Below are 60,089 nucleotides of genomic sequence, written 5' to 3'. Positions count from 1 at the left end.
GAGATATACATTTAACAATATTTTTAAAAATCTTAAAAGTTCATTACGTTTTAAGAAGCCTTTAAGTTTTTAAGTTTCATATATCGTTATATGTTATTTTATTTTATATTATTTAATTTTTTTTATTTTGAATTATATTGTTTGAGCACGCAAGCCATGTCAATATTTATTGTAAAAGTATTATATTAGAGGTTGTTTATCCATACTGTGTACGTATAAATAGATACATATGCGTGTGTGTGTTTATATATATGTATGTACATATATATACAAACGTGTGTATGTGTCAGAAACAGCGTTTTAAAAGGCTTATCAAACTTGTTCATAAATTTAATTTTAGGAAGTAAACTTAATTCATAATTTTTATATAATTAATTGTAAAATATCATTATTTTTTCATTTCCTTTATTAACATAAGGCATATATGGATGTGTGTATGCATGCTCTGTGTATAGATATGTATGTGCGTATGTATATTTGCGCTCGTGTTTATATGTATATATGTATGTGCATCCGTTTAAACAATGGCTCTAGGTAAATTATTACTTTTCTATGTTAGCGAGAATGTGAAGGAAAAGATAAATGAGTTAAATGTAAAGGGAATAAAAAATATTGCTTTTAATGAAGAAGTTGTAATTATTTCTTATGATTATAGTGTTATCGGTTCATCTGACATAATAAAAGCTATAGACAATTTTGATATTAATGGTTATTTTCAGGAAGATAAAAAAAATGTAGATCCTGAAACGTATAGACGATTCCTTAGTAGAAATGACGATCATGTAACTATGTATATTTTTCATTTAAATAATAAGAAAGGAAAGAAGAAAATGTTTAATAAGACAAGTAGCCAAGAACTATTGAGTACAAACATGTATGAAGAGGGTAATTATGGTAGCTTAGAAAATCTTAAGAATACTGATGCGAATAGTGGAAAACATTACAGTAACGTAAGACATGCAAATGGTATCTTCAGAGAAGACAATGATGATAATGGTTATACGAATAATTACACCGAAGAAGATGAAGAAGGTGAAGAGTATGACGAATTTTACAGAAAAAGAGTAAATGAAAATTGTCGTTCAGGATGCCATACCAAAGGGAATGAGATAAATGGACACTTAAACGGGGAAACAAATAGATTTAGAGACTACTCCCTTGGTCAGAATTATACAAGAAATTACTACAATAGTGAACAAAGTAGAGGTGACTCCAATTATGCACAAGGATCTGAGAATGGAAGCGAAAGTTTAGAGGTAGTTGGCTCCGTAACGTACTCCACGGAACGGAGCATTAAATTTGGGACTGATGAAGAGAACACAAAAAATAGAAGATTTAGTGTTTTAGATTTATTTAATGACATAACAAGAAAAAAGAAGAAATGTAAAAAGAATTATATGTATGCAAATTACGATGATTCCAATATAGATAAAAGTAGTTTATTAAGTGATGATAAAGTTTTAGAAAATGGTAAGAAGCAACCTTCTCATATAAGAAATGGTAATATTTTCCAGGCGTATGAAAATTATAGGAGTAGGAACAAAGAAAAAATATATATATGTGAACTGAGAATATATAACATGACATGTGATAGTTGTGGAAATAAAATTATAAGTTTTTTAAAGGGTAAAAATTTAATTATAGATGGTAATAGCTTTGCTACTGAAAGCAAAATTAAGTTAAAAATAAATACATCAGAAAATAATTTAATCAGTGTCAATATAAAAAGTTTTGTAAATAATATTATGACGGAAGTAAAAAATTGTGGTTTTAACAACGATTTAATTGATCTATATAAAGATGATGATAGTGATAACAAGTGTAATCTATTTGATATAACATTATATGTTTTTAGAGAAGATGTAATTAAATCTTATGAATTATTAAAAAATGTAAAAGGAATTAAAAATGTTGAATATGATATTAAGAAAGAGTATATTTATATTTTATATGACCCTGAAATAATCGGAATAAGGTTTATATTAGAATTTTTAAAAAAGAAAAAAAATATTGATGCATATTATGATGAAGACAAAGAAAAATATTTCAGAAGTACAAAATATAATGAAACGAGTAATTCATATAAGTTAATAGAATTATTTTGTTGTTTTTTTTTCTGTATACTTATAATTATACTCAATAACTGTCAGATGAATATGGGATATATGAACGGCTTTTACTCTTATGGAAATTACAAGAATTATTTGATGACATATAAATTAGTAAATGCAAAAAGAGAAAAAAATGATTTATTTTATCATAACAAAGTTAGAAAGGATAGTAGCTCTATGCAACCGAATGTAAGAAGCGCTTATTTAGATGAAGAAAGTCTTATTGCTCATTACGTTGTAAATTCAGATAATGAAAAGAGGGAAGGTATGATAAATGATGTTTATCAAGAGAAGTTACCTAGGCACGATGCTGAGAAAGGGGGAATTGCTACTTCAAATGGCTATCACAGTAATACAGAGGGAAAAATGCACATAAATGAGAAAAAAAGCCCATGCAAGCATACTACTAAAAATAAATGGATATCTGCTGATCAAAATAATTGCAATATATCTGACAAGTTTAGTATTTGTAATAGTTATGATGAGTATGAATCACAATTTAAGAAAGACAAAGGAAGCGACCATTCTGCAAGTAGTTCCTCAGATACTACAGAGGTGAAGCAATTCCCAAAAAAAAATGTGAAGGAAAAATGTATGACGGGAGAAGAAGTAAAGGGTAGATACGTAAAGGCAAAAAATGAGGAAGTTGATCATTTTAAGGAAAAAAAAAGAAAGGAAAAAATACCGGAAGAGAAGGATATTAAAGCAGGAAATGTTATGGGTAAAAGTACGAAAAATGACGATGCAATATCAAAAAATGAGGAAGTTCAGCATTTTAAGGAATTCAAAAAGGGTGAAAAACATACGAAGAATAATAGCGAAATGGTGGAGCATGAGGAGATAGAAAATTTTAAGAACAAAATGGAGGAAAAACCTACAAAAGGGAAGGATACAAAAGAGGGGGATAAAAAAGCGGAAAATGAGAACATATACAATTTTAAGAATAACAATGAGGAAAAAAAAATTACCAAAGGCAAGGATACAAAGGAGGGAGATAAAAACGAGGAAAATATAGAAAATGTGGAAAATATTAAGAGTAACAAAGTGGAGAAAAAAATTACCAAAGGAAAGGATGCAAAAAAGGAAGGTGTCAAAACGGAAGATGAAAGTGTAAAAAATTTTAAGGAGAAAAAAGTGAAGGGAAAACTTACCAAAGGCCATGGTGAAAAAGAGGAGGATGTGGAGATAAAAAATTTTAAGAATAACAAAGAGGAGAAAAAAAACACAAAAGGAAAGGATATAAAAGAGGAAGGTATCATAGTAGAGGATGTGAACATAGAAAAGGTAAAGGCTGAAAAAACTTACGGTTCTATGAAAGCTATACTGAATTCAAATTATTTTTATAAGGTTTCTGCAAACTTTAAAGACACAGAGAAAAAAAAAAAACCCGAAGTGGAGGAAGTAGATTTTTTGTACGATTTCAGAAGGGATGATAATTATTTGGATATTTCGAATATATTATACCACTTGAACAATTCAGAGAAATTAAAACTCAGATGTACTAATATGAAGAAATGTGTACCCTCGAAAAAGGACACTAATAATTACAAAAAGGAAAAAAGGGAAGAAAATATAGATAAAAAGGAAAGAAGTGAAAATAAATTTAAGGAAGGAAAATATAAACTGATGAGTTATACGAATTTGAAATATGACTCAGAGGAGAAAATAAGAAAAACTTTATTTTGTAAAATTGTAAAATTGTTTGTTAATAATCCCGTATATAGGTTAATTGTATCTTCTTACAAATCTTCATTAGATTCGAAAATATTAGGGACATTACCGTTAAGATTATTTTTAATATTTCTTTTAAGTTCCATTGTTTATATATATTTTGGTTTTAGTTTTATTTTGAATGGTTACAGAAGTTTAAAGAATAACATTATTAATATGAATGTATTAATATCTATTAGTTCATCTTTTTCTTATTTTTACTCTTTGTTTCTTTTATTATTCTGCTTACTATTTTCCATAGACCTAGATGGAATACCATTATATTTTGATTCTTCCGCTTTACTAATATGCATTATGAAATTTGGTTTTGAAATTGAGAATTTTTTAGTAAGTTTTACAAAAAAGAAGATTGAGGATTTGTATGAAAGAACAACAAAACATGTTTATATTTTAGAAAAGAAAACTGAGAAGACACAAGATAATAAAAATATGAAGGAACAAGCAAGTAACTTTATTAACTCGAACGTGGGAAATGGAGAGACTAAGGAGGAGGAGGTCCATAAAAACCATAATATTGACAATATCCATGAAGATAGGTGTAATGAAGTCCGTAATGAAATAGGTAATGAAATTCGAAGTAACATTCATAATGACAACAATTCTCGAAGTGAAAGTAATACATTGATCAAATGCGGTGAAAACAAAAGCAATTTTTCCAGTTACGAAATTGGGGACGATGATCAAAAGGGATTCCTCCTGAACAGCTTTTCACATAGTGGCAAAGAGATTGATATAAATAAAATATTTGTAGAAGATAAAAAAATTAATTTAAACGATTTTAGAATACTTAGTTATCCTGTGCAATTTGTGCAGAAGCATGATATTTTAATATTTTATGAAGGAGCAACATTATTAATTGACGGTATTAAAGTGAATGATGAAGTTTCTTATTTGGACGAAAGTATGATAAGTGGTGAAAAGAAAGCTATTAAAAAATATAAGGGTGATAAAATATATGCTGGATCTAAATGTGTTGGAGGAATAATTATGTTATATATTAAGGATATATCAAAAGGAAATTATATTGAGTATATTAAGAAAACTTTAGATGAAGTAAATTGCAAGAAAACTAATCTGCAGTTATATGCAGATAAGATTGCGAGCATATTTATACCATCTATAATTATATTGTGTATTATAGTATTTTTAATATGGTTCTATTTAACATATTTTGACTATGTTAATATAAAAAGAAATGCCTATTTTAAATTAAACAAATTTTTATCATGTATATTTTTTTCAATTCATTTTTCTTTGTCTATTTTGTGTGTTGCTTGTCCATGTGCAGTAGGATTAGCTAGCCCCTTGTCCATAGCAATCAGTTCTTACATATGTAGTAACATTGGTATTATTATAAAAAATATAAATATTTTCGAAATTTTTTTGGAATGTAATCATTTTATTTTTGATAAAACGGGCACATTAACAGTTGGAAAACCGGTGGTAAATAAAATATATATTTCTAACAATTTGGATCTTTTTATCGATCAGTTGTTAAAGAATAATTCTGTTAATAATTTATCAATTAATTTCGATAATTATAATACGGTCAGCGATTTGGAAAGTGGTTTGGATTCCAGGAATAATTTTAAGATTTTTAATCTTCAGCACAAGGGAAGGTCAAACACTTTGGGTAGTAACAGCGGTTTCTTAGACGGATTAAGCGATCGGAGTTCTTACAATGGAATGTATGAACACATGGGTGGTGAACATATTGGAAACATATATGAAGAGAAAAACAAAGGCGACTTTTCCAGTGAGCGAAACTTCAAAGAAGGTACTGTAGACGAAGCAGGAAAAAGAAGAAAAAGAATAAAAAAACAAAATAAAAGTAATGTAACATTGAATTTTGTAGAAAGTCTGCACTGTTCAGGTAAAAATGTTACTTTTTATTCTTTTACAACTCAAAAGGATTATTACAAAATCGAAATAAGAAATTCAGTAATGAAAAAAGAAGAAAAAGATAATCGAAGAAATTTGAAAGAGGGAAAAAATATTATAAATGATAGGAATAAATCCGTTTTTAATCGTATCGTTTCATTTATTAATAATAAAAGGAAAAAAAATAAATATGACAAAATATCAGATAGCTCACTGAAGGAATATTTCATAAATAATGCGGATGTGAACTTATCCTTAATCGATGATTCATATACTAGTGAAACTAGTAGTGAAATCAGTAGTGAAAATGATTGCTCAAATGTTTATGGAAATAATTATTTTAATAGGGAAGATCTAACAAGTATGTATGATAAATATGGTGCTCTGAAAAAGGTACAAAATAATTTAAATAATGGAAAACCACATGAAAATGCGCATTTTACAAATAATGCTCCTTTTGATGATAAAGATGGTGATATTAAGGAAAAACTAAGTAATATGCTATACTTATTTTTAAGCTTAAGTTTAAATATAGAAAAATATAGTAATCATTTATATGCTCAGTCTATAAATACTTATATAAATAATAATTTTTGCATAAATGAAACATTTGAAGTTCATAATTTAAAAAATGAAAAAAACCAAGGAATTATTGGTATAATAAATGATTTATCAGTAACCATTGGTACGTTATTTTTTTGTTACACAAAATATAAAAATGCTTATTGTAGTAAGAGAGAAGTAATTGAAGAAAAATTAAACATAAATAATCTGGAGGCACATATATATTCTTGTGATTGTAATGTTCATAAAACATATCAATTTTTATATAACTATTCAAATAGTAAAAAGAATGAAAGCAATAATATTATTTTTATGTCCATAGAGGGAATAATAGTTGGTTTTTTTACTCTAGTGGATGACATAAAGCCCGAAGTGTTTGGTTTAATTCAATACTTAAAAAAAGAAAGCAAAAAGGTTTATGTATGTACAGGGGATAATTACATGAATGCTATTTATATCTCCAAAATTTTGGGAATACCCAAGAAAAACGTCTCTTCAAATACCCTTCCCATGGAGAAGGTTCATTTTGTGAAGAAAATACAGTCCCTGAATGATGGTAAATGGAGATACGTATTATTTTAAAAATGTTTATTTCTTTTCTTGATATTAATTTATGCCATCATCATTTCGTTTTGTTCGCTATATTTGTCTATTCTTACTTGCGGCATTTATATGTTCAGTTGGAAATGACGTTATATTATATATATAAATATATGCATCCATGCAAACATAACAACATTTGACGTGTTTTATATCACCCCCTTTTTTCCAACAGGAAAAGTGTGCATGATTGGAGACGGTATAAATGATTGCTTTGCTTTGAAGAATGCGGACCTGGGGTTGTCATTAAGTACAAGATCAAACGTTGTGATGGACAACGCTGATGCTTGTATTGTAGATAATAATATAAGTGTTATAATGAAATTATTTGAAATTAGTAGAAAAACCTTGCTAGTAATAAAATTTAATTTTTTATTTTCCTTCTTTATCAACATCTTTTTCATTTTATTGGCAAGTGGTGCTTTTTATGCACTAAATTACGTGTTGTCACCTTTTCTTTTTACATTCCTAATGTTCTGTAGTTCAATTATTGTCATTTTGTCTTCCTTGTCTTTGAAATTGTAAGGGGAAAAAATTGCGAACTTATGTACTAGGGCGCATTAATATATATATGCATGCACACATTTGATCGTTGAACAAATATTAGCTCATTTTTTGACCTTTTTTTATTTTTTCATCTCAGGCTTCTACGGGATATATGATTTGGAGAAACAAAAAGATTTAGTCAAAAATAGGTTCGCGTAATAAGAGAAAAAAAAAAAAGAAATAAAAAAAAAAAAAAAAAGAATGAATAATAATAATAATAATTGTAATAATAACAGTAACAATAACAACAATAAAAACAATAATAATAACAATAAAATGTTTTGTTTTGACGTGATATCACCACGTTTTATTGTATGTGGTAGTTTTGAGTTATGCTGTGCCAAGATGATTTGCGCATGTATCCCTACGCATGTATATCCACTTTTATATTCTTTTTTTTGAAATAAAGAACTTTTCATAGAATTTATTGTCACTGTTTATTTAATGTACATAATTAAATTAATAATATACGTTTTTGCAACCTTTAATTAACATATATATAATAAATTTCTTTTTTTTTCATTGAAAAATTGTAATATTTCAAAAAAAAAAAAAAAAAAAACCTAAAAATATATACACGAAATTTTTGATAAAGTAAAAAATGAATAAAAAGGTATAAATCATTTTTTTATGTCTATTATGCAAAATTATTTTTTAAAAGATTCAAACTGTGCAATGATATGTACTATATGATAATTTTTTTATTAAATGGGGTTACATAATGGCAAACTTTAGATATAACGGTGCAAATAATTGACAATTTTATTGCATTATGGTGGTTGGTTCTATGTTATGTTGGTTACATGAAAAACCTTGACATATAATGTGTACAATGTTTGAAGTGTTGTGTCCATCGTTTCGTATTTTATATCTGATACATCGTGCTCCTCACTTCAACTTATCAGCTATACCTTCTGCTTTTTGGCTTCATGCTGGTCGTCATTCAGGGATCTCTTATTTTTATTTGATGTACTATTATTTGTAATGAGCGACTGAATTTCATTGAGCAAGTAAGAAATATCTGAATGTTTTTGTGGGAAAATTCTCATAGCAGTAAAATTAACTCTTTCAATTCCATTGTAAACCTTTTGGTTAACCCGAACCACAACTTTGTATTCTTTATACAAGAAGTCGTAATTAAATAAATAATCTAGGCTATCTTCATCTAAGCTTTTTAAGTCTTCTGCTTTTTTCCCCAATAAATTGTAGCCTTCATCAGAAAAGGCTCTTAAAGTAATTGATCCAGAAAAATCCATAAATAGAAAATTAAATGTATAATTATAAAAAGGTTTTACATTATTTTCATCGCAGTTCATACAAGAATATACAACATTTTCTTCATCATGATTAGCTTCTACATTGTTATCATAATCATTATCTAAAGAACTTTCTTGTCCACTAGATAATAATTTCTTTTTACATTTGGTACAAGCAGGGTAATAAAACCTATGTTCATTTTCTTTACTTTTCCAATAAATTCTTTTAATTCTTCCCACTAAGGTATATGTCCCAGATACTTTTGTCAATACGTCATTAACATCACTTAAAGCATAATGTTTATCAGGTATTTGTGTAACATCATTTGACAAAATATTTCTCATATTTGTAAATTGTTCATACTTTCCATTTGTATTATACCACTGAGATATTACGGCACACTTATTTTTTAATTCATCATTTAAATTCTCCATTTTTTCAATTGAACTCGTAACTCCAAAAGTTCCATTTTTCATATCATTCCAATTTCTTATACTGATATTTGTAAATATATAAATCTCATTTTCTTTTATTTCATTTTCTATTAAATTAACATTATTATCCCAAAAGGAAATTTCAAAAGAATGTTTTGTGTCATCAACAATAATTATGTTTTGTTTTATTATATCATTCCCCTGTTTAGTTTTCAAGTTACTTACAGCACCGATATGTTTCACTATACCTATTAAATCTGCAGTAAATGGAGTTTCTTTTGTTGCTATTTTTATATCCCTTAAATTAACTAGCGATATTTTTTTTTGGATTTTTATTTCTCCATCATCTTTTACTTCGTGAATTTCACTATCCTCATTAAATGTTAATTCGTACTTATGTTTTACTGTGTTATATTTAGGATTTGCTATGGAAACTCTTCCTTTCGAAAAGATGTACACTTTTTTTAACTCGATATTATTAAACCACTTGTCCGCTGCACTTCCCCAAAATTTACAAGAAATAGAATCCCCATGCACGTCTGTTACATCTATGCTAAAAAAGCTGTTGTTGTTTTTGAATGTTGACAGCTTCGACTTATTTACGACTTTTGCCTTTATAATCCATTTGCTCACATAGGTTGTTATTTGGCTAATTCGAAAAAGCAGACTGTATGAAAAAAGTACAGATATGGGAAAATGAAAAATACAGCAATAAAAAAAAAAAAAATGGATTAAAATTGAGGGCGATTAGTACAAATGAATTAAACATCAATCAAACAGTCAATCAATCACTCAATAGAGAAGCTTCTAAATATGATCATACTAAAAAGTATCATGTCCAATATGCATAGAAGTACAGCTTCTACAATTTTTTCAACAAACACAAAGCTGCATTTTCTTTATACAAAAATGCATACACATGTGTACACATATATGCATATGTAAGAAAGAGGTAGCAAGGAGTATATTTTCAAAGTCAAATGCATATATGCACATATATATTATGTATATATACACAAACACATGTGTATAATCATTTGGGAATATTTTTATTAACGACACGCAGAAAAGAAGCAGTTTGAAACATTTAATAGTTTTACTTATTATAAGAGCTTACTCGTTTTCACTCATTTTGAACTTTACATCAAATAAATCAGTGCGTCCTCTGATTATTGTGCTAGTAATTTAAAAAAAAAAAAAAAAGAAAAAGTAGGATGATATTACGCATTCGTTAATTACGTCGTAGCTAAACTTCATATAAGAGCATATAAATATATGTGCTGTATTTTATGTTGTTATACTATTATGCGTTTAATTATATATGCTTGGGGAAGAAAAAAAAAAGGAAGCATAATATAATGAATAAAAAAGGGTAAAAATGAATACTTAAAAAAAAAAAAAAAATAAATTGACAAAATATTTGCGCAGAAAAGGAATGTAAAAAAAAAAAAAAAAATAAAGCATTAAGAATTTGTTAAAGAGATGTAAGTTAAAGTTCATTTAACATTAATTATTGTTTATGTGAATAAATATCAAAAAAAAAAAAAAAAAAAAAAAAAAAGCCAATAGCAAAATTTTTGTTTCGTTAAAGCTTATTTATTTTGCTATAGTATTTTTCCTTACATATTATTACCAAAACAGAGTGATTATTGCTGACTTTTTTTTTTTTTTTTTTAATATATATTTTATAAGCATACGAGTATACCCTATTTTATTAATAGAACTTCTAGATTTTTAACTGTAATTATTACATGTATGAATTCGTTATTTACTTTTTTTTTTTTTCTTTTTAATTATTTTTTAAAAAACCAAAAAAATATAGACAAAATTTTTTACTTAATAATAATATGCTCGAATTGTCAATTGGTCTACTTAACGAATTATACGATGTTTATTTGTAAAAAGAGAAAAAAAAAAGTAGGATCAAATTATTGATTAATAGATAATAGTTATAACATTCCATAAAATAACTAAATAGTAATATAAGTATAAAATAGAGCGAACATAGGAAAATTAGAATATAAAAGAATGAACTAAAAAGTAAATAAACTTTTAGTATATGTGTGCATACTTATATATATAAGTAGACATACATATATACATATATAAACTTCGTTCTGTAGGAAAATTAAAGGGTTACTCCTTATAATTTTATGTATATAAAATGAAAATTTATCGCAAGTAATATGGCCAAGGCTTCTTCATATTTCCTACCATTGCTGAGTGATCTCCTATTCCATAAAATGGAGAGTTAAAAAAGAATAAAATAAATTTAAAATAACATGCAAATAATATGTAAATAACGTGAAAATTAATACTAAAATGAAAAAGACAGGGTAAGTGGGGGTCTAAAATGTTTTTTACAAAAAAAAAGACAACAATAAAAAAAAAAAAAAAAGTATAATACGAAGTTTGTTACCTTAAGTTATTATTATCAATATGTGTACACAAATACACATTTTATTTTTATATCAAAATATTTAGTAAAATGGGAAAGACCAAAAAAAATAAAATAAACATATTATGTATATATATTTCTAGTTGTATATATATGGCAGAAATATATATTAATTTACGAATCACTAAATGAGCCTTACATTATTTTTGTGTTATTGCATATAAGTAAGAAAAAGCTACGTCCTTTTGAAAAAAACAAATTTTATACATTATAAAATATGTTTTATAAAAAATGAATTTTTTTTATTTTCATTATTGATATGGGGAATTATTTAGTACAAAATGGGAATAGGATTATGTCATTGTAATAACGTTAACACCTTTTGATTTAACTACCTCTTGAATAGTAGTACATTATTCCCGTACTTTCCTTTTTTATTTTTTTTAATATGCACATTAATATTTCTTGATAAGTTTTTAAAAATATTTCAAATAATGCGTAATTCATTAGTTTGAAAATAAAACTTTTTAAGGTAAAACGAAAAAGTAAGAACATCTAGAATGTTATATAATAGGAGAGAATAAACATACTATTCCATTTATTAACATATAGCAAACATATATGTATGCAACATGGGTCTTTCACATTTTAATAAATATTTTAAAATAATTTACTATTGAAAGTATTAATAAAAGGGATTAAATATAAATTTTATTTCTTGAAAAAAGGTGTATTCGAAAAATATTATTGCAAAAGCAATAATATTTTTGTTTTCTAAATAAAAAGGAACAGTAAAACGAATTAAGATAAACCTTTACAAAAGGTGTAATAATTCTCATTTAAACACATGAATATAAAGTTATTTTTTTCATAATTAAAAATGGAAAACATGAATGTAAGCGTATTATTACTGTATATTTTCCTTAGTTTTTATTTTGATACCATGGTCAAATATAAGCAGAAAAAAAAAGAGTAAACTTCTACACAAATGCATTTTAATCTTTTTTTGTACATGAATAAAATAAAGTATCTTTTCGCTCACTTTGTGTAATAAAATAAGAAAATACAAAAATAAATAAAAATATTAAAAGCGAATAAAAGTGTGTAAAAACTCTTAAAAAGTGTAAAAAAATATGAAAACACATAAGAAAGGAAAAATACTATTTCCTGTGTTTTACCATTTTGTTGTTTAAAATTTAGCACATTAAGTGCGACACAATAAAATAAAATAATTAGTTTTTTAATATTAGAAAAAAAAAAAATAAAAAAAGCCGAAACAACCGCGGAAAAGAATATTTTTCCATCATTTTTTTTTAAATGCTTTAAAATATATTAATATTTATTTAAAAAAAAAAAACTATAATTAATTTTATACTGTTTATCCTTTTATCCTTAAATACCTTCGATACGGCATTAAAAAGGTCCACTTATTTACTATTTTTTTTTTTTTTTTCTTTTTTAATGTACCTTTTTAAATAATATAAAATAAATTTTTTATGTTAAATTTTTTACATTTTTAATTTAAAACAAACACATTTACTTACTATTCAGTAATTTTGAAAAGTAAAATAATGTATGCACATAACATGTCAAGGTTAAATGTAAATACATTTACCACAGTAATGGAATTTGTTACTAAAATGAACTAGTAAAAAAAGTATATATAAATATATATAGTTGCATAACCCATATGTGTATGTATATTTGAATTTTTTTTTTTTTTTTTTTCTTAACTTAGTAAAGTACTCTTTCTCAAAATATATGCTCAATAAAATGTACATATTATTGTATCTTTTCTTTTTCACACTTGAATTTGCTTATTCACGTAGAGCTTTTATTAATGTTCATAAAAATAACATAATAAACAACAAAATTGGGGTTAACAACTCTTACAATAAAAATGCTTTATATCAGAGTTCTTCGAAAGTACCTGTTTCACAGGTTAAAACATATAGAAAAAGCAGTCGAAATAGTTGAACTTATATCAAATTATGCTTTGTACTATTTTACTTTTTCTTCTATTATTTAATTTTTTCTTACCTCCTTTTATTTTATAATTTTTTTTCCTGATTGTTCAGGCAATTACAAAGAAGCAAATAATAGAAGAAGTTTCAATGGAAACAAAAGAAAGCAAAAAGACCGTTGAGAAAATTATGAATGGAATATTTGATAATATATATAAACATTTAGAAAATAATGAAAAGATCTACATTCATAAATTTGGTATGTATTATAATATTTTCAGAAAGAAAAGATGTATTAAAAATTTGAGAACAAAAGAAGATATTCACTTAGAAAGTAGTCACATGCCACATTTTAAATTCTCGAAAATATTTAAAGACTTGATAAAAGTAAATGTAAAAGCTAAAAAAAGAGAAACTGATCAAGATGAAAATGAACTAGAAGAAGATGATTTACATATGGGAAACATTAATGAAAGTTTCAAAGAAAATGTAAATGAAAAGTTAATTTATTGATGGAAAAAATTGATAGTAAAAGAAAAAAAAAAAAAAAAAAAACGATTAAACAAACAAATGAAAAAGAAGTAACCTAAAAAAGGTAATTGCCATTTTGTTTAAAACAATTTATCATTTTTATTTAGCCTTCTCATGAAAATACAACATCTATGTTTTTAGCATTTTTTTTATTTTCTCCCTCTCTGATTCACTTGAATTTATTTTTTAGAAGTTATTCTATGCAGAAAAAAGTATTCTTATGTATATTTTTCATAATATGTGAAATTTTTCAGTATGAATATACATAAATGTTAAAATTTTTTACAACAAATTGTTGCATTTTACCCTTTCTTTTTTCAAGTTAATGTTATATTTTTTTAACCTATTATGTTTTTTTACCCAAATGCGCAAGTGCATTTTCTTCTTTTTTAAAGTGAACATCTATTATTTTTATAAAATTATACAACTGAAAAAATATACTTTATAAATATTATCCTTATAGATTTCTATATTATTACTGTATTTTTTTTTTTTAATGATATAAAAAAAAATAAGATCCTTTGCAAACATGTACATCTTAAGACAACAGAAAAAATATTTTTGGAGGCAAGTATTCAAATAATTTGATAAGAAAAAAAAATTATAAAAAAATTTAGTAAGAATTCGCAAAAAATTCATTTCATATATGGTTTTAAAATAATGAATGAAAATGAAGGTTAAAAAAAACAAAGAAAAAAATAGAGAGGCAAAAAATAGTGAAGCAAATATATAAAATATGGAAAAAAAGTATAATATCTATATCGTCAGACAAACTGAAGAAAAAAAAAAGTTAAATAAAACGAAGTGCATATTAAATATGTAGAATGGTGATAAAATTATATATCAAAAAAAAAAAAAAAAAAAAAAAAAACTACTACAAGGAGGGATAAATATTAAACATGGAAAAGTATATTCAAATTATATAACTATAAAAATAAAAAAAAATAGTAAACTAGGTATATAATTTATTGACTTTCATAAAAGAGGCAATAAGCTTTGACCGATTCCACTTCTGCAATATCTACAGCTGTTACTGTACTATCATCAAATTTGTACCACTGAAAAAAAAATATGAAAAATTACGAACATATGAGAAATCGTTGTACGTATTCTGTTCATTATATTTTCCGTACGAATACAGCACAGTAAATGCTAAAATACAACGTAGCACAAATGAATAAGTAAATCCAAGTGACACACATGAGCACGTACATGTGTTTATATATATATATATATATATATATATAATAAATTGCACAAAAACGAACTAATCCAAATGCGTGCAAAATCACATTTGAACATTTTTCTTTTTATTAAGTTAACTATACCACGGTAGCTCCATTGGAGTGCCTTCTCTTGGTATAGCAAATGTAATGACCACAATTGGAATTTAATCCTCTATGAACTACAACGCCACTCAAGTTATATTTCTTTGGAGTTTCTATATATTGTCCATTAGTTTTTTTTAATACATTTTGAACAGTAAAATCGTTCAGATCAAACTTGATAGGTTTATCTATTTTTGAGCCGTCTTCTAATAACCGAATCATATGTATAATTAAAATATTTGGTTGTTTATAAACGCAAGATTGTTTGTACATTTTCTTGCATTTGCATTTTTCACATGTCGAATTAACTTCTTCTTTTTTGAAATATTCTATCAAATTATCATTTAAATTATTTTCTGGATTTTTTTTAAAAACGTTTACACTTAAGTTATAAACTGGCTGGTATATATAATTAACATATTCACATTGGGAGCAAGTAATTTTTTCTTCTATTAAACCTAAAAATAGATCTGATATAATGGATTGCTCTTTTTTCAAATAGTAATCAATCTGATTACTCTTGTCTACATTTTCATCAACTACTTTCATCATATTATGAATAAAGTCAAACATTAAGAGAAGAAACTCATGACAATCTTGTTGTTCATTATATTCAAATAAATAGGAATATTTGTCATTTAACAAATTTAATAATTTATTAACACATAATACTTTTCCTTTATTGTGCATTTTACTTAACTGGAATAACTTATATGAAAAGGTTAAGAGCAAACATTCATCCTTTTTTTTATTATTATTATTTCCAAATAAATTAAAAGGTATACTATTTGTAAAAAAATTTTTATTGATAAAGGAAGAATTCATATTATCTGTATCATCACTTGAAAAGTTCACATTTTTATATTTCACTGTTACATAATTATGTAATGTATATATTAATTTAAAGAAAACTGATAAACATTGCATAACTACATTAATATAACATGTGGTAGAATAATTTATAATACCAGCTGGTTGTTCTTTTGACATAATTGCGCTAAGATTATTATTATATAATTCCGCTTCTTTTTTGGAGTTATTTGGTGACATCATATTTTTCAAATGTGCTTTATCATTAAATTTATGAAGATTAGAAATTGTTTGATTACGTATACTAAAATTGCTGCTATTATTGCTACTACTTTGACAGCTACTACTATTACTACTATAATTAGCGTCACTGCTATTACTGGAATTATTACTTTTCTTTTTTAACGTTACATTATTCGTACTCATTCTGTTACTACTAATTTGTGACTTATCTTTCTTACTACTCACATCATCTGACTTTTTCTTTACAATGAGATCTTTCTTTTTCTCCTCTTTACTTATAGTACTAATACTCAAAGAATTCTTCTTTTTTTTTTTTTTTTTTCCTTCTTCATTATTTTCATGAGTCCCTTTTTTTTTTGAAGCATTGGAACGGTCACTGCTGTTACTACCTGTACTTTTATTGCTAATACTGCTGCTGCTACTACAACTGCTACTACAACTGCTCCTACTACTATTGCTATTTTCCTTCTTACCAGAATTCTTTTTTTTACTATTTTTCTCCTTTCCTGCGTCAGTATTATCTTGTATATCATAATACTTCTTTTTTTTTTCCCCTTCGTCAAAAGAGCTTTTAGTAGTATTTTCTGTGGTTCCTTTAGATTCCGTTTCTGTTGTAGTTAAGTAACCATTGCTAGAAGTGCACGCATTATCATTGTTGTACTCTTCGCAAGATTTATAAACTTCATTTCCATTAGATGAATGACAACCTACAGAATTTTTTTTGGGAGGTGGGATCAAATAAGTTTTACTTGTATCATTTTTTTCAATATTTTTTTTTTTGACACTATACTTACTAAGTATCATTTGGGGGGCACTAATTTGCGCCTTTGGACCGAAATAAGAAACATTGGTATTAACAGAGCACTCTCTTTTTATGTTGTTATTTTCATTTTCTTTCTCATTATTACTTTTCTTGTTAATGCTTTCATCACCACCTGATTTTTTTTTTTCCTTATTTTCTTTTGTTTCGTGTTCATTTTGTTCTTTTTCTGTGTCCTTATTTTGACCATCATCGCTTTCATTATTCCTTTTATTTCCATCCTCTTTTTTGTTGTTATTGTTATTGCTATTGTTATTATTATTGTTCTTGTTATTATTATTATTATTATTATTATTATTATTATTATTATTATTATTATTATTATTATTATTATTATTATTATTATTATTATTATTATTATTATTATTATTATTATTATTATTATTATTATTATTGTTACTGTTGTTATTATGGTTATGTCTGTTATTACTATTACTACCTTTCCTTTTGTCATTTTTGTTGTTGCTATTACTTCCATCTTTTTTGTTATCATTGCTTTTCTTACCAATCTTGCTACTACTTCCGTTTTGATATTCCTTTTTATTGCCCACATTCATACTCGTTCCATTTGTTATATTATTGTTCAAGGAGCTACAAAGGTCATCAGCCAAGTTGTTATCCCCAGAATTATTCTTGTCAGTAGTCATAAAAGTATTTTCAAAATTACTATTCCGTTCTGTTGATTCTTCCTTTTCCTCTTCCTCTTCATCTTCCTTTTTTAAAGGAATGTTTTCCATGCTCCTTTCATTTTTTTCATTAGTTTTACTCGAGGTATTCATATTATGCATAATGCATCTTTCATTTGATACATCATCATCATCGTCTGAATGAAAGGAATAGGTGCAATCATCATGATTTTTATTTTTTATTTCGTTCAACCTTTTCATAACTTTTGATATTGATTGATCATACTCGACAAAATAAGGATGGCCACTTTCTTTTTCTTTTATGTTATAAAATTGTAAAAAATCATAATAGCTGTGTGCACATTGTTCTTTATTTATGTTACACATATTTGTAGTTAAGTGTGTATTACAACTACTGTTGGATGAATATTTGGACGATTTTGGATATTCGGACTGTTCGGATAATTCCGAAGATTGCTGAGCATTTTTTTTTGAATTATTACTACTAAGGATAATCGATTCGTTTGAGTAATTAAAATGTGAAAATAAATTTTCTACATACTTAGATTCCATTAAATAAATAATATTTTTATGCATTACGTCCTTATTCGAAATAGGTACAAATTGATCATAGATATTGTTACTATTTCTTTTAATACATGGTCCTCCTCTATATAAGAAGTGTAAAAATCTCCACATGTATTTATTTGTACATATATAATCTTTCCCTTCTTTTAAATTTCTTTTTAAATTTTCTTTATTTACCATATAGACATCATTAAGTATTTCTGATTTATTAGTGTTATACAATTTATAATTTGTAATTGGACCTGGGTAGGTACCAGAATTTTTGAACAGAAAATCTTTTAAATTGTTAAACCAATCTAAATCTAACAAGTAATAATAGTCATTTGAATCATTTGGAAATTTAATATTAATATACTTTCGATAAAAATATTGTTGCATTCTTTTCAGAAATAATAAATTTTTATTCATATTGTTTAACTTGTTTTTTCCTAAATTGTCCTGAAGTAACTGTAGAATTTTCTCCTTGTCTTTATTCTCTACAATTAACTGTTTGGATGCTTCTACACCTGCACCGTGATCATTAGTACATGTGTATTCGATGAGTTTGCTCGGTTCGTTCCTTTCTTTATTTAGGTCCACTTCATGCCCTTTGACTAATTTTTCCAATTTGTTAACTTTCTTTACTTTGTCTACCTTCTCCTCAACAACTTGTTCCCTTTTTGTCACCTCACTGTTTGTGAGAAAAAACTCTGAACAATTTTCACTATTCAAGTTACTACTCAAGGCATTGATTATTGCATAATTTGTATAATTTTTAAAGATTTCTGACAAGCTAGTTTTTTCAAGTAAATTTGGATTATGTTTTTCCACATCTTCCTTAATATCATCAGGTGTGTGTTTATTATTTGTATCAGAACAATCCACAGTGAAATCCTTGTTCTTATTAAAATTATCCTCACCCTTTAGAGAACGATTTTGCCTGTTATTACTAGTATCAAAAAATTTGTCTTTTTCAGTAATTACCATATCAATTTCCACGGACTGGTGATCCTTTTCCATTTGGTTGTTTCTCTCACTCCTGCGATGACTGTTGTCTTCGATACTGAAACTACTTAATATGTTGATATTATTAGCGCTTTGATTATTACTAACATTGACATCTGTATGATTATTTTGATCATTATTATCCTTCCCGATGTTCTGATTAATTTCCTTCATATGACCCTCCTTAAGTATTCTACGCGTAATACCAGTACCTGCAGAAGCAGTTGAAACGTCTGAGTTATTTTTATACGAAGCACCATTTAAATAATCTTCCCCTTCGTTTTCCTGTACCTGTTCAACCCTTTCAGTACTACTGTCTTTACATATGGAATTCATATATTTTATTATATCTTTATTGATATCTATGTTGAAACTTGCACTACTCCTTGACTCCGGTTGGTTCACTTCATTATATGTAACACCAAATCCTTCTGCATAATTAATAGATTCTTTACTTACAGTATCATTATATTTTGGTATATCTTTATTTTCCAAATCTTCGTTTATCTTTTCATTATTTAAAAAATCATTTATCCCATAAGATGACTTTTCTGATAATGTATCACTCTTCAAAATTTTGGTTGTTCTATTTGCGTAATCCTTTAATTCACATATTTCATTATGTTTATTATCAACATTTACTTTTTTTATAACTTCGTAATTAATATTATCAATGGGTAGTTTGTTGTCTTTAATCATTATAAAAAATAAACAAATACATCAAGCTTAACTTTAGAAAATTATTTACGGCAATTGTAAATGTACTATCAAAATGGGTAAAAGATGGAATGGTGAAAAGGAAAAAAAAGTACAAATGAATTTAACATGTATCTCTTTATATACTCCACAATGGTACGGTAAAAAAAAAAAAGAAAAAAAAAGTGTGATCTAAAATGGGTTCATATTTCAACAAACATGGAAAAAGGTAATATACATTACAACGGGAGTAACAATTGTATAAGAGTAGCATAAAACTTTTGGTAAAGGAACAACCATTTATGTACGCAAAAACACAAATACATATATATATGTACATATGCACATACATGTATACAAAGAGTTGCTCCTTTTCTACGTTTTGTTCACTTAATGCTAAAACATGGGTAGATATATATATAGATGGGTATGGATGAGCATAGATTTGTGCTTCGGTTATACATTCAGTATGATTTAATATTTATGACATACCACTGATATTCTTCTATTTATTCAAAGGATAAAAATCCTATTAATTATATTTTACTTTAAAAAAAAAAAAAAAAAAAAAAAAAACTCATATTAATTAAAAATTCGAATAATGATTAAGTCAAATTTTTAAAAAGAGTACCTTTAAAAATATTCGCAAAATAATGTATAAACAAAATTTGGGTTAAATATCATTATATCATAAAAATTAAAAGTTATATATAAATGAATTTAAATTTTTTATTTTAATCTTTTGTTCTCACATCTTATGTATACATACAATTGTACGAAATTGTGCAATATATACTCGGAGCTAACTGTATGGAATATGTACATTATATATGATAAATACATGTGTTATATATATATATATTATATACGTTTCATTATATTATTATACATACATGACAATATAAAACATGTAACAGTGCCATGAATAAATTCCAGTGCAATGTACAATCAATGTAAAACATATATTTAAATGTATGTTAAATATGTAAATGTATATACGTATATAGTATAAATGTAAATATATATATATATATATATATATATATATATATATATACAATAGATTAACAATATAATATATGAAGATATAAATGTGCTCACTGCTCAATATATATTATATTATTTCATCTTAATGGAAATTGTTATAAAAAAGAAGAATTTCACTTAATTCTTTTTTCAAAAAAAAGAAAAAATAAATTAGGCAATTTAATTTTTTTTCTTTTTTTTTATGCATACCATAATTACAAATGGTAAAACTTTTTTTTTTTTTTTAAATCTTTCATTAATTCGTTATATAACGAATGCCACGTTTGTGTAATTTTAATATATAATATATAATAGGAAAATTTTCTTCTAAATTAATAATAGCATATGTTCATAAAAAAAAAATTTTTTTTTTATAAAATAGGAAATTCCCATTATTTTTCATTATATTTTAATATATAACATTTTTTATTGATAATATTATATATATTCTTAGTTTTTTCAATTTTAGTTCATTTTTCTAATACATATGAGTGTAATTGTATAATAATAGATTATACTTCAAATTTTTTCTTCACCGAATTAAAATTTTTTTTTTCAATTCCATATATAACCATTTTACGAATATAAACGTTCGCGTGTACGAAATATATTTATATATATATATACATACTAATATAAATTTACTAATACTAATTTAATTAAAACTAGATGAAACAAATTCCATTTATTATTTTTTTATGTATATTTCTTAACAAATCTTAGAGGAAATCCTTTTAAAAATGGAAGTTATTTTTTAGTATAAAAAAAAATTCGAAAAAGGAATTTGTTTTTGAAAATGAATAGACATATTTTGAGTGATTCTATACACATCTCGTTACCAAGAAAAGGGGTAAAAAAAAAAAGAAAAGTGGTTTGTATAAGAAGCATGTTCTTCATGTATATAATATTTATGTATATATAAATGTGTTAACACTTGCGTGTTAATTTTGCCTTTTTCAAGTTTTGCCCAGCTTTACGTTACCTTGGGCATATAAAAATATAATTCTGTAAAAAAAGTGTGGAAATTAGTATATTGACCTATTTTTGAGATGATATATATAATAGAATCAGAAACCATTGTACATACGCTTATAACATATTTGTTTGTACATGTACATGAACTTTACATACAGGTGTGAATATGTACTGCTTAATTTTTATTTTAACTTACTAGTAAATGTGATATTTATTCTAGTATGTTCTTTTTGGTATTTTTTTTTTTTTTTTTTTTTGTTGTTTTTTGTTAGAAACATGTTTATTTGTGAAATAACAAAAAATAAAGTCAAATAAAAAAAAAATTTAAAAAACAGTATATTGTAGAGAAAAACAAAAAAAGTCATGTATCATAAAATAAAATAGAAGATGAATAAAGAATGAAAAATGTTCGTAGCGACCGATCCTTATATGTATTTGTATGTAGAAAAACAACGCACTTTTAAAATATGAAGAATCAAATTTTCATAATACTTGAACCCACATTGTATTTATATAAATATGCACATGTGTAAGCGTGGGGCTATATACGTTTGTATGTATGTGTGGATGTGTAATTGTACATACGTATGTTCCCATGCTGATAGACGTAATTGCAAAGGGGAAAATTTTCCCTCTGTATGTTTTTCACAAGAAAAATAAAGGAAACTAAGTTAACCTTGGCAAATTTTAAGGAAATGCCTACATTTTATAATAAATTTTTTCATTTAAACTGTGCTGTCCTTCTTACACAAAAAAAGAATAAAAAAAGCTATATCATTTGAAGAGCGGGGGTCTAGTTACATTATACATGTATGTACATAATATATATGTAATAATGCATTCAGTTGAGATCGATTCTATTTCCAAATTTTGCATATAATTCAGTTTTTAATTTTTCTTTTTCCTTTATGATATTCTTATATTCTTGTTCTAATTTATTTAAGATTTTTCTTCCTTCGCTGTTGATCTGTTCCAAGCTTTCTTCCACGTAATCTGTGTCAAAGCTAAAAAAGCAGTCGCCTTGAAAAAATTAAAAAAAAATTAAGCATATAATTTGTTGGAATTCAAAAAAGGAAAAATGTTATTGTAGTAAGAATGTAAATACACCACTGTATGCATACACACAGGGATGGCATGAGAAAAAGACAGAGAAGGGAAAGAGAAGGATAAATGGGCGTATACCTATATTTAGCATAACATCTTGGGGGTCGAAAACAAGTGAGACTTCATCAATTGAGGAATCAATGTTTGATATATTTTCTTTCATTAATTTCATCTTTTGTTCGTAAACAGACTGTTTATAATGTAAATTTGTGAATTTCCCAATTTTTTTTTGGTCTTCTACTGTCATATCTAAGCCTAGGTCATATTTTACATCTTTAATATTCGTCATTGCTCAATCAAAATATTAATAAAAAATAAAAAAAATAAAACTAGAGAGGGCATTTATATCCACGTTTTTAATTCTTCAGATTAATTTAAAGAAGGGTGGTTATTATTCCTGTTTATTTAAACTTATATATATAAATATATTTTTATGTATTTTTTTGTTATAAAATTTTATATATTTATTCTATAAAAAAAAGATGTTGCGCTTAAAGTTTTTTCCCTTAAAACGCATGATAAAATAAATATGAAAAAAATAAAAAAATAGTTTAAAAATCTCACTCCAAAAATACAGAATGTAAATTTTATATAACAGTTAAATATATAATAACTTTAAAAAGAAATAAAACTTCTAACAAGCACAATATTGTTCTCGCCTTTTCTGTTTGTTTTGTTAAATTATAATTTGAAATATATTAATTGGGGCCTTCATACATTAACAGTATATTTTAAGTGTGCAATTGGAATGTTATGTTGACGTATATATTTATATATATATATATATACATATGTATATATATATGTATAATGTTATGGCATAATTTTTGAAGATGCTTAATATATACAAATAAAATAGCTATATAGAAAATATATATATAAAAATAATAAAAAGAACAACCACTAAATATTAAAGATTAAAGGAGAATCTTTTATATCATTGTTGATAATAATTATTAGATTGCTTAAAGGATATAAAAAAAAATTGAATAAAATGTCAAAATAATATAAAAGTGAGGGTGGATATCAAGAATGTGCCCAGAAATGATGTTAAAATGAATGTATATGTAAACCCAAAACATCGTACATAAATATGTACATAAAACTTATATAGCTTTTCCCATTTACGTATATACATATGTATATATGTACAAGTTTGTTACAAATTGATGCGTAAATCTGAGGTAAAATTTAAAAATTTGTACATATAACGGATATATTTGAAGCAAAATATGTACTTTTACATTGTCGCGCTTTTCCCATTTTTAGTAAAATTAAGTTCCATGAATATAATCATATACTTACATACATACATACATACATACGAACATTCATACGTGCCTATATACTTATAATACACTTAATAAAAATAACTTACATTTTTTCACACGCGAGGAGGCGAGAATTTTTGTGAAGCATATTAACATGAAACTCTTTTTTGTATTTAATATTATGAAAAAAACTATGTAATAGTGTTTTTAATACTTTAAATTTGTGGCTAATTTTTTTTTTTTTTTTATATATATATATATTATGTAGCCCTTTCAGTTATTTTGCTTTTGTAGTAAGGGTTTTTTATGCAATATATGAATACATACATACACCCATACAAGCGCATGTGGTGTGTTATATATTAAATACGATGAATCATTTTTTCGTAACAACTTATTTATAGAGGTTTTCCTATATATAAACGCATATACGTACAAACACACGCATACATATACGAACAAATACAATTGCATATATATGTATAAACATAGTTGTCGATACGTACAAAAACTTAATTACACATAAGCATACATATATATAACCCCCTTCCCCATGCATATGTATGCACGCCGATTGAAAATCTTTAAGAAAACAAGTTTTCATATATAATTATAAATATACCCATTTGTCAAAAAATATGGACAACTTTTTGAATAGGCTGAATGTAATTTTTTATTCTATGGCTTTATGCTTTCTTGTCCTGTGTGTTTTTAATTATGGAACATCATTTTATTTGTTTGATGAAAAGGAAATGGTAACAAATATACAAGTAAAAAGTGTAAAAAGAATTGTTTACAATAGATATATAAAAGGAGATGAAGTAGTGTTATCTCTAGATTTATCATATGATATGAGAAAAGCGTTTAACTGGAATTTGAAACAGTTATTTCTTTATGTTTTAGTAACATATCAAACACCCGAAAAAGTAAAAAACGAAGTAATTATTCAAGATTATATTATAAAAAATAAAAAGACTGCTAAAAAGAATTTTAAGAATTTTATTACCAAATATTCTCTTAAAGATTATTATAATGGGTTAAGAAATAATTTAATCATTTTACAAGTTTGCTATAAATATATGCCTATAGTTGGTTTTGCAAGGTCGTACGAAGGAGCAAAAATTTCTTATAGATTACCCGCAGAATATTTTGACAGCTTACCCTCTAATTATCCGTTATACTATCCTGACAAATAGGCACCTGTTATTACTTGCTGTTATATGGTACTTTCTATTATATAGTACTTTCTATTATATAGTACTTTCTATTATATAGTACTCTCTATTATATAGTACTTTCTATTATATATTACTCTCTATTATATAGTACTTTCTATTATATAGTGGTTAATTTTATATATTACTCACAATTATATATTACTCACAATTATATATTGCTCACAATTATATATTACTCACGGTCATATATTACTTTTATATATTAACTACTATTTTATATTACTTGCTATTATGTAATTATTTCTAAGAAGGTTTAATAAGAAGGGAGGCAATAATAGTAACATTGCACTTTTTTTCTTACTATATATAAGTAAATATATATGGAGAGAACTGGAAAACTTATAAGGGTAGGTATAATATATGGTGTGAACAATGACCAAGAGAAGACAGCTCCATTTTTGGAAAGTTTGAAAAAATGTAAACGAAAATAAAATAAAACAAAGTGGTTTTATAGTTAATAGAAAAATATGTAATAGTTAAAAATGAAATAGTTGTGCCAACTTTTACAGCCGCTTGCTTTGATATATGTTAGGGTTTACAGACAAATTTTACTCCTAAATAAAATTATGATTGCTTTAGTTGAATTTAGGTATCACGTAAAAACGCGTAAATAAATAAATAAATAAATATATATATATATATATATATATATATATGTATGTATGTATGTATAAATTTATGCATTTTTCTGCGTTACGTTTTTATGCATGCCTTCCTTATTTTTCCCATCACACATTTCTTTTTCTTTTTTTTTGGTTAAATTAATTTTTCGACAGATTTTATGAAATATATGCACGTTCATGTGAAAAAAACGAAATTTAACTCTATATATGATTATGTGTATTAACATGTATTTATGGTTATAGGAATTATGTTTTAAAAAACAAAAGCACTCATGTTTAATTAAAAAAGAATATGTACCATTATTTTTGTTTTATATGTATTTTTATATATACATTTATACTCCGTAATTACCTTTATTAAAATGGATTGCATAATACATAAATTACTCTACTATTTATATGTATGAGATTTTTTTTTTATTATTATCATAAAATTGTTGCATATAAAATGGAACAAATTTTTTGTTTTCATTTGTTAAATGTTTCATAACCTTAAGTTTATAATAATAAAACAAAATAAAATAAATTAAAGTATAAGACTGCACCTACTGTTTGCTTTCTCTTATTTTTTTTTTAAGAGACAAGAGGTTAAGTACCTATAAGACTTAATTAAAAGGGGGAAAAAAGAAATATTCTTAAAAGTAACTATTTATGTTATTAAACTTGTTAACTTCCTGTTTTTCCTTCTTTTTTTGTTAATAAAAAAATTGTTTTAAAAAAAAATGAATAATTTTTCTATAAATAGAACAAATTTTTTTATATTAATAATCCTTTTGCTTATAAGAAAAAATAAAAATCTGGATGGCTCTTTCAGCGGGCTAAATGTGAAAAGAAAAATTAGGTTTTTGAATGTTATGGTATCGCATAAACATAAATACAAACATGAAAATCTTTTATGAAACAAAAAAAAAAAAAAAAAAGAAAACTAAAAACACTTTTAAAATGATTATCTTATACTAACAATGTCCTTATGGTATTCTATTTTCTTTTCTTTTTTTCTTGAAGTGCAGAGCTGGAGAGATGCTTACCTACGTATAATAGAAAAGGACAAAAAATAAACACATATCTATATATCTATACATATAGCTATATATATATGTGTGGGGAGGGGTTTATATACCCAAATGGTATGCCTGTGTGTGTACCCATTTCTAAATTCATTTGTTTACATGTTCACTTGTATGTGCATGCGCTTATATATATTCACATATTTTCAATTTTAAATTGAAGGACTTTAAATGTGAACAGTGTAAAAAAGGGTTTTATAATTTTTCGAGAGTGAACAATGTATGTTTGCCTTGTCCTCTAGGCACATTTAGCGACAAACTGGGGTCTGTGGTTTGTCGAAACTGTCCCAACGGATCTAGTAAAAAAAGATTAAAATATTTTGAAGAATAGATAATAATAGAATATATATTAACACAAAATTAGTCCACATATACACTCTTAAGCATGTATATGTAAATACGTATCTACATATATATTTGTTCACTTAGCTACAAATGCTGTGGGGTCACAATCCGAATTAGAATGCATATGTAATAAAGGTTAAAGAGGGAAAAAATAAATTACGGAGTTGTTAAAAAAATTAATTCTTGATAGTGAAATTAGGACAGTGAAGAATGTATAATAATTTTAATAAATTTTTTTCTTTTTCTTTTTCTTTTTTTCTTTTTTCTTTTTACTTTTTACTTTTATTTTATTTTATTTTTTTTTTTTTAAGGTTACAAATTAAACACTCTCTCAAGGAAATGCATAAAATGCAATGTCCTAGAATTCTGTGATGATAATGAAAATATTTGGTCGTTTAAAAACATGTGCATGAAAGAAAAAAATGAAGAATATGTAGAATTATGTAATGAAATGAAACATGAAGAGATATACAATTATCAGATCTTGTGTTTCAAAAAAGGGGTATGCTTAAATTTCAAGGAAAAGAGAAGTTGTTCAGAAGGGAATAAATTAATACAGTGTAAAATTGTACGAAAAATAAAAATATAAAAAATTATGTCTAATATTTTGTGCTTTAAAACATAATTTTCATCCGTTCGTCAATTCAGCATGTGTGCATGAATAAATAAATAAATATATATATATATATATATTATTAAGAGTTTTTAACTTATACATAACTACATTTATCTCTATATATAAACACTTTAAAATTACAGTGTGAGGAAAATTACAGATACGACTTTATATCTCCGCAGAACAGTCCTTGTATTCTTTGCCATTTACCAACCTATTTAGTAACTCTTTATTTTTTCCTACTGATATTTTTTATAAATATCTTAACAGTTTTATGTTTAAACAATACGAGACAAATGATACTAATAAAAATGTTTATCAAATACACTCACTACATTTCCCTTCTAAGGTTAGAACAGTATCCCATGTAATCAATAAATATCCCTGTATTTTTTCTAAATATTTTTTACCCTTCTGTGTAAACTTGTACCTTTATGTTGTAATAACTTTTTTTTTTTGTTCCTTCCTCTTGCAAATTTAGATACGTTAATTCAAATTACGACCACTATATAGCAAATGTATTTTATTTTTTTACCATTGGCATACCACTTAATGAAATTTTGGACTGCATAATTACCGTAAAATACTATAAAAAGTGTGTAAAAGAATTAGATAGAACAAAATATTGCAATAACTTGCGCAAAATAGAACATAAGATCACACCACGGTTCTTCATTGCGTAATATATCTCACGTCTTATATATTTAAAACTTGTTTCTGTTTATTTTAGAAAGGAACAAACAGTGAAAGAATTATAAAGAAGGTTAATTTTTTATTATTTTTACCTCCGTTATATGTAGTATTTTCCCTGCTTTGTACATTTTCCCTTTATCTTTATATAAGTAATAAAAGGAAAAAAAAAAAAAAAATGCATAAATAAAATTAAGCCCCTATCATAGAAGTAAAATAAAAATAGTTGCATACATCTACATAATAATTTTATAATTAGTATCATATTTCTTTTTTTGTTTTGTTTTTTACTTTTTAATTGTCATTTGTTGTATTTTAAAACATAGCATGTTTAAGCGCTTCCTCCTAAGGTTGTGCAGTATACGCAGCGGAAATGCATTCATAAACATATATATATGTATATGTTTACGTACATACATAGAGATACACATAGAGATACAACTACATTGGTAGAGGTACTTATGCGCAGATACATGTTCACTAAAGGTACCCCTTTCCTTCTTCTTTTTCAGAAAAAATCAAAGTCAGACTAAATAACAGTACAACTAGCTCTAAGGGAAAAAAACTCATTTCAGAAAATGAAATAGCCAGCGGTTTAATTAAAAATGAAAATCTTTCAAACACTTTTCATAAATCACACTTAAGTTATTCCAGAACAAAAAATAAAAATGCACGTGACTTTATAGACATACATGATATAATTATTACAGAAGGGTTTGGTAAATGTTTTTTTCGTTTCTTTATACTATATCATGATTTTTTATATTTCGAAACAATAAGATTATGCATTTTTTTTTATTTGTGTAATTATGATGAACATAGACGAGCAAGTTTTATCATAATTGATGATTCATTAAAATGTTCAGAACTGAGGAGTAAAAACTATTTAAAAATTTGGATAATAGTAATATATAATACGTTTATAAAATTTTCTAAATATTTTATATTATTATTAAAGAAAAGTATGAAAAAAAGAAAGAATTCTACCATTTTAGATAAAGCACTGTTAATACATTCTAGCGTAACATATGCCCTTCATGGAGCAGATGATTTTTTCTTGCTATTATTTCTAGTTTTATTTCACAAGCGTTTTCTGAATAATGTAAATTCTTCTTTAATTTATAATTGTAAAAATGGTATCTACAATACTAACATCCACACAGCTCAATATATTATAACTACTGTATCGTTTTTACTTTACATTGTAATTATTTATTTATATATATACGATTGGGGCCCTACACAAGAGTTGGAACAAAATTATGAGCATGGTTATATTTTACATAAAACAAGTAGATTCACCTATTATGAAAAAAAAAGAAAATATGATGAAAGTGGAAGAAATGTACATAATAAGGGAGATAATAGGTCAGAAAGTTACCATATTCAAAGTGGAAACATAAAAAATGGAAACACTCAAAATGACAACAGATATGATGGAGGAAAAAAGAGGCCTTTGTCGGAAGAAGTTCGAACCTTTGAAATGATACTACATGAAGAGAATAACGAAAAGGTTGAAGTTGATGTGAAGGAAGAAAGTAGAGAAGGCTCCAGTGACAGTAACGATTCTATATTTGACAAAAGTAAGCAACTTGACAATAACAGCAGAAATGGAAGTAGTGGAAGAAAAACACGACATTGTAATACCAACATATTTAGCAAATGCAAAGTAGCAAATGTTGTAACTGAATTAATAAAGAAAAAAAAAATAGATAAATTTGTGTATTACTTTTCCATGTTCATACATATTACTGTTTTATTGTCTTATTATACCATTTCAAGTTACGTGCACCTAAGCGGTTTTCATGGTATTATAACTCTTATTTCAATAATATGCAATTGTATAATTTATGTAACATTTTTTTTATTGCTTCTAAAATGCGTCAAAGAAGATATAAAAAACGTTGCTAGAAAAAATATAAGCAGAATTAAAAAGCTGCTGGAAAAAATGACCTGTATTAAGAAGTCCATTTCAAGAAACCCGAAAATAGCTATATTGGAAAATAAAAGTTGTAAAAATTTAAATGATTTGAAATTACGAAATGATGAAATAGAAGAACAGTTTGTGCTGAAAAACGAGAAAAGAAGCATAAAATTAATTAACAACATTTTAAAAAGTAGTAGAAATTACATGAACCGTTTTTCAAAAACAGTTAATAAGTCGACAGTTGATATTGATAAGGAAACCCCCCCCAAAAAAAATAATAATAAAAAAAAGAAATACGTGAAAAGATATAAATTATTTAATATTTCGAAAACGTGGATTTTTTTTTTATATAATGTTATTGATTTGTCTGATGAGCCTGAAAAATGTCTAGCCATGTTCATAAGTTTAACATTAGAGAAGAGGTTTCCAAATCTGAACCTAGAAGAGTGTTTAAAAGTGTTGAATCAGAATCATTTTGATGAAATAAAAAATATTTCTTTCATTTTAAAAAATTTTCTCAAATGCAAGGACAAATTTTTGAACATCTTGAAGAAGAAGAAAAAAATGCAACATATGGATTATGAGTCTTTAATCATTTTTGCATGGGGAATGAGTATTTTAAGTTATTGTAACTTAGGAGATATAAACTATAATTTGTCAACTATTTTATTTCATATTTCAAATGTCTTAAATAAATGTAGATATTTTAAGAATGCAATGGATCATTATTTGGCTAGTTTTAATTTTCCACACAGCGATTTATACAATATGACGAGAAACATAAATCATAGAAGAGCACTTACTTTAAGTGATCGTTCTTTCAGTGATAATTATTATTATGATTATTCAGAAAGAACAAAAAAAAATTTTAATTTTGTGGATTGTGGAACGCAGGACTTCACTATTTGTAGAGAAAGATTGTGTGGAAATAATGATGAGGATAAAAACTCAAACGTAAAAGATGAACAATTGAGAGTGCATAGGATGAATAACACAGACTTTCCAATTTCATCTTTGGAAAATAGTTCATATGACGACTGGTGTACGGCTATGAAAAAGGAAAACCTGATGAACGACCTAGAGGGGTTACTATTAAATGGCGAACTGAACCTTATGATTATGCAGTTGCTGAATAGTAGAAAAAAAGGGGGTAAGAAAAATATAGAAATATTATGAAATGTTATGCGCCACAGTTAGCGTGATACGTTATATATAGCATAATATGTTATATATATATCACGATGCTCTACATATAATATAATGCATATCAAACATATTGTACATATAAACCATTTTTAGGTGTTAAGGGAATAGGCAATACAAAGAAAGATGGATTCTTCTTTGACGTCAGTCACATATACTCTGCTGAGTTGTGCAGAATATTCCTTCACTGTTTATTAGTGGATGTCAGCGAATTGTATTTCAACATACATTATAAATATACATGCGAGAAATATATATGCACTAATATAGTAAATTTGTGGGGATATAATATAAGTAACAATTTTTATATGAAAAGATATTTTGAATATTTGGAAAAATATAATAAATCATATAGTGATATATTTGCAAATGATAAAATATTGGACAGAGTCACACAATACGAGAATAAAGACACTGGTATCACTTTTAATATACCTGATTATATAAATAGGAACGTTTTAGACATCGATTTTTATCATGCATTTGAACGGTTGAATAGTAAATCCAAAAATTACTTAACAAATTTAACGCAGGAAGAAGGGGATTGTTTAAATGTTAAAGACTTAACCGATTTTGCACAAGTAGATACTAATGTAAAAGAGATAGAGGAAAAAAGAAGAAAAAGAGAAAAAGAAAAAAAGAAGGAAGAATTTTTAAAATTTTTTTGTAATGCTTCACCTGTTTTTATAGAAAAATGTTGTCTTGGATGTCTAGATATTGATGAGCTAAAACTGATGGAACAAAAAAAAAGAGATTTTATTACCTTATATGAAAATATGGGAGGGGAATATATTGATCATTATATTATAAAAAATTATGAACAGAAAATAAACTATTTTCAGATGGACAACTACGGTTCAGTTATTTCGATAAGTGGAACATCTTTAAGGAAGTTACAAAATATGGAATCAAAAATTAAAAAAAAGGGAGACATAGAAATAGATGAAAGGAGTAACATAAATTATAAAAGCGAAGAAAATGACCTGCTAAGCATAAATTACATGCAATTTTTAAATAAAAATATGTATAACTACATGAATTATGAACATGTGAAGGGTGGGAAATTTGTCATATTCACACATAACAGTTATAGGTGTAATGCTGGTATTACAGGTGATTTAAAGGGTATAAATTTTTATGATAAAAATTCATTAGTCATTATAAACCCATCAATTATTTTACCTAAGGAATGTACTGTAGAATTATGGCTATATTTAGATGCGAAAATAGATAATGTAAAATACAAAAATTTTGTTTTTTCGGATAAATCAGGGAATTCCCTATTCGTTATTGATAGGAAAAATGAAAAAATTGAAAATATAGAAGTACATATCACGCAGATGGAAAGGTTAAGTAGGAATTATAGAAATGATTATGATATAGAAAAGAAAATGGGCATAAGGAGGGGCAGATGTGAGAAAAACTGTATTAACTACGTTAACTGTAGTAATTGTGGTGGTATTTACATAGAAAGCGAGAAAACGAAAAAATGGGGAAAACTCAACAAAATAATAAAAAAAAATAAATGGAATTTACTAAATTTAACAAAATGTCCTAATGGTTTAATTTATTATATTAATGGAAAATACTTAAGCAGAATTTCATATGAAGTACTAGATTTAGAGAAAAATTTTGAGGTAAGCATATTTGGTAATTCTTGTTTTGGAAATAATAATATAGGATTATGTTCCTCTTTTAAAATATATGAGTTTTTAAATAAAGAGGAAATAAAAAGAAGATACAAATTAATAAAAAATATAAAATGTAAAGAAATGATAGGTGACAATATAAACATGGAAATAGACAATACTATTATAGAAGGTATAGATATTAGAAACGAATTTATGATCGAAAATATATTTTTTATGTATTTTGCGCAATCACAGAAGAATAATACTAGAGTGATACCACTAGCAAATGACTCGAAGTACAAATTTAAGGTTTATCAGTTAAAATTTTTTACCAAATATAGTATGGCAGAAAATAATTTGTATGGTCGTAATATCCTATTTTGTGAGGCTGGAAAGAAAGATGAGTGCAAATTTGGAGAGGTCACCACCCCCGTATTGCATTTGAAGAAGGGAAATAAAATTAAAAATGCAAATAATTCTAATGAAAAGAAAGGTGAAAAAAAGAAAGATAAGAATAACCATTCCAAAATAAATCTTATTTATGATAGGGATGAATATGGTTATGATATCTATTTCAAAAAAATAAGTAGGAAAGGAGATCTACCTAAAATTTATGGAATAAATGTTTTTTCGGATAATTTATCATTTGCATGTGATATGTCTAGTTTTTATAATTTAGTTTTATATCCATCTTTGTCTATATATAATGAGTTGATCAAACCGTGCGGTTATACCATATCTGCATGGGTATTTTTTCCTATAGAAAAAAATATTTCCTTTTCCTCTTTGATAAGTGGAGAAAATGATACACATGTTTGTATATTTAATGATGATTTAATTTTAGGTTGTATTGAGAATTATAATAAAGAGAAGAAAGGATATATAAATTATCATTCATCTGGTTATAGTATTAAAAAATTGAATAAAGGATGGTATTATTTGAGTGTTGTTGGGACTTTAAAAGGTCAATTTTATTTCATAAATGGGGGCTTTAAGGGATATCATAAATTTTGTTCTTTTGATAATATAAAGTACATTGGTAATAGTAGTCTATTTATAAACCCTTTTCCATATATTTGTTTCATACAAGTTTCTAATAAGCCTCTTTCAATGAATGATATATTGTATGAATACACCATTTCTCCTTCATGTTATAATTTTACATATTCCTATTATTATTTTTATTTATCTTCTTTTTTTGCTAATTTGATTACAAATGAGTTAAAAAATGACTCTATCACTTTGGTAAGCGATTCATCCATATCAGCAAATCATTTGAACAATGCGGACTACGTTCATTTTGATATCACAGAAAATTATGATGTGCATATATATCCCTATTATGAAAGCAAACGTTATTATTTTTCTGTATCCCTTAACTCTATGAAGAATAGAAGATTATATTTTTTTAATAGCATTAAAGACCAAGTTAATAATTTGAGCATATACTTAAATAATTATGTATTATTACCTGAAAACTGGACTATTTTCACAGTAATAAATCTATCCTATGTAAATGAGTCAAGTTATCATTGTTTGTTAGGAGGACAAAATGGAAGCTCTCATATCGTTATTGATGGCTCCGATTTGTCTCTAGGTGTTTTAACAAATTTGGAACATTTATCAAATTTCTCAAATTCAGGGTGCGGTTTTTTATGCCAACAGGGGAGTTATAATAAATTCAAAAATAAGAAAAAATTTAGAGGAGAAAAAAATGAAAATATAATTAACATAAGCCTAAAGGAGAATTCTACTCCAAAGGAACTCTCTCTAGAGAGGAGTTTTTCAAATAATAAAAAAAATTATAACAGAAATGGGAACAATAAAATTAACCCTTATATGTTAAAGCATAAAAAATGTTATGGGAAATTTCACAGTTCTGGTTATAATTTTCAGAATATGTTAAATAAGAATATTTTATTAACAAGCAGATGTGCAAAAAATGAGCAAACCTTTTTTATTAACACATCTAAAGTAGGAGTGTGCCATTCATGCTCTAGTCCTATAACTTGTATTGGAAACTGCTCATCTATTAATAATGAATATTTGTCGCCTTTTGGTTTCTACAAATTTGTTAGAATTGTATTTGAATATGTTACTGATGAGCAAATAAGAGAATATTACAATGCTCTTAACTTATAGGGGACTTAGTTATATACGTGAAAGAAAAGGGGAAGGTGATGGAAATGTAGATGAAGATGGAGACAACCAAACAGAAAAAAAAAAAAAAAAAAGGGAAGGGGAGAGAAGATACTTGTAAGTCCTTATAAATATTTGTAAATATTTTCAAACAAAAAAGGAGGCCTCTATACAAAGGCAAAACATTTTTGATATTAAAAAAATTGCCATTTTCAAAGAGCTACAAAAAAAAAAAAGAAAAAAAAATTGCAAATAGCATATGGCATTACATATAAAAACAAAAGAATAATAGCGACATAATGTGTAAAGAGGGGCATTTAATAAGATCAAATCTTTGCAAAAATCGAACTAATAAAATATACGTAAATTTAAAAGGTATATGAAGATAAGGTTCGTTTGTTCACGTATGAAAGCATCAACTATGGTGAAGTTTCACTTATAATAGAGTCGTTTCCGTTGACCATTGGAATAAAGGTATATTCTAAACGATACACGTATGTACAATAAGTGGATACCCATGCGCTCAGTTTGTATAAATATATATGTATACAAACATACGTCTATATAATTTGTAGTTATACATCACAATGAAAGAAAAATTACCGGTAATTTCTGACTATTCTAAATCTTCAATGTCTGCTTCATTATCGTTATTTCCCATAGTTTCAATGGATTCATCGGCGTTCTAATTTTCTAGTTTATTTTTTTCCTTTTCAGACCTAAAGTTAAAAATTGTGCAGTGATCATTACAATATCGCAGAAATGGACACAATAATTATGGTCATATTTAACACGGACTTGTTGTTATATACATATATATATTTATGTATGGACATCTGCGTACACGTCCTTCGACCTTTTTTTTTTTTTTATTACCCCTCTTTTTTAATATCTTCTATATTTTTCCCATTGATTTTTATATTTGGTTGACCAAATTTACTTTTGGCTATACGCAATTTTAGACCTTTTTGCTTGTTTTCTTGCTCTTCATCAAATTCTTCATTAATAATTTTTTTTTTTACTTGATCTTTTTCATTTTCTTTTACATGTGCTTTACTGCTTAGTTCTTCATCCTCTTGCTCTTTCTCTTCCAGTTCTTTCTCATCGATGCTCTTTTCATCATTATCTATTGCATAATTAAATTGGGGCAATTTTCCTTTACTTTTTGTTAGTTTACATAGGACGGCGTCCGTTATAGAATTAACCCAAAAATTTCTGAGAACTTTACTAGCCAAACACAATATTGTAGAATCGATATTGTCTTTAAGTTGTCGTATGTTGATACATTTATTTGATAAAGTTTCTATTGGTAATGTTATATCACTTATGTTTATTTCTTTTTCTTTTATATTTCCTAATTTAAATATTAATTTATTGGATGTAATAGATCCTTCAATAATTAATTTTGCTTCTCTATCCGATTGGTCTAATATTAATCCTGCTAAGTGATTAAGGGATTTACCACAAAATTTTCTATCAGTGAGCTCATTTATTTCATTTAAGTTGTTATATTCACTTTTAGAAACTTTTAAAAGTTCTCTTGTCCACTTGTCAAGATTTTTGTTAAACAGTATAGGGATGCTGCTGCTTAAGAGGATGTTACACAGACAAATGGAAACAAATAATTTTATCGAATACATTATTGGCACGAAGAGTTTGAAAGAAGAGGCAAAAAAAGAAAAATAGGAAAAACAAAAAAAAGACAAAAAGTTTGCGTTAAGTACAAAAATGCTGATAATGGATTTGCATACATATGTATATTTTTTATGGGCATATACGTAAGAAATATATGACCTTATAAACGCTTACAACAACGAAATTTAGGCATGTTTTGTTAAATGCATTTTTAGAACAAAAATTAACTTGTAAATTAGGACTATATTTACGACATTTCGTTGGAATATGTAGAAATTATACTTTTACTTAATTCTACTATTATGCTAAATTAATGGTGTAAATAAAAAAGGGAAACTCGAAATTATGTACCTACACAACATTGAAAATGGAAGGAAAAAAAAAAAAAAAAATACAAAAAAAAAAAAAAAAAAAAAAAACATAACATAATATGAGCAAAAACAAAGAGCTTCCTTTTATGAAAAACAGTAAACTCAGTGTAAATAAGGTTTAACAATAAAGTAGAAGAAGAAGGATTGATAGGTGTGTATTCTCTTTAACTTAATTAATATTCTTAATTATCTATGAAAAGATTGAACTACTGAATGATTTTATTCATTTGAAATAGGGATATTTTTAAGATGATATAATTTTAAGGAACATTTTAAGGTAGAATTTCATTGTACTTGTGACGACTAAGTACTACTATATTCATGAACTTTGCGGCAAAATGCTTGTGGTGATAACATCATATTTATATTTAGCACATGTACAATACTGTTTGAGGATATGTATATGTATATTAATAAAATTAGAGGAAAGTTGTAAGGAACTATTTTTTCTATCATAAATGATACATAGGATTTTTCTTAACATTCCTTTAATTAAAAATGAGTTTTTTTTCCCTTCGTAAAATGATAAAATGGTTTACAATTTAATATCTTCATATGCGCATTTTATTTCGTTCTATTTCGTTTTACTTTGTTTTATTTTGTCTACTTGTTTTATTATTTAAGTGCACATCCATCATAGTTAAAAGGAAGAGTAACCATAAAACAGGGGGAAATTATTATTTCTTTTCACTCTATTTGTATTTTAAGAAACCCTCGTACTACTGCTCAAACCAATACGAATGAAAAGTTTTAAGTCTAAGCTGTCTAGATATTAAATTTTTAAAATAATTCTTATATTATAATTTTAACTTTCTACCTAGATAAAATGTGCTAAATTTTATATTTGTTATGCAAAAAGGATAAAATTAAAATCGTTGCAAATAACAGCGTTTTATACGTTTTCTATTTCAAATTTTTTGTTATCAAAATTCTGAAGCACTATAATTGTTAGTTGCTCTTTTTGTACATATATATTTAACTTTTTTTATTTTAATTTTTATTTATTTGTTTTATTTTTTTTTTTTCTGTATTCACTAAACGTAAAATTTTTTTCTTGAACGAAGGAAAAGATAAACAAGAAATTAAACATTACTACTGTTCTTTTTTAAATTTTCACAAAATGTATATGTAATATTAATTACAACAATATAACAAGCTATCAATTTTTATAATCTTTATATAAATCTTATTATTACAAAACATGAACACCAAAAAATGTTTATAATTTTAATTTTTTTTGTTTTTTTTACAATGTATTTTAATTTTTTCGAATATGTTTTTTTAATTTATGAATAATTTTAAGAACATGTTATTTCACTCATAGGTACCATAAATATATACATACAAACGAATAAGTATAACACTTTTTTTTTTTTTTTTTTTTCAATTATTATTCTCGAACAAATTTTGACATAAATTTTATTATTTTATTTGAAGCTTTAATTTTATTCAAAAAGTGTGCAATTTTTTACCATTATATAATATTCCTATTTCTTCTTGCACTAATACGTATATTTATTTTTTAATTAATTTTAAAATTTGTATATTATTGTAAAGTAACATTTACAAATACATTACTTATGTACATTTATATGTGAATTTATGATTCTATATTTATAAATTTATTCTTGTGTATACATGTATTAAATCAATATGCATACAATCGTTTATGCTTTAGTATACATATATTTATTCTTATGCATATATGTATTTATTATTGTACATGTGTTTACGCCTGCACATAAGATTGTCCCAAAATGCATGTTCATTCGTATGGTAGCTCTTATTTATTGTATACACATTTATATTTAAGCACTGACATATCTCTATATATAAATATATACATATGCTTTTATATATACACGTATATATGTATATATATATGGGTATGTGTATACTTGCCTTAATAACACAGGAAAGCTCATTTTGACTAGTTTTGCAGTTCTAAATTTTAAATAGAACTTTTAAATGTAAAAATGATGTAACAATTATATTTGTACATTTTTGGCTATCCTTAATATTTTAAATGCTCATTATTTTCATTTTTTAGTTGTCACAATTACTCCTTTTTTTGTTTCTTATTATAAAGTTGTTTTAGAAGTACATTTTATATTGCTTAGCCTATTCAATAAATCACATCAAATTTAAGGTAATGTATTATAATAGGGGGCAAGAAAGAAAAGAGATAAATAGATATTATACATATGTATACAGATATAGATAGATAAATATAAAGACAGCAAGATAAATTAAATGAATATAAAATGCTTGGACTAGGTGGATCATGTTTATCAAAGGAGTTTTTTGATTTAGCAAAATCAATAGGAGAAGCTCCTTCGAAACAAGTAAACGCAACGTTTTAGTTAATTATCTTCTTTTTTCCTTTTTTCTTTTGTTTTTTCCCTTTTTCTTTTTCTTTTTTTATGAAAATTTTTACCCCATTTTATTGTTCATTTTTTTAAAGGAGGAAGATCGGATTATATGCAATGAAATCGTTTTGCTTAAGTCAAGGTTTGCCGACCCTAATGCAACAGTAGTAAGTTTGAATATACATGAGCATATGTACTTGCACACGTACGAATGTACACTAATATGCTTATGAGGAAGAGCTAAATAATGAGAAAAGGACCATGGGTATTTTATAAATGCCTGTATGTTTAATTTTTTACCTCAATCGGTTGTAAATGACGAACTTTCTACTTTGCATATATGAGAGTGTTGATAGAGCGATGTATATATATATATATATATATATATATATATATATGCGTATATTTTTATGTATATATATACATATATATATGTGTACATAATGTACATGTGTCCACATGTGCGTACCCTTTTTTTATTCACCTTTTAGAAACAGATAAAGGAATATTTGATTAGGGCTATTTATATCGAAATGCTCGGACATGATGCGTCGTTTGCCTATATCCATGCAGTAAAACTAGCACACGAGAAAAATATATTATGCAAAAGAACAGGCTATCTATCATGTAATTTGTTTTTGAACAAAGATCATGAATTGATGTTGCTATTAATTAACACTATTCAGAAAGATTTAAAGAGCGATAATCATTTAGAGATTTGGGCAGCATTAAATTGTGTATGTAAATTATTGAACAGTGAAATGATACCAGCAATTTTTCCTATTATTAAAAATTTGTTAAATCATAAAAATGAATTAATACGGAAAAAAGTATGTATGTTATTACACAAAATATATTTAATAGATCCTTTATTAATTAAAGACATTGATGTATATCTAAAAAAATTATTGTGCGATGTGGATCCTTCAGTAATGGGAGCATCATTAAATTTAATTGCATGTATTGCAAAGAATCATATGATGTATTGTATAAAGCTAGTTCCTTATTTAGTTTCTATACTTAAACAAATATGTGAAAATAAATTACCAAAAGAGTATGACTATCACAGAATACCTGCACCATGGATACAGATAAAAATATTATCCATTTTTAGAATTCTGGGTTTTTCGAATAAAAAATTATCAGAACAAATGTATGAAGTATTACAGAAAACAATGCAGAGAGCAGATTTTGGTATTAATGTCGGTTATGCTATTATTTATGAATGTGTAAAAACTATTGCAATTATATACCCATCTCATAATTTGCTAGAATTAGCATCTTTATCTATTTCAAGATTTATTTCTTCGGATAATCATAATCTTAAATATGTAGGGGTTACAGGTTTAGCCTTAATTGTAAAAATTAACCCTATGTACGCAAGTAAACATCAGTTAGCAGTTGTAGACTGTTTAGAAGATAAAGATGAAACGTTAAAAATGAAAACATTAGATTTGTTATATCAAATGACAAATCCATTAAATGTGAAAGTTATTGTAGATAAACTATTATTTCATATAGAAAATTCTCTTGACATTCATTTTAAACATGATTTAGCTTGTAAAACTATACAACTTATTGAAAGATACACCCCTGATGATATTTGGTTTCTCAATAAGATAAATTCCCTCTTTTTATCAGTAGGTGAATTATTAGATGAAAGTTATTCTTATTCACTAATTAAGTTATTGAAAGATAGTTCTATATGCGCAGAGTCAGATTCAGATGACGGTATGGTTAGAAGTGAAATAAATGAAGGGATTAATAGTAAGACAGAAAATGTAAATATAGAATGTTTGAACATTGTAAAAGAGGAAAATAACAAGGTTGACTTGTTGGATACCGGGGAAAAAAAGGAGGAAGGAGTTGAGCATGACGTAAGTAAAGGTGATGAAAGAAATGCGGTTAGCGTGTTTGAGAGGGGAAATGGAGTTAGTAATGAAAATAGTGTAAATGGCGCAAATAGCGCAAATATTGCGAAGGATGGAAACGATAGTAAGGTGGATGCTATAACAAATGAAAGGGCATCAAGTAAGAATTATAATATGGATAATGCTGGTAAGGACATAGGTGATAAGAATAATACGATAGATCATGAATCCAATGTTAGTGGGAAAAGCACTGATGAAAAAAAATTAAAAGGAAAAAGAAAGATGAACTATGATGTACACATCTTGAGGAAATATGCCATAAACACATACGTAAGAATGTTAGAAAATAATGAAAACATACCATTCATTTTAATGCAAATAATTTGCTGGGTATTAGGTGAATATAGCTACTTATGTGATTTAGAAAATTACACAATTGAAGATATTATTGATTTATTATGTGAATGTCTAGAAAAAAATTTTAATAACCCAGATAGAGTAAAGTCATGTATAATAACAGCTATTTTTAAATTATGTGCTTTTAATAATATAACTGATCATGTAGTAGCAAAGAAATTAATTGAGAAATACAAAAACAGTCAAATAACTGACATGCAACAAAGATGTTATGAGTATGATTTAATATTGAATAATCCTACGTTAATGAAAAATTTATTTTGTGTAACAAATAATAAAAAAAAAATATCTATTGATGAGAATTTATCTTTCTTAAATCCATTCATAGAAAAACATTTGGAAAATGGTGGAAAATCTTACATTACAAAAGAGTTAAGAAGAAATGAAAATAATTTTGAGTCGTCCAAAAATAATGCTCCTGTACTTAACTTTACTCCTTATGAACTACCATTAAATAATAAAATAAACGTAGATACATTTCACACATCAAATAATAATTATCCATACCAAAAAAATTATAAGTATGATTCTCCTGTCCTTGCTTCGACAATAGAAAATTTTTCTACGCAGAATGAAAAGGAAAAATCTTTTAAACTTAATGTAGTAGGACCGAAAAAATGGAAGAAAGAAACGTGCGAAGTGGAAAGGAAAAATAGTAACAAAAATAGCAAAAGTAACAACAAGAAAAAAAAAAAAAAAAAAAAAAAAAAAAAAAAAAAAAAAAAAAAAAAAAAAAGAAAAAAAAAAAAAGAGTATTACAAATAATAATCTACGTAATAATTATGGACAAACGAATAGAAATGAAGTGGCTAATAACCAAGAGCAACAAGAATTAGGAAAATTTACTAAACTGAGGGAGGAAAACCAGGAAAATCGTTATGATAACAATTATCATGAAGATGAAGGAGAAGATGGAGGGGATGAGAATGAAGAGGAAGATGATGATGATGAAGAAGAGGATGATGAGGAAGACGAAGAAGAGGATGAAGACGAAGGAGGAAATTATGGTACTAATCATTATTCTTTAAATGAAGAAGAAGATGAAAAAAGATTAGATAGTATTGATGGCTACGACGATCAGAATTATGAAAGGTTTGATGATACAGATTCTCACAATTTAAAAGAATATAAATATGAAGATAATAGTTATGATAATAATGTGTACAATAAACAGAGAGGTTCACATATGAACAATGATCAAACAACAACAAATAATGAGTTGACGGAAAAAGAAAAAATGGCTGCTGCATTATTTAATGGACTAATATCAAATAATTCTTCAGTTTTTCAATCAAAAAATAATTATTCTTCAAATTATTCGAGTAAAAAAAGAGTTTCTTTACTTTCCAACAGGAATTATTTTAATTTCAAACGTGACAACAATAAGAATGATTCACAAAAAAACTCATTCGATGAGAGAGGATACCAGGGAAAGACTGAAAAAGAGGATGATGTATCAATAAATCAAGATGAGCAAAAAAAAATGACTTCACGAAGCTTATTGGATAGTAGTTTAAATAATCTAAAAAAAAATGAAGATATGAGAGATTCAAATTTTTCTTATGATATGCTAGATTTAAACGAGTCTTTTGGAGGGAAAAATTATACGGAGGTGAATAATGCTAGTAAAGATGAGGTAATCGTGCATTTTAACATTTCCATATTTTGCTGTTCAAAGAGAAAAAGAAAAAAAAAGAGCATTTATTTTTCTTCATATATTATTATGCTCGTATGTATTAGCGCCCAGTTTTTTAACACGATTTGAAAAAGTTAATATATTTTTCTTATTTTTACCATTTTTTTTTTGTTTACATTTTAGCTTATGTTTTGTTTTGTTTTTTTATGAGTAAGCACGTTTATTTTATTTTTATATTATGTTATATGTATATATATATATATATATATGTATATATCCTCTTATATGCTTCATTTTAATTTTTTTATAGGACAAAAATCTTTGGAACAATATAGGAAGTCAGAAAAAAGCTGTTTTTCTGAACACGTCCAAATTAAACATATTTCAGATAATTAAACATATCGAGGTAATTACATTTTTATGCATCTCCTAAGCTTGTATTATATTGTTTAATTTTTTAATAATTAAATTTTTTTTTTTTTTTTAACGTTATGTTTCATTTAACTTAATATATTTATTGTTCATACTGTAGAATAAGTTACGTGCCAGTGTAGTTGAAGTTAGCAAAAGGGAAGCGCTAACTTCATGTATCTACAACAATAATAGAGTTTTAATAAAAATCAGAATAGAAGACAATAAATTAATTTTTTTAGTTAAGTCCGCCGATAACAAGTAAGACTCAAAGTGAATGTAAAATAGATGCTATCATAATGTTGCCATGTATTTTTTATAAATATGTACGTATTAAAAATATAAATTTTTTTTTTTTTTTTTTTCAGATTGTTTGACAGCGTTTTTGATATTCTGAGAAATTTGTTTCATTTATGAGTATTAATGGTATACATATATATATAAGCACACATGCACGTATGTGAAGGGGGTTTTATAGCCTTTTTTTTTTTTTTTGTTTTTAAAATATTAAGAAATAATAACATAACACTTTTTTTTTTAGTCATATATATATATATATATATATATATATATATATATATATGTACATATATGTCCCTTTTATTGTGGTATATGATATATTTTTAACACACGTACTTGTGTTTCCATCGTTCTAAGCTATTATATAATCTAAGTTATATATACACATATGTATGTATGTACGTATATATATATATATATATGTACATTTGTTTTGAAGAATTAAAATATATTAACATATTTTCTTTATATATATATGTTATATGTATACTTTTTTGGAATAAAAAAGGAACTAAACAAAACAAAATGAAAGTTTTTTAAAATTAAAGAGAAGATATTTATTTTTGAAATTTGTTTCTTTTGCAAAAAGCAAATATTATAACATAAACAAAAAGATACATGTTTGTTAAATTAATAATAGGATTAATAATGTTAATAAATAGAAAATCCTAACGCGTGGCGTACATTAAGACGTTACTCTAAGTATATGTTACAAAAGAAAAGTTAAAAATTAAATATGTTTGTAAGTACATTTTACACAAGTTTATATACCTATATTTCTATTTTGCTTTTTTTCCCTTTTCAACAATTTTAAGGAAATTAAAAATGTTCATGATTATATCAATGCTATGGGTAACTAGCCAAAGGTTTAATTTTTGTAAAAGTCAAATATATGTAGTTTATGTATATATGTATATATATATACATATAGAAACATATATCTACACGTATGCATATATAAACATACATGCAAGTATATGTACACATATATAAACATACTTGTAAGAACAAGTACACTTATATAAACATAGATATATGTACATGCACATATATATACTGTACTTTATTTCTTATTTTAAATTTTTCTTGCATCAAAAGAAACTTGTATCTATTAAAGCAAAAATTTTAATCTTCAAGATTTTTACTAAAACTATCAAAAAAAAAAAAAAAAAATACTTGCATACATGTATATACCTATTTTTTTCCTTCTTATTATATTTTCTGTGAATTCTTCAAGAATTAGGAAAAAAAGAAATATGCTAATTTTTTTAAATTAACAAAAACTCTTTAGTAATATGTCATAAACAAAATATGAACGTTCCATAAAGCATTTTAGAAAGAAAAAAATTTTTTTTTTTGTGGAAAATATTTTCAATAAAATAGAATAAAAAGATAGGGGGAAAAAAAAAAGAAAGGACAGAAAAATTTTAGAGGCAAAAAGGAAACAAAAAATGTAAATAAAAGGAAATATGGTTTAAGAATTAGTTAGATTTTTCTTATTTTTTTTTTTGAAAAGATATACATATAATAAAATATAGTATAGATATATTATAATATATATTAGTATATGCTAATGAACATAATATTGTAACCTACTTATCTAAGTTAAAGTAAAATGATAATTGGTAAAAATTTTTGGGATGAAGAAAAGGATGCTCCAATTCTGAAAAGGAATGCCAATTACATTAATAAAGAAAACTGCGAATATGTTTGTAAACGTGCTGAAAACTTTTATGAAATAATGTTAAGTTATATCAAAGAAGAAATAAATGTTGAATTAAAAGAAGACTGTAATGATAAAGAAATTTTAAGAATTATTAAATTAGATGCTGAAAGAACTTTTAATAAAGAAGAAAATAGATTATTGTTGATAGCAGTATTACAATCGATATATCCAATAACAAATGATTATCATCAAGGTATATCTTTCATATCATCCTTTTTGTTACTTTTTTTAGAACCAAAGGAAGTTGTAAAAATTATTACAGGATTACACAAATATTATTTACCCGGTTATTTTAAAGCAATGCCAAAAGCATATGTACGAGATTCTCGTGTTTTTTTAAGTATTTTAAATTATTTTAATCCAAAATTATATGAACATATAAAAAATTTAATAACACCAGAAGCCTTCGTTTCCAAATGGTTTATTGGTTTGAATGTCCATGTCCTAACGTTTGAATCTCTTATGTTATTTTTTGAGCATTTATTAAAAGAAGGTGAAATTTTTTTATTTAAATATAGTATTGCTTTGTGCGGGACATTGGAACAGGAAATTATGAACACAAGTGATGTCTCCAAACTTCTCGCATTGTTGCGATTAGATCAAAAACTTTTCCCAAATGATTATAAAAAATCTGAAGCACAAAAAAATGGAGACTTTTTTTTAAATATAATAGAGGCTTCCTTAAAAGTGGATATGACAAATATCGATTTGTGTAAATTAAGGGAAGAAGCATGTAAACAGATGCAGTTAGAGGAGGAAAAAAGAAAACAAATAGAAATGGAACGACTCTTAACAGATGACGAAATTATTTTTTCAGACGAGGAGGAAGATTTCATAGAGAGTGAGGATATAACAGAAACTCGTAGCGAGGGAGGGGAAAAGGAGAAGAGTGGTCAACAAGAGGTAAAGCGAAGTGATGTTGTGGAAAAGAGAGAATGTGACAATGTTGACTGATCTTATATGAAATTCAGAGAAAGGAACAACTATAATTTAAATATGAAAAGAGTGTAATTGTTTAATTTTTAAAAGCGCTGTAGTGATAAAGGAATATGCAATTAGTTAAAATTGTTACCATATTGATGTTTTTTAAAAGGTTATGTATATTTTTCCTCATAAGCAGTTTATATACATGTATGTGTGTATATTTCTATATCTTTCTATCCATATGTATATATATATTATTAGCGCCCATTTAACAATGTATCTGTCATTTTAGTTAAAAGATTTCAGTTCAAAAATACAGGGGATACATATAAACATGTTTAATTTTAGTATGTTATATATAATACGATATAGTATTTTTTTTTTTTTCTTTTTTAAATATATACACACATATTTAAAATCTTGTTTGACATATATGTATCCGTATATATATATATATATATATATATTAGTATGTATGTATGTAGTTTTTTTTTTTTTTGAGAATTTAAAAACTTTTACGCTATTGCTCAATAATTAAAGCATTTATTGAGACACACTTATATTTAGATAATTATTTCGTGAAAAATATTTTCACGTAACTATTTGCGAAAGTTGAATTAGAGGTAACTTTTTTTAGATGCCTAAAATTTAAGTATATCCAATAAACATGCAAATTCATTAAAGGAGAGTGTTTCAACATACACTTTCGTTGTTCTGTTATAACTTGGGAGAACTTTCGAAAAGATTATTATTTTATTTTATTTTATTTTATTTTTTTTATTAGGAAGGCAATTGTATCAAAAGAATAAATTTTGCTTTTTAGCTGTTTTTTCCATTTTTATCATTTTTTTTGTTCTATGGGGTTGTGTTATATATAATAAAATTAAAAAAAAGGAGGAAAAAAAATATATACATAAAGAAAATATACATAGAGTGAATATTCACAAAAGCACATGTATACACAATACATGTGTGGTTGGTTTACTCTTCCATTTTTTGCAATCTTGCGTTTGCATTAATAACCGAAACGTTCATTTGTTTGGCTCTCTGAATTATTTCCTTTCTCTTTTTACTTGAAACATTATGAGCAATTTGCACACAGTATTTGGTATTGTTCATAATTAATGGTTCTAATTCTTTAACATTTTTTACTATATATTTATATTTATTATTAGGCAGTAAGTATTTTGTTTTATTATTACTACCATACCCAATACTTGGCATAAGATTTGTTCCTTTATATCTTCTCCTGACACGGCAATCAATACCTCTTGGTTTTCTCCATGCAGGCTGCAAACAGGATATGAAATAAAAATGAGCAAAAAAGTATTATGAAGGGGATATTCATATAATGCATAAGCTTGTAGAAACACTCTAGTACAACAAACTTTGTACACCTATGGAAAGTCCTTCCATTCATATGTACGTGCTTGTGATTGTTCAATGAATCCTAACATAAATACTTTTAATGCATTTAAGCGGTTATGTAACAATGCTATGCATATATACATATAAACATATATATATATATATATATATATAATTTATATTTCCCTAGCCGTAATTATTTTATCATATTTTAATTTTTTTTGTTTTCGTTTCATTTTTCTCCCTTTTTTTTTACAGTCAAGTCAGCTATATAGGGTAACATTAAAACATTTATACAAACGTATGTACAAGCATACGCCTATACTTATATACGTATACTCATAGTTAAGGACACGTTTCTTTGTTATATTTTACGCATTACCTTGACACACATAAACCTGTTTGACTGAAATCGGGTAAATTTTTTGGTTCTCTTTTTTATAATCTTTCCTACTTTTTTTACAGCCATTATTTTAAAATTATTTTATGTTTAATGATTAAATTGTGTTTTTTAAAAAGCGTTCTAAATTCTCTTATATTATTAATATATATAAATATATAAGTATTATGTATATTTATATTATTATATACTGTAAAATTTATGTATGTTAAAATTTCTTTTCCTTAATTCAGTAGATATTTTACTCCTTTTCTTTTTTCTCTATAAACTGTTCATAGCACTTCAATACTTATATATAAATAATATGCCTTTAACTTTTAATGTTAATATTTCCCTGAATATATACATAAAAATGGTTTATGCATACATATTTGTTATATATGTATATTATATATTATATATATGTATATATATGCATGATATTAAGAAAAAAAATAATAAACATTTATGTTGTTGGTTTAGCTATTTTTACATACCTCACATAAATATTTAAGGAGTCCTTGAAAAAAAAAAAAAAAAAAGTAAACCCCAATAACAATATTGTGAGCCTATCAAAACAAATTTTTTTTATGGCGAAATAAATAACCTCCTTTTGGGGGGAAGTTTTCCATATATAAAAGGATTATATATAATATTGTAAATTTTTAACATTATTATTCTTTGAAATGAAATTTTTTTATTTATATTGTATGAAATTTTTTTTTTATTTATAGTTCAAATGTTTGTTTTTCATTATAATGCAAAAATTTACAAAGGTATATTTTTTTAAAAAATGCACCAGCAGTTTAAGGGGTATATATTAGGTGTAGCACCAAATATCTTCTTCACTGCTCATTACAGTCAAAAATGTATTTTCAAAAATTGGGGAAATCAAAAACAGTTGAACTGGTAAATATTTGCATTTTATAGGGAAATAATATAGAACTAAATTTTTAATTAAAAAAGAAAAAAATGAATAAAAGAAAAAGCTAATTAATGTTATATAGTGTTGAGTAGTAAAACAAGCTCGAAGAACATATGTTCATACACTTTATTATAGTTTATAAAAATAGAAGGAATACTAAATTGTAGCACATGTGGCTGTTTTAAAACTACACTGAAACATTTTTGGAGCCTTGAAACAATTTTTTAATGTGTAAATAGCTCTTTTTTAGTGTTACCGCAATATGGTAAATATATATATATTTGTATACATATTTACATGTGGTACTTTTTTTTTTCTAATAGTTTAGCTGGAAAAGTGTAAAACACATTGATAGAAAAAAAAAAAAAAAAGAATATAACAAAAACAAAGAAATTGCAAATGAACCAATTTCATATTTTTTTTTTTTGACACTATTCTGAGTTAAAAAAATTTTCTGTATATAATTTTTTAAATAATATATGTTAAGTAAAACGATTTTGCTACTATTCATAATTGGGAGTAGATTAAAAACTTTTCTTTTTCTCGCACAATTTTAAGGTTTATTTATTTTTTTTCTTATTATGTATATCACATATATGATATTAAAAGAGCTCATAATATTATAGAAAATTATTGTTGAAAATGAATGTTTCATTGTTGCTCAATTTGTACCATATATATTTAGGGTATTACTTTTTCTACACCCTATTGTGACGATGATTTTTTTTTTTTTTTTTTTTTTATCATTGAGGATTAATTGAGATGTTTTTAAATTTGGATTCTCCACTTAAAACTATGAGTCCAGCATTACCCTAGTCATTAAGATGTTCGTTAAACGTTGAGTTTAAAATCATTTCATCATTTAACGTTATGCTGACACTAGAGCCATTATATGATACCTTTAAATTATACCATGTGTTGGGGTTAATAGGTATATGTGTGGGTGTATTTAATTGATACGGAATACCTTTTGTAATTTTGAGAAGATACAATTTTCCTGTCATTTCGGTTGTATCCAGTATAACTGATAGGAAGTCGTCTGTTCTTATAACTCTAAAAATTATTCCACATTTTGATAACTTTTTTAAATTAATGGAAGACTGAAATGTGAAGGATTTCATGTCAGCACATATGTTCTGTTTCTTCAGAAGTATAATTGAGGGAATAACTAAATTGCCTTCTCCTTCCTTTTGTATACAGTATAGGTAATTATTCTTTTCATTGTTATCTTTGTTGTTTCCCGTTAGTGCCTGCTTGTCATACCATTTTCACTATTTTCCGTACTCTTTCCATTATTAGCACCCCAAATAGAGCTCAAGTTAAAACCCCCATGAATTTTCCAAAAAGAATTCGAAGGTACTATCCAATTAGTATCTAGTGGAACGTTAAACTCTTCCTCGAATTCTCTGCATACTTTTTGATTTGGTTCATCTATATTTTTTCTTTCGATCTTTCTGCGTTCGTTGTTTTCGCTTTTTCCACTTTTTTCTATATCCATTTCGAGTGCCTTTTTCTCCTTCTCAGTGTTGTATTGACTATTTGTGCTAATTTCTTTGTAGTTTCCTATTTTGTAATACTTAGCCTGGTCAAGAGAACCTATAACAATTTTGTCAATAAATACTTTCTCTTTACATTTATTTACGCCAAAACCTAACAAGCCCAATGTATCATTTTTTAATTCATATCCTAAGGCATATTTTCCATTTATATAAGCCCTAATATTTTTATAACCGAATTCAATAAAAATTTTTGTCCAATTGGCTAGCTGATATGATGAGTTATGAATTACTTTCGAATTAACTTTTTTACCTATTTTTCCATCAAGAACTTGAATAAAATAGAATTCGTTTTTATTTATTATAAAATTTGAGTAATTATTATAATCTTTATATTTAAAAATGATACCAACATCTCCTTCGTACGGTAATTTTACGTCTAATGAAATAAAGCCTTTGTAGAGTTTTGTGTATCTATAAAGTATGTAAGAGCCATACAGGTCCTCATTTGATGATATCAAACTATCATTAGTTATGGATGAAAAGAGATTTCCGTTTGTGTATTTTTCAATGTTCCATTTGGATGTCCAATTTGATGAATATATCGCATTATTACTATCTGTTACTATATAATTATCATTAATATTTGTTGAATTATATTTTTCTGTAAACGTTTGGACAGTTACTGCTTTAACATTTGCTAAAGATTTTTCTAGTCTTTCTATGAGAAATTTCTTCTTGTTTGTAATTATATGAAATTGTTTTACTAAAGATGCAATAATAGATTCTTCTTTTTTGAGGAATGACTGATAATCAATCTGTTCAGATCTCACCCCTGCTAATGTTTTATTAAAACCATTTATAAATTTTTTTTTCATAAATAAATTGGAAAAAATACTTTGATGTTTCTTTGCCAAATTTTGGAAGTGTTCTTTTTCCTTTTCATAATTTTCCTTAAATGTGAAAAATTCGCTTTTTAATGTTTGATCCTCGAACGTATTGGAGGTTATTTGCCCTACTTCCTGTTTCTGCTTCCGATTTGCAAACATTTTTTCTTTATAATTTTTTGTGTTATATATATTATGCATATTAAGTAACTGGTTTTGTAAGACTGCATGTTTTTCATGTACTAAAGTAACAGGGGGATTGTCAAGAATATATGAGTTCAATTGGATGAAAGAAGGAAATAAATCATCTCCCTGATTGTAATTATCAGAGTTTAACGATTCATTTGTATTGTATGAAGTTGTTGGAAAATTACAAATGACTCCGTTAGGTTTTGTTATATAGTAGGAATCTTTATTCTTCATATCCGTTATTGTAGCTTTAATATTATTTCGTGTTATACTTATGGTACTATTAAACGATTGAGTAATATTCTTAAGTTTCCTTATTTCTATTAACCCCCCTTTATTAGTTATAATACCAGAATGTATTGCAGATTTGCATATGGGTGATATTGGAGCATAGATAAAAGAACCGTAAACTTCCTTATCATTAATACAAGAAGGTAAACATCGACCAACTATCATTTCGTCCTCATTAAAATTGATATTTTCAAATGTATCGTCGCATGATAAAAGCCTAGATGGATATTTCATTATATCATTTGGTTTTCCGTATTTAATATATAATTGAATATTGTTACATGTTTTTTTAGTCCATCCTGGTATATATATAGGTAATTTATTTTCGTCACTACTATATTTCTCAAATAATGAAAACATATCTACAACTATGCTTTTTTCACTATTTATTAATTCGGATGATTTTATACGTTTTACTACGAAGGAACCTGAACCAAATTCATAATTATCTTTTAAATTATTGTTACAATTTATATCAACATCAGAAATGTATCTTTTAGATAAATCTGTTTTTGTTAACAATGAGTGTCTATCATCAGTTACAATTCCTTTGTACCCTTTGTATAATTCACGATTTTTATCAAAGTTAAGGAAGAAGTCATCCATATCCACTAGTTTGATATCTGTTATTCCTTTGAACGTGTTATCATGAATATTAGTTGGTATCAGAACACCACAATGTTCGTATTTTCCTTCTTTGTTTCTAACGCTTTTCACCATTACCTTTATGATACCTTCACTCTCCATGGGGAGGAAATTAGCTTTAACCGCCGATGCGCACATGCTAGATTTCAATTCATAACAGTTAATTCCCGCGTTTGTTCTTTCCATTTCCTCCTTTTCAGCATCTGTTTTTTCGGCTTCTGCTGTGTCCACTTCTGTTGTTTGCACTTTAGCATTTTCTGCTGCTGTTTCCGTTGTCATATTTTTTTTCTCCTTATGTTTGGGATATTCCCCTCTATCGAAACAGCCAGAAGGACATAAGAACTGAAACTCCTGATTTTTCTTCGGCAGAGCTTCGAATGTCTCTGAACAGTCTATCTTTTTTTGCAATGGTGTGTAGCACACTTTTTCGTATGTGGTGGTATATAAATATAAAGAATTTATTATTTGTTCAGGAAGATTTTTACTACTCCAGTACAAAGTAAAAGATGGTTTGTAGTAATTTTTTCCTTCTTTTGATGATGATATTTCAATATATATAGGTACTATTTTATTTTTTGGTAAGAACACAAGTGGGCTACTTATAGTTGTATTAGTTTGCTTATCTATGTTTGCAATAATTTCTTTATTATCTAATTTGACAATAAGATTTCCTGTTATATTTTTTGCTACAAAAATATAATTATTACTATCTGAGACATTCAAAAAACTCTGAATTATAATTTTTATTTCTCCCTTTTCAATTCCTAACTCACTTAAAATTTCCTCGTTTACTTGCAATTTTTCCAGTGGTACTCTCAATAAACTTTTTTTGTAATTTACATCAATACTATCATATATTTTCATTAGAGCCCCTGTTCCATAATCTTTTAATGAAGAAGCGGTATTTACTATTGATTTTACATCATTCATTAAATTTATGATTTTTTCCTTTTCTATTTTCATTTCTTTATCTGTTTTTAAAATGTAATCTATTTCTTTTTCTAATTGATTGTAGCTACTAATTAATATATTTGATTTTTTATGAAGTTTTTCTAAATATTCTGTATTCACATTTTGTAATTTTTTTTGAGCATATCTTATTTTCATTAAATTCAATTCATCTGGGGTAGAAGGTATTATTTCAAATCCAGTAGAAGATAGGGAATTACAAGTAAAAGAAAACAACTTATTCCCAGCTACTTGGGCGCATTTATTGCTCTCATTTTTCAATTGTTGTTCTTTGTCTATTTTCCATATTTCAGATTTTTCATCTTGATTAGGAGAGCATGTTGATACTACTAAAATATTTTTATAAGTTTTTAGGCACAATCCGTTCTGAGTGCGTATTCTTCCGTCGTTAAAGGATAACCAAGTGATTTTTCCCTTGAAAAGGAAAGAAAGAACAACATGAAGAATCAACTGAATATTAGAAGGTTATCCACAAATGCTCCCACAACTGTGTATACATACATATATATAAATATATAAATATATATATATATATATATATATATATATATGTATGTATGTACAGATGCCCATGTACATGCTACGGATGACATTTTTTCTACTCCTTGAAAATATACGGAGTCTTTGAACAGTAACAGAACAATAGTGGTAAACAGACGAAAAACAATACACAGAAGCGATGTCTACATATAAGACTTGAGATGCGCATATTTTTATGAATATAATAATAAAAATTATATTATTTTAAAATGTCTACACATGGTGAATTAGTTTAAAAATATTTAAATATATTTTTTTATCTACTTATTTTATATATTTCAAAATGTATCAACATGCCTATATATGCATGTAATGGCAACTTATTTAAACATGTCATTGTTACGATTTAATGACTCGCATGACACAAAAATGACGCATCATGCCTTTCTTGTTATCTATTATATTCAAGAATATAAAAATTTTATGTTTCGAATATAAACTAATAAAACATCATCTAAGATTGTAATATTTAATTTGAGACTACTACACTTGATAATGCAGGTCACATTTTCAAATTATTTCTTTTTCTTAGATTATAGGAAAGGTAATTAAAATTAAATTATAATTTTTTTTTTCTTTTTCTTTACCTCATTTTCATGAGCTACTTTATCACAACTGTCTGATGATATTTCAAATTTATTATTTTCAATAATATTCTCAGGGTATAAACAATACGAGCCTTTATATTTTAAAAATATTTTATTATTAGATGGATAATTATTGATGATTCCTTTACACAAGTAAGTAATAAATAGTATACATATTATTGAAAAAAAAAAGTTATTCATTATGTATAGTATTTCCTTTTTTAGAATTAATTAAAAAAAAAAAAAAGAAAAGAAAAATAGCAACAAGAGCAATAACAGTAGCTACAACAATACCAAAATGACAAGGATAAATTAATAAGGACAAAGTAACAAAAACTATAACAAAAAATTAAAAAAGAAAGAACAACAAGACAAAAAGAAAACAAAAAGTATATGTTCCAGAATATTTTACATTGCTGATTTATGCTGTTACATTTTATGATGTCTTAAAAATCATGGAAAACTCTTCCCTGTATCAGGATAAAATGGCTAGCTTTAGAAAAATAAAAAAATGAAAAATAAAAAAAAATATCAAGTATTCCACTAAATTTTGGTAGGTGTTAAATTGAGTATTTTTCAAATTAATTATTTATTACAACTTTTTTTTTTTTTTTTTTTATTAACATCATAATAAAAACGTTTCAGTAGTTTTATTATTATAATAGAATGCACAAGCATAATTGGGGTATAGGCATATATTTCACATCAGTATGTGTAATTACACAATTTTATATTTATAGAGCATTTAACAGTATGGGGTATGAGGAAAAAAAAAAGAAGAAAAAAAAAGTATATACATAAAAAAAAAAAAATTATAAATACATAAAAAAATATCCTTCTGCCTACATGTCCAAATTTATATTTATATGTGTTAGCTACTGAAAACAACAGGCTGCAACTATTTTCATTTGGGGACTTTGCTTACACGTAGTGTATTAGTATTTTAAAAATACGGTAAAATGTGATATTTTAAATTTTAATTAAATTTATTAATTTTTATTTTCTCTAAAATTACAACACGCATATATATATGTATATATATTTGTTTATATATATTTATAAACATTGACAAAAAGAAAATATTAATTTTTTTAAATATTTCAACAGAAATATATATATATAAGCTCATTGAATAGGATGTTTAATAATAACTAAAGTACAAATAATGTTAAGAAGGTAAATATATACATGCGTACGTAATTATATGTATTATATTTGTAGGTATATACATAATTATATATATCCTATATGTGCTCGCGTAGAGGCATCTTTGAGAAATATAAGATAGGCATACACATGTATGTATTTGAGTGAATATATATATTAATTAATATTCTAAAATAAAAACATAATATATATATGCATATAAATATGTTTATGGATTAAAAATGATTTTGTGCTTATATATAATTTTCTTTTTAACTGAAGATTTTTGCATTACGAAAAAAAAAAAAAAAAAAAAGAAAAAAGAAAAAAGGAAATAGGAAATAGGAAAACATATAAAAATAATATAATTATGATACATACTTCGTACTAAATATTAATATAATATACTGTATTTGTTATTATAATTATTACTAGTTCTTTTTTTTTTTTTTTTTTTTCTGCACTTATTTTGTAAACAATTTTTTTTTTATTTTATACTTTTATATTTACATTATTTAACACATACATATGCATATATGTACATGTAATTATCTATAAAATGTCTAATTTGTTTTATAATTGCATCTTGATAATAACCAAGTGTGCTTAATATTCTCCATCATAACCCTCATCTTCTCCTTCTCCCTCATTCGACTCAATACCAACTTCTTCGTAATCTTTTTCTAAGGCTGCTAAGTCTTCTCTTGCTTCGCTAAATTCCCCTTCTTCCATACCTTCTCCTACATACCAATGAACGAAAGCTCTTTTGGCATACATTAAATCAAATTTTTGGTCCATTCGAGAAAATACTTCAGCAATAGCAGTGGAGTTACTAATCATACAAACAGCTCTCATAACTTTTGCTAAATCTCCTCCTGGAACAACAGTAGGAGGTTGATAGTTAATTCCACATTTGAATCCAGTAGGGCACCAATCAACAAATTGTATAGTTCTTTTTGTTTTAATTGTGGCAACAGCAGCATTTACATCTTTTGGTACAACATCTCCTCTATACATTAAACAACAAGCCATGTACTTTCCATGACGAGGATCACATTTTGCCATCATATTTGCTGGTTCAAATGCTGAATTAGTAATTTCTGATACTGACAATTGTTCATGATATGCTTTTTCAGCACTAACAACAGGTGCATAAGAGGATAACATAAAATGAATACGTGGATATGGTACTAAATTAGTTTGAAACTCTGTTACATCAACATTTAAGGCACCATCAAATCTTAGAGAGGCTGTTAAAGAAGAAATTACTTGAGCTATTAATCTATTTAAATTTGTATATGTCGGTCTTTCTATATCTAAGTTTCTTCTACATATATCGTAGATGGCCTCGTTATCTAGCATAATAGCTACATCAGTATGTTCTAATAAAGAATGCGTTGATAAAACTGAATTATATGGTTCAACTACAGCAGTTGAAACTTGAGGAGATGGCCAACAACAAAAGTTTAACTTAGATTTTTTTCCATAATCAACTGATAATCTTTCTAACATCAAACATCCAAATCCACTTCCTGTGCCACCACCAACAGCACTAAACATCAAAAAACCTTGCAAACCTGTACAGTTATCAGCTAATTTCCTAATTCTATCTAAGCATACATCTATGACTTCCTTACCAATTGTATAATGACCCCTTGCGAAATTATTTGCTGCATCTTCTTTTCCTGATATTAACTGTTCAGGATGAAATAATTGACGGTATGTCCCGGTTCTTACTTCGTCTACGACTGTTGGTTCTAAATCCACAAACACACATCGTGGAACCTATATCGAAAGAGGATATATTTTTGCATATATGAAACACATATACTCATATACATATATATACGTACATTCATATATGCATTCATATTGGTAACATACAACCATTTTTTATATAGGTTTATTATGGTAAAAAAAAAAAAAAATGCAACTTTCCTCCATAATTAATGTAAAAATTCTTAATGTAAAATGATGGTATCAAAAAGTTATTTAAAAAAAATTATAACGTAAAACCAGTTGACAGAATTTACGTAAAAATGATTTTTTTCAAAATTAAAATGTAGAAATATATTTAATCAACAGTCTTAATTTTTTAGTTCATTACATGTTTTCCTGCACCAGTTTCTGAAAAAAATGTATTAAAAGCATCATCGTTTGCTCTAGCAGCTTTGTCAGAGGGCATTTGACCATCGGGTTGTATCCCATGCTCTAAACAAAATAATTCCCTAAAAACAGATTTATAATATTTATAAAGTGTAAAAATAAAAAAAATAATAAAAAAAAGAATAAACGAAAAGTTTATAATGATATGAAAAAAGTTTAACTAATTCATTTAGTCATGATAAAATATATATTTTTACAAAACTATAAAAGGAAAACACAAAATGGACATATGTGTGTATGCGTAAATATACACATGAATATACACAATGAACTAAACTTAATGTGAAAGATACTATAAACCTTATGTAATATCATCACTGAGTACTACTGAAAAAGGTGGCACAACGTAAATAAAAAACACAAAAAAGTAATGGAAATAAACATAAAAAAGAGAAAAGAAAGCGTAAAATAGAACATAAAAAATGTGCACGATCATGATATTTTTTTACCAGCAAGCATTTCCAACTTGAATACCAGCTTGTCCTACATGAATGCTTATTACTTCTCTCATTTTTAGTTAAATATTAGAAAATAAAAAATTCCTTTTTAAAATGTAGTAAAAAAGTAATTATAAAAATATAAAGAAAAGATAATACAAGGAAATTACGTAATTGATTATTGTGTATATAAATATAAATAAATACACATATATATATAAATATATATATATATATTCTGTTTTTATATTTATTTATAATTTATTTTAATTCTTATATTTTTTGTAATTTTTTTTTAAACTTATAAAACTTAATAATTATTCGTAAAAAATTGTTATACATTCATTAAAACATTGGGAGTGCAAAATAAAAAAAAAAATAATAATAATGCTCTTATCACTATCATTCATTCATTTACATAATTATATGTGAATTTC

General features: G+C 25.7%; 12 protein-coding genes and 1 pseudogene across 13 annotated transcripts; 6 read left to right on the top strand and 7 right to left on the bottom strand.

Moving 5' to 3' along the window:
* Window positions 1–524: 524 nt before the first annotated feature.
* MKS88_001838 (copper-transporting ATPase) lies at window positions 525–7,549 on the top strand (the record flags this gene model as incomplete). The annotated part of the gene is made up of 4 exons (XM_067214801.1): window positions 525–6,843; window positions 7,063–7,241; window positions 7,370–7,434; window positions 7,531–7,549. The coding sequence occupies 4 exons, from the start codon at window positions 525–527 to the stop codon at window positions 7,547–7,549; spliced, it is 6,582 nt and encodes a 2,193-aa protein (XP_067074142.1).
* Window positions 7,550–8,338: 789 nt separating this feature from the next.
* On the bottom strand, window positions 8,339–10,255 carry MKS88_001837 (replication protein A1; the record flags this gene model as incomplete). Its single annotated transcript, XM_067214800.1, has 2 exons — window positions 8,339–9,791; window positions 10,242–10,255. 2 exons carry the CDS (start codon window positions 10,253–10,255, stop codon window positions 8,339–8,341), a joined length of 1,467 nt encoding a protein of 488 aa, XP_067074141.1.
* A 2,838-nt stretch (window positions 10,256–13,093) lies between these two features.
* On the top strand, window positions 13,094–13,999 carry MKS88_001836 (bacterial histone-like protein; the record flags this gene model as incomplete). Its single annotated transcript, XM_067214798.1, has 3 exons — window positions 13,094–13,116; window positions 13,352–13,463; window positions 13,601–13,999. The coding sequence occupies 3 exons, from the start codon at window positions 13,094–13,096 to the stop codon at window positions 13,997–13,999; spliced, it is 534 nt and encodes a 177-aa protein (XP_067074140.1).
* Window positions 14,000–14,982: 983 nt separating this feature from the next.
* On the bottom strand, window positions 14,983–20,115 carry MKS88_001835 (uncharacterized protein; the record flags this gene model as incomplete). Its single annotated transcript, XM_067214797.1, has 2 exons — window positions 14,983–15,075; window positions 15,346–20,115. The coding sequence occupies 2 exons, from the start codon at window positions 20,113–20,115 to the stop codon at window positions 14,983–14,985; spliced, it is 4,863 nt and encodes a 1,620-aa protein (XP_067074139.1).
* A 2,839-nt stretch (window positions 20,116–22,954) lies between these two features.
* On the bottom strand, window positions 22,955–23,506 carry MKS88_001834 (prefoldin subunit 4; the record flags this gene model as incomplete). Its single annotated transcript, XM_067214796.1, has 2 exons — window positions 22,955–23,133; window positions 23,296–23,506. The coding sequence occupies 2 exons, from the start codon at window positions 23,504–23,506 to the stop codon at window positions 22,955–22,957; spliced, it is 390 nt and encodes a 129-aa protein (XP_067074138.1).
* Window positions 23,507–25,126: 1,620 nt separating this feature from the next.
* On the top strand, window positions 25,127–25,684 carry MKS88_001833 (signal peptidase complex subunit 3; the record flags this gene model as incomplete). Its single annotated transcript, XM_067214795.1, has 1 exon — window positions 25,127–25,684. The coding sequence occupies one exon, from the start codon at window positions 25,127–25,129 to the stop codon at window positions 25,682–25,684; it is 558 nt and encodes a 185-aa protein (XP_067074137.1).
* A 1,789-nt stretch (window positions 25,685–27,473) lies between these two features.
* On the top strand, window positions 27,474–35,970 carry MKS88_001832 (annotated as a pseudogene). The gene is made up of 8 exons: window positions 27,474–27,476; window positions 27,580–27,715; window positions 28,073–28,329; window positions 28,521–28,726; window positions 28,859–28,955; window positions 29,108–29,192; window positions 29,580–32,144; window positions 32,294–35,967. Coding segments are annotated over exons 1-8 (7,023 nt in total).
* Window positions 35,971–36,652: 682 nt separating this feature from the next.
* On the bottom strand, window positions 36,653–37,607 carry MKS88_001831 (PH domain-containing protein; the record flags this gene model as incomplete). The annotated part of the gene is made up of 2 exons (XM_067214794.1): window positions 36,653–36,686; window positions 36,844–37,607. 2 exons carry the CDS (start codon window positions 37,605–37,607, stop codon window positions 36,653–36,655), a joined length of 798 nt encoding a protein of 265 aa, XP_067074136.1.
* Window positions 37,608–40,237: 2,630 nt separating this feature from the next.
* Window positions 40,238–45,094, top strand: MKS88_001830 (AP-4 complex subunit epsilon; the record flags this gene model as incomplete). The annotated part of the gene is made up of 7 exons (XM_067214793.1): window positions 40,238–40,318; window positions 40,438–40,509; window positions 40,834–43,303; window positions 43,437–44,266; window positions 44,577–44,672; window positions 44,799–44,938; window positions 45,046–45,094. 7 exons carry the CDS (start codon window positions 40,238–40,240, stop codon window positions 45,092–45,094), a joined length of 3,738 nt encoding a protein of 1,245 aa, XP_067074135.1.
* A 1,498-nt stretch (window positions 45,095–46,592) lies between these two features.
* On the top strand, window positions 46,593–47,657 carry MKS88_001829 (GTPase-activating protein; the record flags this gene model as incomplete). The annotated part of the gene is made up of 1 exon (XM_067214792.1): window positions 46,593–47,657. The coding sequence occupies one exon, from the start codon at window positions 46,593–46,595 to the stop codon at window positions 47,655–47,657; it is 1,065 nt and encodes a 354-aa protein (XP_067074134.1).
* Window positions 47,658–48,608: 951 nt separating this feature from the next.
* On the bottom strand, window positions 48,609–49,464 carry MKS88_001828 (60S ribosomal protein L32; the record flags this gene model as incomplete). Its single annotated transcript, XM_067214791.1, has 2 exons — window positions 48,609–48,917; window positions 49,378–49,464. 2 exons carry the CDS (start codon window positions 49,462–49,464, stop codon window positions 48,609–48,611), a joined length of 396 nt encoding a protein of 131 aa, XP_067074133.1.
* Window positions 49,465–51,111: 1,647 nt separating this feature from the next.
* On the bottom strand, window positions 51,112–56,104 carry MKS88_001827 (LCCL domain-containing protein; the record flags this gene model as incomplete). Its single annotated transcript, XM_067214790.1, has 3 exons — window positions 51,112–51,482; window positions 51,563–55,226; window positions 55,904–56,104. The coding sequence occupies 3 exons, from the start codon at window positions 56,102–56,104 to the stop codon at window positions 51,112–51,114; spliced, it is 4,236 nt and encodes a 1,411-aa protein (XP_067074132.1).
* Window positions 56,105–57,655: 1,551 nt separating this feature from the next.
* MKS88_001826 (alpha tubulin 1) lies at window positions 57,656–59,726 on the bottom strand (the record flags this gene model as incomplete). The annotated part of the gene is made up of 3 exons (XM_067214788.1): window positions 57,656–58,834; window positions 59,157–59,277; window positions 59,665–59,726. The coding sequence occupies 3 exons, from the start codon at window positions 59,724–59,726 to the stop codon at window positions 57,656–57,658; spliced, it is 1,362 nt and encodes a 453-aa protein (XP_067074131.1).
* Between the last annotated feature and the right edge of the window lie 363 nt (window positions 59,727–60,089).

Source organism: Plasmodium brasilianum, chromosome 7 (genome assembly GCF_023973825.1).
Source record: "Plasmodium brasilianum strain Bolivian I chromosome 7, whole genome shotgun sequence".
In the NCBI taxonomy this organism is placed as follows: Eukaryota; Apicomplexa; class Aconoidasida; order Haemosporida; family Plasmodiidae; genus Plasmodium; species Plasmodium brasilianum.
The sequence above is the reverse complement of the archived record's forward strand: the minus strand, read 5'-3'. Positions and strand labels throughout refer to the sequence as shown.